This window comes from Gavia stellata, chromosome 1 (genome assembly GCF_030936135.1).
Source record: "Gavia stellata isolate bGavSte3 chromosome 1, bGavSte3.hap2, whole genome shotgun sequence".
NCBI classification, from domain to species: domain Eukaryota; kingdom Metazoa; phylum Chordata; class Aves; order Gaviiformes; family Gaviidae; genus Gavia; species Gavia stellata.
Window position 1 is genome coordinate 31,516,200 of NC_082594.1, and position 70,925 is coordinate 31,587,124.

General features: G+C 42.1%; 4 protein-coding genes across 4 annotated transcripts; 3 read left to right on the plus strand and 1 right to left on the minus strand.

Moving 5' to 3' along the window:
• Nucleotides 1-1,453: 1,453 nt before the first annotated feature.
• Nucleotides 1,454-3,703, minus strand: NUDT15 (nudix hydrolase 15). Its single transcript, XM_059818079.1, has 3 exons — nt 3,549-3,703; nt 3,230-3,420; nt 1,454-2,828 (listed from the first exon to the last, which is right to left on the minus strand). The coding sequence occupies exons 1-3, from the start codon at nt 3,698-3,700 to the stop codon at nt 2,683-2,685; spliced, it is 489 nt and encodes a 162-aa protein (XP_059674062.1). The 5' UTR covers nt 3,701-3,703; the 3' UTR covers nt 1,454-2,682.
• On the plus strand, nt 3,537-13,523 carry LOC132317101 (uncharacterized). Its single transcript, XM_059818070.1, has 2 exons — nt 3,537-3,577; nt 10,923-13,523. The coding sequence occupies exon 2, from the start codon at nt 11,447-11,449 to the stop codon at nt 12,836-12,838; it is 1,392 nt and encodes a 463-aa protein (XP_059674053.1). The 5' UTR covers nt 3,537-3,577; nt 10,923-11,446; the 3' UTR covers nt 12,839-13,523.
• LOC132318580 (endogenous retrovirus group K member 5 Gag polyprotein-like) lies at nt 5,889-7,553 on the plus strand. The gene has a single exon (XM_059826251.1). The coding sequence runs from the start codon at nt 5,889-5,891 to the stop codon at nt 7,551-7,553; it is 1,665 nt and encodes a 554-aa protein (XP_059682234.1).
• Nucleotides 13,524-23,080: 9,557 nt separating the features above from the next.
• Nucleotides 23,081-45,209, plus strand: SUCLA2 (succinate-CoA ligase ADP-forming subunit beta). The gene is made up of 11 exons (XM_059817093.1): nt 23,081-23,179; nt 24,148-24,331; nt 33,283-33,382; nt 33,577-33,739; nt 36,518-36,646; nt 37,095-37,233; nt 38,598-38,759; nt 38,841-38,983; nt 41,606-41,726; nt 42,036-42,124; nt 44,400-45,209. The coding sequence occupies exons 1-11, from the start codon at nt 23,093-23,095 to the stop codon at nt 44,472-44,474; spliced, it is 1,392 nt and encodes a 463-aa protein (XP_059673076.1). The 5' UTR covers nt 23,081-23,092; the 3' UTR covers nt 44,475-45,209.
• Nucleotides 45,210-70,925: the final 25,716 nt, after the last annotated feature.

The following is a 70,925-nucleotide window of genomic DNA, read 5'->3' on the forward strand; positions in this document are numbered from 1 at the left end:
AAATGCCCCTCTCTTATGACACAGCCACAGCTCACTAGTCTCTTTCGTCTTCTCATTTGTAAGGATGTTCTTTTCTTGGAACGAAATACAAATAGAGATCATTAATAGTCACGGAAGGTGTAATGTACAGTCTACCCAAAACTCTAATACAGCTGTATCATGGGATTCACTAACTGAAATACTGTGGAGGTGGGTGATTGTTTCCAGACATAAGAGCAAACAGAAGCAATGACCACTTCTTTTTCTGGGTTGTTTGCTAGTCTATTAAAGGGTTAAATGGGACCAATGTGTTACATCTAAGAAATCGTTAAGAAGTCAGCTCTGCCCACTGTTCTCTTAGCATAAAATCAGACTCTGGGTATAAGATGCATCCTAATCAGTTTCCTTACATCACTGCTCCAAACTATATACTTTTCAGGAGTATTTTTCTTAATCCTGGATACCTGTAATTCCATTTTAGGTGAATTCTGTCTATTACAAGCAATTTAGCAAACCACAAAGTTTTAACTGCGTGTTCTGTTACTCAGTGGCTTACATGTGTTACAGAATAGATTTTCCTATTTAGCAAAAGTACCAAAAATCAAAGTAAACAAAACATTTAGTTGAAAGGACTGAGTCTTAGCAGCTAAAAACTACTGAGAATCAAATTTTCTGGGGGGAAAAAAGTACAAATGCAGCATACATACAACACAAGTTATTTAACTTAGGGATTGCTGACAGCTGATTGCAGTAATGCACTGTAGTCATTTAATCAGTCCACTTAGAAAGGATACAGAAACCCTGACATATGGAGATACTGTTTGTGTCCTCATTTCAGTGACTACTTGTATATTTGCAACAGATAGAATGAATATAACCATTAATGGTAACAAAATACTTACTGCATGACAAACCATTTGACAGTGTCCTCTGTTTCCCATCAGGAGCTAGATGCCTTCTAAAATTTAAAATTGCACTAAATAATTTTAATAATTTTTTTTGGTCATTATTCTTTGGGACAGATGGGCAGGACATCTGTCAACTCTTCCTACAGCCTCTTTGTTGACAGCCGAATGTAATAATTGTCAGTGTACATAAAGTTGCTTTCAAGAAGAATATCTCCTCTTTTGAATAGAAAAAATAAGGTTTCTACAAAGATACAGTAGTAAAGGAATTTTCAGTGATATTTCCCATTTCAAAACTGCTTTATAACATTATCTTCTCTCTTCACTTCAGAGAAAGAGTATCTGTCCTAAGGGAAGCTGCGTGTAGTTAATACTTCAAATTCTAAGCAGGAGGCTTGCGATCGTCAGTAGCATCCTTGTACCTTGTATCACTCTCTCTGCTTCTTAGCAGAAAGAACCGTCTTCATTTAAGAAAATGTATGTGCAAAGTAAGGAAGAGCTTTAAACCCTTCAAGCTCATTTCTTTTAAGAACTGTGACAAGTCAATTCATAATTTCAGACAATTTTAATCTTTCAATATTGTGCTTATGTTTTATTCAAAAAAAATTAAAGGTATCTCGAACATTTTGTACAATGGGTATATCTAAAGGAAACAGACAAAAACTCTGTTTTAAAAAAGCCAATTAGTGATTTTTTAAAAAGTCATATCCTAAAATTAATTGCTGATGTCCTAATGACTACAGCTGGAAAAGAATCAAATTTGGTTACAGATTCTAGAAAAAATGAAAAATATAAACTCCTTGGTTTTGTATATATCTTTGTGTACTGTGATTTCATTCACTACCAATTCAATCATTTAGTCACATCAAACTGAAAATTAACAATTTATCAAATCCCAGTAGCCATAGAGAATTACACCCATCTGTGCTGTTTAATAGTGACAACCCTCTTTAGCCAAAAGGTATGACTGTCTGCCGTAGAGCTACACCTATAATTGAGGTTAGTTTGCACAGTGTTATTTGTGTCAGCCTAGTAGAACACTGTCGGCACCTCTCCATTAAACTATTAAAAGTTTAGTAATGTGATCAGGAATTAAGATCAACTGCAGAGATCTGAAACACTTCTGCAGATAAATTCTGACGTAATTGAGGCTGCAAACAGAACTCTGTCATGGAAGTGGGTGGCAGGAAGGGTCAGGGAATTTTCATTTCCTGCAACAAGCCACCACAACCTTCTCATGTTCATAACACTGTGGTTTTCAAGTATCTACTATTGTTTGCAGGAGAATGAGGCACTGCCTGTAAAATGGGACTTTTGTTCATGACAGTATCTTAACTGAAGCTATGAGACAAGGCTAAGTTTAAAAATTGGTCCAAGATTTATAATTACAGGAAAGCAGCATGATACACAAAGCAGTTTTACATAGAAAACAGGACAGTGGTTTCAACAACTCTGTTTCTCTAGCGCCTGATGCCGTAACTGTTTCCAAGTGAGTAAGCTTCTCTGACTAGTTCTGACTTGCAAAGGTCTATTCATCTATATAAAGATTAACCAGAGAAAACCCTGTGAGTTCTCTATAAAAGAAAACATTGTTAACCACTAAAGCTAGAAGCAGTTCTGGAATGAGAGACAACTGTCATCTGAAATATGGTAAAAGCACTGAAACATTTGGCATCTCTTTGGCTTTGGGAAGGGTAATATTTTCACATGGGCAGAGTGAGCATGATATATCCTTTTCTCTTTTACACCAAAAAAGCAGGTCTGTCCTTTAGTTTGTTACGTAACGTACAATTAGTTTTTACACTAGTTGGTGACTTCCCGTGTACCCCTTTAGATGATTGAGCTCTTCTGTAAAAGGATTGTAACCTTGCTCTCTTAAACAGCGTAAGGCCCAGAACAGTTGATCTGCTGGAGGAAATTCATCCCATTTAACCCATTCCCAACCTGTAGGAAAAAAAAAGAAAAAGCCAGAGTATAAGATTAATCATATAACAATTCTGCCTCTGCAAGTCTGGGTGGATTGTGCAGAAATCACCAACACAAATTCAAGGCCTTTGTTGCATAGGCAGTTATTTTAAATTTATTACTCCTCTCCCCTTAAGTTGTGACCCTCCTGGAAATGCGTGTTTTCTCAGATCTGCAGAATAAATGTATCTGTAGCCTCTCCCTGACCTTGTTATGTCAAAGCGATGCGGTAATAAAGGGAAAAACAAACCAAACTAAGCTAAAACGTGCTCAAAGGTGTATTTTGATACACCCGAACAGCCGTACCCGCGGTTCTCCCTGCGGAGGAACCCGAGGGACAGCTCCCACCGCAGCCCCCCCCGCCCCAGCGCGCCCCTCACCCTCGTTCTTCTCGGGCTCGCGGTTGCGCGGCTCCGCCCCCGGCTCCGCCTCGCCCTTCATGAGGACGGTGACGTAGTGGTAGCGGGCGGCGGCGCACACCGAGTTGACGGCGGAGGCGAAGCGGATGTTGCGCAGCGGCAGCGCTGCCTCCTCCAGCGTCTCCCGCGCCGCGCATTCCGCCAGGCTCTCCCTGCGGGCGGGGGAAGGCACGGCCGCCTCAGGAGAGGGGCGGGCCGGCCCGGGGCGAGCAGCCGGCTTTTCGCGCCGCCGGCGTGCGCGGCCCCGGGGGCCGCGGCGGGGGGTGCTCAGGGCTCCTACCCGAACTCCAGGTGGCCTCCGGGGAGCTGGTAGGTGCCGGCCCCCACCGGGCCTTTCCTCTTGCCCAGGAGGACGCAGTTGGGGTGCGCGGGGCTGGTGACCACCACCCCCACGCCGATCCCGGGCCGCGGGGGCTGCGCTGCGTCACCCATGCCAGCCGCGGGCGCTCGTGGAGGCTCCGCTCCCCTCAAGGCCGGAGCGCGGCACCGGGCGGGGGCCGCTCCTCCAATCGGGCCGCGACCTGATTTTGGGAGGCCGTGGCTCCGGGAGAGTGTTGGGAGTGCGCAAGATGCGCATGCGCACTGAGGGTGACGTCACCGGGGCGAGGCCTGCGGCTGAACGGGGAGAAGAGAGCTCTGTCTCCGCGCCGCTCACTCCCCGCGGAGCCGCTGGCGGGAACCAGCGCGCCTCGCCTCCGCCGGGCCAGTAATCACAGGGAGGGACGCGGGACCGGTGTTTGACGGCTCTGCTCGGCGTCGCTGCAGCAGTACGAGGGCAGCAACTGTCACTCGTGAGGAAGGCAATTGAGTTTCCCAGGGAGGCGCGCAAGAGGGAGAAATGCAGCCTGCGTGGCGAAGTGGCTTTGCATTTTATAGTTCTGTTTGGGGTTTTTTTGGCCTCTGAATACAAAGGGACTAATGAGGTTTCCGAGACTTGAAAATAAATATATGCAAAAGAGGGGCACCTAAAACCAAGCTAGTTCCAACTCAGTTTCTTGGAGATCAGGGTGCCAGTTGGTCTCTGAGTGCAGACTTGTTCAGAATTCTAAAAAGCATCACTAAGAAATCATTAAAAAATACAACTACAACCAGAATACTTGTAGGCAGAGGAACAGTTCCTGACTCATAAGAAATAAAAATTTCTGCTAGCCAATGTTTACCTTCATTTTCAAAATTTTTTTATTATAGAAAGATAATTATGTAAAATATAAGATACAAACTTTAATGTTCCTTATAAACAACTGTAATATTTGTGAGATTTTCCCCTTCCATCTATCAGCCTATTGATCACAACAGGGATAAGAAGTATTATTCCTTTGCAGGACTTTCAAATATCTTTTTGGGAAAGTTTTGAAATACTTGTATATAGATGTTTGTATTTACTTATGACGGTCATTAGGGCCAAACTGGCTGAAAATTAATCACTGCGTTTTGTGGCATTAGTTTTCTGGCGTTTAATTGCCTGAACTGGCTCAGTACGGCATCAGATGAGTCCCAGTGCTGGCATGAAGGAAATGTCAGAGTAGTGTATGGCTGGGCGTGATAGAAGTAAGGCTGCCCTTTGACAGTAGTTAACTGTTTTGTTTAGCTGTAATGTCAGCCCACATCCTGAATTACTGACACTAGTAAATAAAAATAAAATAATCTTGGGCAAACTGCCGAGCTCACTGACTTTTTGTAAACCAAGCTCATTCGTTCATATCCGTCCTCCAGTACAGCTGGAGTACCTTAATCTCCAGATTAAACATCAGTCAGTTATGCCACTTCTATATTTACGAATTAAGATGACAGTGATCTTACAAAAATCTTATCAAAGACTTTTCCTCACCCACTAAGCTCATTCTGGTCCAATATATTAAAAAAACACAAGGCTGTTTACCTGAACAATGAAAACATTCTACTTTCTGTGAACACCATTTTCCTGTACCTTACACCAAACAGCGTTTACAAACAAGTATGAGGGTGATTCTCTTCATACCTTTTTAAACAAAAAACCCCACATTTGTATGTGGGAGATTTTCTGGTAAGAAATGGACATCCTGTGAACACTCCAAGAACTGAAGATCTGTACTTAACTCGTATGTAGGCCTCTGTACTCAAAGGTTATGAGTGGACAACGATTTGGACTGAAAGGTTACATTCGGGCAGCATGAATGCTGTGTAATCTAAAAGCAGAACAAGAAAAGGGAAGAAAGCATGATAAAGACAGAACTTCAACCGGGATATAGGCGGGAGCCATGTTCGCATGGACAGCTAGCTTTACCAATGGTAGAATGCCTAGAGTCGCGTGTTTGCTTGCTGAAAACCAATCATAAGGCCGACGGCGCGTGTAATGCGATAACAGAATGTATATTAACTGAGCTATCTGAGCAATAAGGTGGCATCAACCTGATCATATTGATCGTCGTGTTGTGTCCGTGACTTCCGCGCCGACAAGTGGCGCCTGAACAGGGACCCTCAGACTGACAATGGATTAAGGATGACCCGATGCACAGTCGGCGAAAAGAGGGGGCGGAAGCCGGCCGGAACAGGTGAGTGCTACCGGAGCACTCGGGAAAATTTAGCGCGCTAAGAAAACAAAGGGAATCTCGCTCTGATCAAGCGAGCGGCCGGGAGGAGAATGGGGGCTTCTCCGTCAAAGGAAGAGGTGGCAGTGCTCAAGTTTCTCCTACATATACTCTCTACGAGAGGACTGAGTTATGACCTGTCTACCTTGAAGGCGCTGTTAATTTGGGCGTGTGATAAAAAGCTTATCCCCACGATTGAGACTGCCTATGCTCAGGACACTTGGTCCAAAATTGGGGCTGTACTGTGGGACGAAGTTAGTGAAGGATCCAAGGAGGCGGTCAAATTCTCCACTGCGTGGAGATTAATCTCGGAGACTTTGACGGAAATGCAAGCAGAGCGACGTGCTGCTGCTGCGGCGTTCATGGCGCTGTCTCCTGAGAAGGAAACTAACCCTACAGGACTGTCTTTTGGTGAACCTCCAGGAATCGTTGCGCCGCAGCCCCGAGAAAGGCCGGTGCCTGTAGCAATTCCTAAGGTGCTGCCGAAAGAAGAACCTGTTCCTGTAGGGGAAGCCGAGGGTTTTCCTCCTCCTCCTGCAACTGAAGGGGGAGAAGAAGCCTCGGAAGAGTTGCAGCAGAATCCTACCGCTGAGTTACCTCTTTATCCTCCTTTACCGCCATCCCCATCGTCATCGAGTACTGAGGGTGGGGGTGGGGGGTTGAAAGATCATCAGTTCTGGGAACTAATTAAGAAATTAGAAGTGTTGGAAGCTCGCTTAGATGCTCAATCTGTTAACCCTCCACCTGCTTATCCTCCTCCCATGCACGGGGCCTCGGGAATAGATGGGCATGGGGGAGATGAGAGGGGAGGAAACGGTTTTCAAAATAGATGGAAGGGAGTGATTAAGAAAGCGGTGGGAGAAGGGGTGTTTTTGGAGGCTGCCGCCTATCCAGTTTTTACCACACCAGCGGGACAAGCGGCGTGGGAACCCTTAGATTGGAAGATATTAAAGGAGACTAAGCAAGCTGTTACCCAGTACGGGTTAACTTCTCCTTATATGAGAGCATTAATAGAACACTTGCTCACAGCAAACTTGTTAACTCCGTATGATAGCAAACAAATTGTTCAAATGTTGCTTGGTCCCTCACAAAGGCTTCAATTTCTTAGTACCGGGCAGCAATTATGCGATCAGGCAGCCGCTGAGCCTCGCCCGCAAGGAGATCCCTTGCAAGGGGTACAAACGCAAATGTTAATGGGCTCTGGTCCTTTTGTGCGCGCGGATTGGCAGGCTACTTTCACAGTACCTGTTTTACAGTTGAGCCAACAGCTAGCGCAAAAGGCTTTATTAGGCATTCGGGAAGAAAAAACCGTGCCAGCATTTATGTCCATCCGGCAAGGGTTGACAGAATCATACTCCCAATTTATTGACAGGCTGCATACTGCTATTTCCGGTCACCCAGATCTTGACAAAACCATGAAAGCGAAATTTTTAGATTTACTTGCCTTTGATAATGCTAATGACCAAACTAAGAAGGCCCTTAGTACTCTCCCACGGGGAAGCACTACTGCTCAATTGCTAGAGACTGCGGAACGGGTTTTAGCAAACAGCAAGGCGACAGTTATGACTGCTGCTGTTGGAGCCGCGGTGCGTCCGCTTATACAGAAAAAGGGAAAGGGAAAACAGGATAAGAGGTGTTATAACTGTAAAAAGTCGGGTCACTTTCGCAAGGAATATAGAAGCGCGGGTCAACGACAGCAGCAAAAAATGGTGCAGTAACTGCAAAACTACCACTCACAATACTGCAGAGTGCAGGCGCTCGGGAAACAGAGGGAAGAACGCGACTGGGTCCCCTCGCGTGACGACACAAATGCTGGGGACCGTGCAGGGTGCTTGGACCGCTGCGCCGCTGCCACAGCCGGGAGCGCAGGAGTGGACTTGGCAACAGCAGTAACTGTTACGCTAACTACCACTGCGGTTACTTTGATTGATTCAGATCAAAAGGGTCCTTTAGGACATGGGTTGAGTGCTCTGTTGATCGGGCGATCCTCAGTGTCCAGACAAGGCATTTTTATCATACCAGGTCTTATTGACGCTGATTATGAAGGGGTTATACGAATTATGGTATATACGCTAACACCCCCGGTTACGGTTCCCCTAGGCAGTAAGATCGCACAATTAATTCCTTTTCATTCTGCCGTCCCTCGAGTCCTTCCCAACACACGGGGGACAGGGAGTTTTGGGTCTACGGGTCAGCCAAATGTTTTACTAGCCATTGACATTGCCCAAGGAAAGCCAGAGGAGAAGGTGCTTGTAGAACATCCAAGTGGTTCATCCTTACAATTAACAATGTTGGTGGATACCGGGGCTGATGTTACTATCATTCCTTGCTACGTTTGGCCACCTGCTTGGCCCCTTGTGCCAGCGGCAACAAGCATTATGGGCGTAGGTGGATCGCAAAGCACAATGATAAGTAAACTTCCAGTTTCTTTGAGGTTTCAAGACAGAGCAATAGTAGCGACTAGACCTTATGGCTTAAATTTGCCACTTGCTCTTATCGGCCGTGATGTTTTGTCACAGCTGGGTGCCCGACTAGTCACTTCACCTTTTCTGGAGCAGCCACGGTCATGCAGCCGGTGCTAAAACTCACATGGACCACATCAAGTCCAGTGTGGGTAGACCAGTGGTCGCTGAAAGAGGATCGGCTGCAGATCATTCAAACATTAGTGCAAGAACAGTTAGAGACAAGTCACATTGTTCCCTCAAACACTCCATGGAATACTCCTATTTTTGCCATTCCAAAGAAGTCGGGGAAGTGGCGTTTGTTACATGATTTGCGTGCTATAAACGCAGTTATGCAAGATATGGGAGCATTACAGCCATGCTTACCTTCTCTGGTAATGATTCCCCAAGATTGGGATTTGTTTATAGTTGATTTGAAAGATTGTTTCTTCACTATTCCGTTACACCCTGAAGACGCTGGAAAATTTGCCTTTTCTGTCCCATCCGTAAATAAAAAGGAACCGGCAAAACGGTACCACTGGGTGGTGCTACCACAAGGAATGAAAAATTCCCCAACATTATGTCAAATGTATGTTTCTTGGGCCCTTTAACTGTTTCGCGAGCAGAATCCTTTCCTGCTTGTGTATCATTACATGGATGACATTTTAGTTGCTGGGAAAGATTTAGATGTTGAAAAAACATTGCAAGATTTGACTGTTACGGTAGAAAGAAAAGGTTTAAAAATTGCACCTGATAAGGTTCAAAAGGGTCCTCCATGGCATTATTTGGGTTGGATCATCACACAGGGTACTCTGAGGCCACAGAAAATACAGCTGACCTTGCAGATAACAACATTAACAGATGTGCAGAAATTATTGGGGGATATTCAATGGGTACGTTCCATTGTTGGCATTACCAATGATGACCTGGAACCTTTAATGCCTCTGTTAGGGACTTCTGCATCTGCTGATGCATCGAGAACCTTATCGATGCAGCAACAGCAAGCTTTGCAAAAGATAACCGAGAAATTAGTCAGTGGGGCGTCACAACGGTTCATTACAGAACTACCTATACACTTCCTTATTGTTAATTCCAGTAAAAGTAGGAACCATGTTTTAGGTCTCTTAATCCAGCAATCACCAAAAAGTGTCATAATATTAGAATGGCTTTTCTTGTCGTATCAGCCTAAGACAACAGTGTGTACTAGAATAGAACTGCTTGCAAGCATCATCATAAAGGGAAGGCGTCGCATTATTGATTTAACAGGGCAGGATCCAGAACGAATTTATATTCCTGTTAAGCAATCCTATTTAGATTGACTTTTGTCCTCTTCTGATATTTTACAATACGCTTTTGCGGCATATACTGGTCAGATTACTAATGCTTATGCTTACCCACCTACAAGACTTTTACCGTTGTTACAGGACCAAGCGTTTGAAGAACTTCCCCAATTATCAGAAACGCCTGTCCCAGGGCTTACTGTTTTTACCGATGCAGGACAAAAGTCAAAACGAGCCGCTATTACTTGGTGTGTTCAGGGACAATGACATTCCCAATTGCTTACGGGTTGTCCGCAAGATTTGTTGCATACGTTAGAGCTAAAGGCCGAGGTTTGGGCTTTTCAGAACTGGGCAACTCAACCTCTTAACATCGTCTCTGATTCCTTGTATGTAGTGGGTACTGTTAAACGGATTGAGCGATCTATGGTACATGAGGTGAAAAACCCGATATTATACCAGTTGTTGTTACAGATGTTGCATTTGTTAAATCAGTGAACCAATCCTTATTTTATTACACATATTCGCAGTCATCAGTTTGACTCTGGTCAGGCCATTGGCAATAACAGAGCAGATGACTTAATTGCCGCTGCTTGGGAAAATCGCCAAACTAACCTGTTTGAGCAAGCCCGGTGTTCCCATGAATTTTTTCACCAATCGGCTAAAGTTTTAGCGAGACAATTTAATCTTTCTATTTCTGATGCCTGTGGCATTGTGCAATCATGTCCAGACTGCCAAATTACAGGTCTGGGATTGGGTTTAGGAGTCAATCCTCGTGGATTGCATGCTTTACAATTGTGGCAGATGGACGTCACTCATATTCCTGAATTTGGGCGTCAAAAAAATGTTCATGTAAGCATTGACACATATTCTCTGGCTATGTGGGCAATGGCTCAGACAGGTGAAACGGCGAGACGTGATTAGACATATGTGCGCATCCATCGCTGTGCTAGGTGTACCTAATGGAATTAAAACCGGTAACGGTCCTGCTTATGTTTCGCAACGCTTTGCACATTTTTGTACCCAGTGGGGTATCCGTAGGTCTACGGGTATTCCACATTCCCCGACGGGACAGGCCATAGTAGAATGTGCTCATGCTACGCTGAAATCGCTTTTGCAAAAACAAAAGGGGGAGACTCATCCCTGTGTCCAGCTGAACGGCTTGCAAAAGCGCTGTATGTGTTAAATTTTTTACGCTTAACGGGCGATCGCGAGTCCCCCCCAATAGTGATACATCATTTATTGTTGAAATCTGGCCTGCAGCCCTCGACACCTGTGCGGGTACAGTTCAAAGACCCAATTTCCGGGGAATGGAAAGGTCCTGCTGAAGTTAAAATGACTGGGAGAGGTTATGCTTGTATCTTAACAGATCAAGGTCCACGGTGGGTCCCGGCGCGGTGGATTAGACCATGGAGAGAACCTCCTCCTTCGATTGACCCCGTCCAGTTGAATGACAACTGAATACGTGCACCGCAACAATGTCCTTTGACCGCATTGTGGGAAATGTGAACCATGGGTTTGCATTGACTGTGCCAACTGCGGACGACATGAATTTCGTCGATGAGGATTAGTGGGACATTGGTGTCATGACTGTTTAGAAGGACAATACCAAATGGTTCGCAATGCTTCTCACATCACGGTAGCAACAGGTCATGAGCCTGAGGCCAACTCTGACAGACTGCTCCAACAGACTCATTTATGGTATACGCGGATCTGGCAGCAATATGATCACATTAGGCCGCTTATTGTTGAATGTAGTAGACTGATTTGGATCCCTCGCATTTGGTTTGTTGCACCGAGTGAACGGGAGCAAACTAAATCAAAGTGCGCTGGTTTGTTTAAATATAATAGGGATAGATAAAAGGAAAAGGGTAAGTGGAGGAACAGATAAATATGGAGCGGTGGTTGTTATTTATGGGCTTGTTAGCGTTACCTGGTGGAAGCCTTACTGCTTTTTCCGGTAATTCGTTTATCACCTTACTTCAAAAGGCTGTAAATATCACCGGGTTGAAGGAATGTTGGGTTTGTGATATGGCTGATCAATATTGGAACCCCCTAATTGGTATTCCGATAACGAATTGGAGTGCATACAATCCCTATGAACTACTCAATGCTAGTGGTCAATGTAGAAATTTATCTAGCCCCTTACAGGATCATCCCTACTCATTACAGCTACTCAATAAGTCTGTTGTTTTTATCAATTATACTTATGATAACGAGGCAGTAACCTGGAATGAAATGTCCTCACCCTATTATGGGATTTTTAATACCTCGAAGGGAAATTGGACGAGAGTGCAGTTGAAATATGGTCCATTTAACGCACTTAGACAAGGACCACAAAACAACACGTCGGGTATAGATCTCCAACAGTGGACCGACTTTCTCTATGCTCTCACTGGGCAGAATAAAAGCCTCGCGATCACAGTCACCTGTGACTTACAACCAGGCCTGTGGTGGCTGTGTGGTGATTCGATAGCCAGAAAGCAGTTGCCTGGCAACTGGACTGGGCACTGTATGCTTGGAATGTTAATACCAAACCTCCAAGTGTTTAATCATTCTGACATGCATGGTATCGTGCATGGTGTTTGGACGCGGTCACGATATCGGAGAAGCCGAGAGAATCCCTTGACCATTTACAATACCGGTTTTCACAGCTTTGTTAGGGCAATCTTTCCTACATTGGGTATTCAACAGTTAGAGCAAGCCCTGGTAAATATTTCCGCAGAAATGGAGCTCATTGCCAATGCTACAGCCGCAGCCATCACTGCGTTGCAGATGGAAGTTCAATCCTTGAAAGAGGTTGTATGGCAGAATCGCCGAGCTCTTGACCTCCTCACCGCGCAGGCGGGAGGAGTCTGTACCCTTATAAACGAGTCTTGTTGTGCTTATGTAGATCAGTCAGGGGTAATTTTATCCAATGTACAACAAATATGGGATCACGCAAAAATCTTACATGCTGTCACCCAGGACAACGCTTCATGGTTGGAATCATTGTTTAAATCGTGGGGCATTACAGGATGGTTAGCATCATTGGTTAAAACTGGGCTGTTGATATTGCTTGTCATCTTTTTAGCATTGCTTATGCTGCCTTGTTTATTCCAACGTTTACAAAAGGCATTAGAAGGAATGGTGCGAAGAGTATGGTTCAACCAAGTGCCAATTCCGTCCGATGAGACTTGGAGTGTTCAAAAACAAGAAGGGGGAATTGTGGGAGATTTTCTGGTAAGGAATGGACATCCTGTGAACACTCCAAGCACTGAAGATCTGTACTTAACTTGTATGTAGGCCTCTGTACTCAAAGGTTATGAGCGGACAACGATATGGGCTGAAAGGTTACATTCGGGCAGCATGAATGCTGTGTAATCTAAAAGCAGAACAAGAAAAGGGAAGAAAGCATGATAAAGACAGAACTTCAACCAGGGTGTAGGCAGAAGCCATGTTCGCGTGGACAGCTAGCTTTAACCAATGGTAGAACGCTTAGAGTCGCGTGTTTGCTTGCTGAAAACCAATCATAAGGCCGACGGCGCGTGTAATGCGATAACAGAATGTATATTAACTGAGCTATCTGAGCAATAAGGTGGCATCAACCTGATCATATTGATCGTCATGTTGTGTCCGTGACTTCTGCGCCGACATTCATACAGTCATTATGCTTGTCAGAAAGGTAGCAGGGTACCATTTCTTACAAATATGTTACTGTATAATTATGTAGAATATAAAAACTTTCATATATCTTAGAAACAACTAATACTCATTAGTAGGCTAAGATTTTCCCTTTCTCTCTACCAGCCTATTGATCACAGCAAGGACACAAAGTATTACTGCTTTACAGGACTTGAAAATAGCTTTTTTGGTAAAGTTTTGAAATCTGCTTTTATACATATGTTTGTATTTAATTGTTTCCATTTCTTCATCTTATGTTTGTGGTCATTAACGTAAAGAATACTGTGTGAAAATAAAACATATTTTTGTTGACTGAATCTGTTCTAATCTGTTTCTCTTTAGGATTTATTTTGGATGTGGGCATGCGCTCAGAGGTTTTGCACAGATCATGAAGTAAATATAGGCCAGTATTTCTGAGTGTGATGGTGAACAGACATTGACTGAAGAAAAGACATGAGAACAAGCAAAGAATGAGAAAGTAAAAATGCATCTTCTACTATGGTAGTATGTTGAAAAGCTTGCAAGGTTATGATTTATGGGGTCTTGTAAACTTGTTTATTAATACTTAATCTGACAAAGTACTTCCATGAGATAAACAGCCACAACTGTGTTTAAACCAGCATGTGTCCAGGCTGCTGTTGAAAGAGGAGCACCTACTTTTCAGGTCCAAGCACTTGTTCCTCATGGTAGTGCCGTTATTGAAGTGGCTGGGCAGTGAACTGGATGAGTGAACTGATCTGGCTCCAAAAGTTGGGGTTTTTTTAGTGAATTTGTTTTCTAGCATGCTTTGGGCAGCATACGGAGGGGATGGGACAGAATTAGATCAGATTAAACATAGCATAAAGACAAACCTAACTCAGCAAACTGGGAAAAAGAGTATTTTTTCAGCAGGATGTGTTCCCTGATATGATTTACAGCTCAGGTACAGGAGTGATTGAATTGGCACAAGGGAGGCAGGGAGTATGAGCAGCTGGGAACAAGAATGATGGGACTAGCCATGTTAGTGACAGGCCAGATTTATGTCAGATTAAAATGACTTCGCAGCCATTCCTTAAGAAGAACACACATAAGAGAAACCAGGTCAGAAAAGCACACAGTGTACAAAAGCTGCTTGAAAAGCAGCCACACAATCGGAAAACATCCATCTTTCTGAGAACCTCGTGCACATGGTTCCCTGGCTGTGGAGTTTACTGCATATTCATATTCGCTTGGTAGAAGTATGAACTGGAAGATGTAAGGATTATGTTTAAATATTTTGCACTGCAAAGCTGGCATTCAGAAGCTGGGTGGAATGTGACAGCAGTGCATGGCATCGAAGTCGTGCCAGCAGACTGACCGAAACATGAGGTTGGAAGATCTATGGATTTTCCCTCACTTGCATTCAAGCAGCTGGTTGTTATTCTGAACCCTGATACTGAAAATTTAACGTTGTCAACTGTTTCCTCACTTGTATTTTAGCAGAAGTATTTCCATGACACCCCGTGCTTCCACTAAATTGTCAAGGCTCTTAGCATCCCTTGCTGTAATGTTACAGCTTGATAGAAATTAATACCAGAAATTAGGACATGTATGATACCTTGTTTTTATGTTGAAACATAAATAAGCTCTGATCACATGTACATAATAAAATTCCATAATTTTTTTTTTACTGGAAATCAGTAATGTTCTGTTGCAATTTTAGTTGGATGGAAAGTGCATTTCTACCATTACGTATTACTATGTAGTGAGGTGAGCCTCACCTCATGAAGCAGTATCAGAACTCTGATTTAGGAGGTGAAATAAATCTCCTGGAGACTGACTTGTCTCCGCTAGTGCAGAGTGTTGGGGTGAGAGTGGCAGAGCACTAGAGCAGGTTGGTTGGAGAGGCTATGGACCTCCATCCTTGGAGAGACTGAAAACCCGACTGGACACAGCCCGCGTGACCTGCTGGAAGCTGGCCCTGCTTTTGAGCAAGGGGTGGCATGAGGGGAGGAGGAGGGGTTGAAGCAGATGGCCTTCAGAGACCCCTTCCAACCTAAACTGTTCTATGATTCTCTTCTGGCAGCTGGTAAGATTTCTGCTTACAAACTCATGTACTCAGTATTTGCAAAAATACAGAAATTTGTTAAAAGGTCTACACCTTTGATTTAAATAATGATTTTATTTTTTAATTTCATGGAAGCAAGTAGCTCCTAACTCTGATACGAGCAGCTACACTAATTTGAAGATCATTCATCTCCTTAAAGCCAAGAAAGGATGACAAAGCTTGTAAGATCACAGAGGCCTGGTCTGTTACATCCTTTGGGATCTCTTGGGACATACAGTGCTACAGAAATATGAACATGTGTGGATGATTTTTATTTCTTGTGGAGATACCAGGTATAGTTGAAGTTGCTTAGTAGCTTCTAATTCCTTGGGTTTAATTTCTGCAAGTTTATTAAACTGAACCATAAATATTAATCCTATACATTTCTAGCATGTCATCTTTGTGCATCAACTTCTGTGGGTAATTTCAGCAAAGCCGATTAAGTTATTTCTAGGACATGCATTGGGGAAATACAATTTGGGTTTGGGAACAAAAAAGCCTTTCGGGAGGAAAAAGGCGCTCAGTGGTCAAAGGATGAAAATCTATTCAAGTTAGTGTCAGTAAATCCCCTTGCCATTTGTGCACAGAGCTTTTTAAAGGCTTGCTGTTGCTACCTGAGTATTTAACCTCACATGGCATATTCCAGTCCCTTCAGCTTAAATTTACCCACTTACTTTTCCTTGAGATGCTGTCAGTTAGAACTGGGAGGTAGTTTTGCCTCACAGCTGAGAAATCAGGACTATCTGCCCTTGCCGCGTTCAGTATCAGCAAGTGAGTTGAGTCACCAGAAGTGACTGTTCAGTCAAAAACTGCTCACATACATAGTCAATAAAGCTGAGACATGATCAAATGAGCTGTCAACCACTGCCTCCAAGATACGGTGATGGCAAGAGAGCATCTAGTCTTCATGTTTCTGGGTGAAAATCCTGGCCTTTTTGCCACAGTAGGATGCTACACAGTCACCTCTGAGACAAGAGCTCTTGGCCCCTTTCTCTGCCGGGCTGTTTTATTGATACTCAGCTTTAGTTTTGTCATGTGCCGGAGTCTTTTCCATGAGGATGGCCAGCCTGCTTTATGCAGCTGTGGTTCTGCACTGACCATGTAAATATTGCTAGAGCACCACTCCAGCTATGCCACTATTAACATTAGGAAAAGTGGTAATTAGGAGAGGTTGATAATCTACAGCTTCCTCCTTCTATGGGGATAATACAATTCCATGACTGATATTTTTCCTTTTTTTCTCATCAAGCTTGCTATCTTAAAAACGTATGAAGTTGTACTAAACATACACATTATACTAATGAGGGTACAAAGCTTTACACTTGAAAGTGCCAACGCAAATTTTACCTACGCATTTAATATGTTGAGCTTTGTTATACGGCAGTCCAAACGTAAAAAGTAGCTGCTTTAGACAAAATAAGGAGAGAAACTGAATGCAGTTTCTTGGGGTTACCTTTTCCATTTAGATTCAGTCACTAAATTGTCTTGATTCAACAGGAATAAATGCTGCTGTGCTTATAAGCAGAGTCTTGCATGGAGTTGGTAGCTGTATCTTCTACTGGGATATTATGCAATAAGTGCTTTGGAGATTTTAGATAAAACAGGATTCTCCAGTAGAGTCTGGTTCTACAACAGTAAACCAGACTTTGCTCTTTGCTCTCACATAACTTGAGAACTCAGATTCTTGCAAGATATGTCTGAATATTTTATATATTCCTATCATTACTTGTGTAAAACATCACAGAACTGCTGACAGGGGTTATTTTCTATTTAATAGCTTGTCATGCAATTTGTTAAGCCAAAACGCACTACCATGCAAGTGCATCTACCAAGACAAATGTGTTGTCTTTTGATCCCTAAATCTACTCTTTTTTCTCCTTACACATATGTGTCAAAGAACAATTCTTGTGATCTTTAGATCTGCTTTAGTTTGCTTTCTTCTAATTTGAGATTGTTTCATTTAATTTCCTTGATACTAGTTTTCTGCAACTGCAAATATGCTTTCATACTGATAATTAATATTAATTGCTTGTCAAATAATTTTTTCCCCTTCAGTTTATAACAGATTTGATATTTTGTATGTCTCCATCTAGAATTTCCTAAAGTCCACAAAATGCACTTTAACAGTAATAAAGAAAAAAAAGGAAAGAAGATGGATGAGAAAACAGCTTTCGCTCCAACTCTTTACAAAAATCCCAACACTAAGAAGTAATACCTTTATTTTTTAGTACTTGCGGAGGTCCCCTGTGATAATGTCTTGCACTGATTTTTTACCTGCAAATAGACAGTTTACTTTAGCATGAACAATAAGCTGTTGAGCATTTACCCTGAGCTATGTACGTCTCATCTGATTTCCAAAGCTTAGATAGGATTCAAGCCTAAAGATGCAGTCAGTGCATTACGATGATAAAGACCAGCTTCACGGTCCAGTGCTGCAACGTTTATCCAAATTTCAGTGCAGGAGAAGAAATGAACTTGATCTGCCTGCCTGAACTTACTGGGAAGTGGAGGAAAAGAAAGACGGGTTGACATGGCGGGGTCACTTGTTAGGTCCCATGTGGCCCGACTGCCTTTCTAGGCTTTGCCTCTAAACTTGATTTCTTCCTTTTCCATGGCTGTCAAATTGCATACTGCTAGAGAAATTCTTTGTTAGGCAGTCTGGATAAAAAGTAGGCAAGGGTTCACAGTATCCCTAGCATGCCACTGGCCTGTCTGTCAGAGTAATTAGTGATTTGATGAAGTGACCAACAATGAAGCTATGGAGAACACTGAGAAAGAAAAGAAAGAAAGACTGCTCACCTCCTGAAATACTGGAATTTTCACAAACGATCTCTCTACTTAACAAAGAATCCCCAAATAATAGAAGGGAAATTTTGCAGAAGTTCGCCTACTTTACCTTTGCCTATGCCCTGACCTTACCTTTATTATAAATTTATGATCTGCATCATTCTCTACAATCCTGACTTCACATTAAACTCCAAACAATGTTTCTTCACTATATTTTCTTATCAGAATTTATGAGACAGATGAGATTTTCTACATTACATAGTACCTTATCATAGAACAGAAAATCCTTGCTTTTAATATTGTACTTCGGAAAGGGCCTAGCTGAGCAAAAAAACCGGTTGATTCCTATAACCCTCACTGACTATCATGAACTCCTGTACTTTTTTAATACCAGAATATTCTTTTTTTGTATCACTGATGGAATTATCATTCATACCTGTTTCCATTAAGAACACTCTTTGTCATCAAGATGTGCTGTCAGTCCAAAAGTGGTCACTGTCTTCACAATGATTCAGAGAATAACGGCGTGCATATGCAAGAGCAACAGAACAAATTAGAGCTGTACTGTGATGAGAGAGTTTTACTGTCTTCATTGCTTGTTAATTATTTCTTTGCTGTTTACAGACAAGACTGAGTCATCAGAATGAGTGTAGGTGGTGACACAATTCTGTTTTATTTGTAGCTCTGCCATTAACATTTTAAGTGACCTTGGGCAATTCATACACTGGCAAAGATGGATTGTGCTCCTGGTTCTACGAAATTCCTGGGTGTACTCAATCCCAGGGCAGACTGAGACAGAAGCATATAAAAGTGTCCATTAGCTCAGTATAAAAATACTACTAGGACAGTACCTGACGGTCCAGAGTGGATGTCTGGAATATAATAGGCAAGAAATCATGACAGGGCTTTTTACTACTCTTCTACAGCCATCTGTGCTCAATGACTTCGCAAGGCAGAGGTGGCTTCTGTGTATTTACTAACTCTGTTCTTGTTTCTCTTTTTTAAACCTACCAAGGCTCCTCTTGAGCCCATGTAAACTTCCATCATTTGCAGCATCCATGGAAAAGTGCCCCACAACTTAGCTGTGTGAAGAATCATTTTTGCAAGCAAAATCCTTTTGCTTACATTGAACCTTCACCAGCCTTCCCTGGTGTTTCCCAGTTTTTGTATTGGGAGAGGTGGTGAGCTGGTACTTAATGTTTGTACTGTCACAGAATCACAGAATCATAAAGGTTGGAAGGGACCTCTGGAGATCATCTAGTCCAACCCCCCTGCCAGAGCAGGTTCTCCTAGAGCAGATTGCACAGGAATGCATCCAGGAGAGTTTTGAGTATCTCCAGAGAAGGAGACTCCACAACCTCTCTGGGCAGCCTGTTCCAGTGCTCTGCCACCCTCAAAGTAAAGAAGCTCCTCCTCATGTTTAGATGGAACTTCCTATGACCAAGTCTGTGCCCGTTACCTCTTGTCCTGTCACTGGGCACCACTGAAAAAAGACTGGTTCCATCCTCCTGGCACCCACCCCTTAAGCATTTATAAGCATTGATAAGATCCCCCCTCAGCCTTCTCTTCTCCAGACTAAAAAGACCCAAGTCCCTCAGCCTTTCCTCATAAGAAAGATGTTGCAGTCCCCTGATCATCTTTGTAGCCCTTTGCTGTACCCTCCCCAGCAGTTCCCTGTCCTTCTTGAACTGGGGAGCCCAGAACTGGACACAGTACTTCCCTGTAGAAAACTGCACCTATCCAGACCTGAGACTGCATACAAATGCCTATTGCAAGGACAGGTGAAGATGTCAGAATCCTTGCAGGAAAGACACTGGAGCACCTTCGGGGAAGAACCCTGGATTGCCTTTTCTGTATGACAGTCACTGGGAAAACATATAGAATAATACCTGCTCATATTGCAAATGGGTGCAGTGAATAGTTTCACGTTATTAGCTGCTCCTGAGGGTCCCCTTAGCAACCTGCAGTTTGTCCATAGTCAACCCTGATGATAATCCTGCAGACAAGCAATGCAGAGAGAATTCACTGGCTGCAAGATGTGCTATGTAAAGCAATGTAGACACCACTGAAGAATTCTCACTTTGCTTCAAGTCAGGCTTTTTGGTCTGACCTTGACTGGTCTGGCAGCTAAACCAGTTTACTCACCTACCATACAGAAAAAGGGGGCTCCTCCCTCCTGTCTTCAACTGAAAGTGTTCTGGAAAGCTCAGTGAGGTTTTCTCCATGGGTACTGGGATGCTTTTTAAGCCCCTGCTAAATCTTTTCTTTTGTTCTTGGAAATTTTACACTCTCTAAACTCATGGCCTTGGCAGAGGCTTTGACTTTCTCACTGAGATGTCCTTCTTGGCAAGTCCCTCTGTTCTAAAGTTTTTAAACTTAAATGGCAACCAGTGGAGCTTAAAAGGTCTGGGAAGCAAATCAGATTGTACCATTGTCACTAGGTAGATGTGGTAAATCCATAATAAAGCAAATTCCTATCTATTTCATAATTCCTGAGCCTTCTGGGATGCTTTATTTGGCCTCAAACAGCTGGCTGGCTGTTAAAACATCTTTGCTCCTTCTACCTCATTTGCAATGTACCTTTTTCTTCCTTCTTTATATCTTTAAATACAGCTTTAGAGGGGACCTCAATCGTGTTAAAAAGCTTATTCTGACTTTAGCAAGGAATCTCACCATTTTAAACTTCAAATAGGACAGAATCTATATCTAGAATTTTCTGGAGATTTAGCAAAACATCTGAATATCTATCAGAATCCTACAGTGCATTCCCCTTTCCTTGCACAATCTCCACAAGTGTGGGTCAGGTATTGAACCATGCTGAGCCTCTGCAAACCTGTGTTACTTTACCTGGACTTACTAGGAATTTGCCTGGTTGTAGCAAGATCATTATCTTTTCCTCTTTCTCTAAGAAAGCAAAGAAAAAGTGAGTATGTCATTTCCAAGAACTGATGTTTTTAAGGTTTGAGTTGTGTTAGCTCCCAACCACCTTGTAGTGACAGTCAGAGCTGAATGGTGGCACTGGGATCAGACAGAAAGCAGAGAGAAATTAATGCGTTTTTACAATGAATCCCAGTTAGGTCAGTTCTCACAGCTGACAAGGAAATCAGACAATACAACAACCAAATCATTAAAGCTCTCCGTACAGCTGTTTATCAGACTATAGACATTGGCAGCAGCTGCCACAATCTTTCTAGAAGTCCTTCAATATTGCAAGACTATGTAACATTTCTTCTTCTGATGTGTAAGCTAAAAACCTTCTTCATCTTAAAACTGGAAGAAATCATTCGTAGTGAGAAGAAGAAGATAGAATAGTAATTGTACTCTGAATGTTTTACAGCTTTTTGCAAAGGCTAGAATGAACTATAAATGCAGAGAGATTTGCCCAACTTTCTTGCAGTAGCAAGCAACTGAGTGAGGCTATAAGTCTGGTTTCCTCACCTGCAGGCAGTACTGGTCTGTGAACAGTAGCTTTGGGCTCTTAAGCTACAGGTTTTAAGTTTTGCCAAGCTTCATTACATTGTCTTTGTAAACTTCGTTGCATACCCTTTCTTCCCCTTTCAACGTGGGAGGTCATTTCCAAGAGTCTCCCAGAGTTATGACATGTCCTGAAGTTTGTGTGTGGACATGACATACAAGTACTGTCCTGTGATGGAGCTGCAGGCAGGCCTGGTGACTAGTGAAGAGCCATTGTCTGTACAGAGGAGAGGTATTTTGGTGGAGAAAGAGCACAAAATTTAAGTGGTGGTATTTTTTTTTTTTTTTTCCCCCTTGGCAGAAGGAAGTCTTTTATCAGCTGTGGTTGAAAGTTTTGGACAGTCTATTAAAATTTTGCAGCTGCTTACAGGTTCAGTGACATGTACTCCTACGTTGATTGAATGTGAGAGGTGCAGACCTAAGCGCTGAGCTTGCTGCAATGCTAACGGGTGACACCACCACTATATGCAGGCAGCAGAGGACCAGAAGCAAAACAACTGAACCGTGGTTACTCCCTCTTTTGCAATACTTGCCCAAGAAGAAGCTATGATAGTGCACTTTCAGTTTCAGAACGAAAAAATGCAACTTGTCCGTTTATTGGGTAATTCCAGTTACAAAAGTCATGAGAACCATAGCTCTGGCATGGCTTTTGTTCAGATCAGATCTAGCTTTGACATCCATGTATGGAAATAACTGCATTTTTCCTTATTATTGGTAGAGGTCATTCCTCATCTTGTTTCCCAGGCCACTACTCTTTTCCTAATGACTGGGGTTTTTTAAAGGAAGAATCTTCCCTTCCTGTTCACTCCCAAGGTCTGCTCACTGCTTTCTGCAGAGACGTCTGTCCCCCACTTAGGTTCGCTAGTGACCAGACTGAAGGCGGCCACAGTAAATGTACACATACTAACCTGCAAAGGTGAGGCGTGAGGCGGAACTGGGTTTGTGTCATGGTGGAGGACCCTGCTACGGGGGGAGGGAAGATGGGCTGCAAAATAAGTACCGAGAAATATTGGGTCTTCAGTTTGGTAGTTGATGTGCTTGAGTTAATGCACGATGACAACCTGAAATACACACAAAAAATTCCTCAGAGTAAAAATGTTGGCAAATTTTCCACTTTGAAGCAGAACCAGATCAGGGATGGCAGAAGGGAGCTGGGACCCTCTCCCCCCGTCTGACACGCACGGCGCCAGCCGGGGCCCGTGTGGGCGGGCCGGTTGTGAGGGGATTACAACGCTTTTTGGGTTCCCTGTCGGAAAATGACCTTTTTTTGAAACAAAGGCGTTGAAAAAAGAGAGGCTGGGAAGGCGGCCAGCTGCCCGCAACCCCCGCCCGCCCCGGCAGGAGGCAGCACGGCCGCTCCGGGCACGGGCGGGGCCCTCGGAGGCCATAGAGTCGCCCCTCCCCCAGCGCCGCGGGCCGTTGTCATTGATGGCGAGGAGTCGCGCGAGCGCTTTCTGCTCCGCCCATTCCCTCTGCCCCTCCCCCCTCCCCGGTCTAGGTTATAGCGCATGCGCGCTGAGAGGGGCACCTGAGGGCGAAGGGGCTCAGCCATGGCGGCCTCCATGATCTGCAGCCGAGTGTCGGCCGGGCTGAGGGGCAACGGCCTCCGCGCCACGCTGGGCACCGTCACGGCGAAGGTAGCGGCCGCTCGAGGGCGGGACGGAGCGGGCAGGGCCGGGCCGGGCCGGCTGGGGTCGGGGTCGGGGTCGCTCCCCGCGAAGTGACGGTGGGAGGAGCGGCCGTCTCATCCCGCTCCCGCCGCCGTCCTGCCCGGCTCTTCTTTGCCCTGTCGTGGCGGCGGGGCTGGCAGCCGTGTGCCCTCCTTTGGCGACGTCCCCACGTAGCTGCTGTTCGTGCTTGCGGCAGGTCTTCCCGGCGCGGTTCCCTTTTCCTTCCTTTTCAAATCCCCCTCCCCTAACTTGCTTGGAAATCCCCATGTTTTCATTTCTACCGTCATCTTACTCATACGAGGGGTCGGGCTGGGCCAGTAAACTCTTCTTCCAGCTCGAATCTCCCCAGTCTCTGCTCTTGTTTCCTGTGAATGCCTTTTCGGGGTATGGCCTTATTTTTGGCTGCAGAACCCCTGGAAAGCAGTGCAAACAAAAAAGCTAGGGAGTCTGAAGCGTGTAACTCTCCGTGCGACTTTATTTTCCTTCTACATATGGAGGAAGGTCGCTTTGAGCTGCCCTCTCGTGTTACGCACAGCCTCCTAGGGCCCGGCTGGTCTGTCAGCGCCAGAAACGGCAGCTACAGCCGTCAGCACCTCTCCCTTGGGTTTCATGCCAAGGAAGGGGCCTCCTGTTTGCAGGAGGAATCCTCTGGAGGTTAAACAGACTCTGTCGATTCGCTAGCTTGAAATGGCATAGTGAAGCTCTTGTGTTGTCTGCATGCTTACTTTATTTAAAATGAAACAAAACCTTAAGGGTAATGTACAAGTGTAAGATTAAGTGTTCAGTGTTTGCATTGGTACACTAAACTGTGCTTGTACACTAAACTGTACTTGTTTAATATGTAGACTTTTTAACCTAAACAAAGAGGGCAGTTTTTCACTACACAGTCATGTTCTTTGTTCTTTTTGTTTTCTTTTTCTCCCCGCCCCTTTCAGGTACTTGGTGGAAGTCCAGGAATACTCAATAATCATGGATTTCAGGTGCAACAACAGCAACAGAGGAGGCTGTCGCTACATGAATACCTGAGCATGGGACTGTTGCAGGAGGCTGGCATTTCTGTTCCACATGGACTAGTTGCCAGGACACCAGATGAAGCTTACAAAATAGCAAAAGAAATAGGTATAATATTAAAGAGAACATATACAATATAGGCATGGGATTGATACAAGGTGTAACTACTTTATCTGTCTTTCCTGGTAAGACATTTCTTGGAGTTCTGAATGTACCTTCTCTTTAAGAGAGCCTTTCCTGTGAAGCAACTTTCTTGCAGATTTAAGTATTTACTTTGGAGCTGACATTTTCTTAATTTGAAGCTTTCTAATGCTTAAGATTGCTCAGTGCACAAGCACACAGTGAAATCAGTTAAGTGACCTAGTTTTAAAGACAGTCGGTTGTGTATTGAGACTTGTTTATGAAGCTAAACTGTGTCCCTGAAATTCCAATACGGGAAGGACTTGATCCTACCTCCATTAAAGTCTGTGAACATATATTTCAGGCACCATCATTCCCATATCCCAAATGCTGCAGCTACTTTTCCTGTAACTTGTGAGTGTTGTTTAGAAGGAATGGGGCAGTTATAAATTTTATTAGCCTAGACTAATACAACTACCTAAACTTCTTTGAGATGAGTAATAGACTGCTTTGTGCAAATTCTGGATTTCTTTTTGCTCTCAAGCAAGGTTAGATGAAATCTTGTGTGAAGAGCTTCAGCGGTGGTGGCAGGTAAGACTTCTGTAGTCTAAGATGTCATATAGAACAGAAGATGCAAAGCATACTTACCTTTAGGCTGCAGAAGAAGAGTAAAACCCTACTCCTTTGTGAATGTGCTGGTCTGGCAGAATGCAACTACTTCATGCAGGAGGGGAGAACTTTGGTGGCTTGTAGTTATATGCTAAATTCTTGTCTTGTTGGTGAAAAAGCATCCAGTCTCCTTTGCCTAGTGCTTAAATACTTTATTTAGAGTTGAGCTTTAATTTTGGCCTTGACTGCGTATTAATTTGCCACTTTACCTACTATGTGTCTTAGTAATTTTTCGGGCTTTAATTTGGATGTAATATAGAAGTCAGCTTCTGTCATTTGAGGCATTAATATTGTGTTTTGTTTTTTAAGTTTGAAGCTTTTTTCCCTCTGGAAAAAATGTAGTAGGCTTGCCACACAGTTTTAATGAAGGGCATTGCTTGTCCTATTCCACTCTCATATGCAAATGCCTAAATCTCTTTTCACCTCCAAATGGATACATTTGTAGTGACTCCTGGGGTTATGGGTTTTGTTAGATTCATTTCAGTTTCGTGTGTAGATTTAATGCAAGAAATGAGATCTGAAAAAGAAGATAATTTTTTTCTAGAGCAAGTTATGCTGCTTTGTAATGTAAAAAGGAATTGAAAAGCTGCTTTTCCTTCAGATCTGATGTCCCAGAAATTCAGGTATTCTCTGCCTGCCTTCTTTGTCTTGTTCCCATTAGAGAGTAAATGGTACAAAATTGTAACTTCATTAGTGTGAAAGAAAGATGTTTAAATACCTTCTGTTCTGAGAATAGTTTAAAATTCAGACCCTTGCTTTCTGTTAAGGGTGAGGTTGTAGCATGATCTAAACTTCACAAATTTGGCATACCCCTTTGCTTACATTAGTATCTGCACAGACCTCCTGCCAGCGGCAACTGAAACAACCTTTGCCTATGGCTCTTTAATAGACAGCAGGGAAACTCGCAGGTCAGGATTCCTTTGTTTTGTTCCTTGTTCAGAGAGGAGTCCTATAACGAAGTAGGTGTGTCTGACTGCTGGTTTATAGCTCTGTCTCATTCATGTGACGTCATAGGTATGCCTTTTATCTGGAGTATGTGACCCTGTGCAATTTCTTAGGGGCCAGAAAAATGAAGTTATGAAGTGTATGAGTTAGCATCCTGTGGTAAGGTAGAATGAAGGAATTCAGGGCTTCTGGTTGTCAGCCATGTACTTTAAGTTGGTGTGTATTTGATGCTATGACTTTCTTTAGTACTTGAGGAAGGGAAGACTTCCCAGGAGGAGGACACACTAAAGGAGCTTGAGTTTTTGAAGCATTGCTCAAACATTGTCCAGAACTCATTCTGAATGGTGACAGATTATCCTTCGCTCCAGTGTTTTCGATTTCTTTGTTATTGTAGCCATTTCCCCACTAGTTTTCATTTAGTATGTACTTTAAAAAAACCCAAACAAACCAAATCTCTAGCAGAATGAAAAAAAATCTCGCTTTTTTTGTCCACCTGCTTATTGTTTGTTTTTGTTGTGTAAGAGTTGTTGCTGATAGATATATTATCTTTTGCTTCTTTTTATGTGTTAAACTGTTTTTTCAAATGTTTGTCTAAACTGTTACAAAGATAGTTGGTAATGCTGCTTACTCTGTCTCCCTGGCGCAGATCCACATGCTCCTGATAACCTTTAGTCTGAAACCTGGTCTCTGTAAACTTGAGTTTGGCATTGGATTTCTTTCCTTTTGCAAATACTTCAGTTAGAAATGGGTAACTTTTTGTCAGATATATAACAGATATCAGATGTATAACAGATAAAACCTTCTCATTAACAGATATTATCATAGCTGCAATATGTGTCTCTTCGTATTTTACATGAATGTCTCAGTTAAATTATGAAAATTTGAGTGAATTCTGTTCCAGAGTGTTGATAAGAGGCTGCAGTATGTCTTGATGATTGCTCCTAAGTTTATGGTTTACTCTCAGCCTATGTGTGCATTCCAGCTAGCACTGTGACTGGTGCCGATTTAGAAGCTGAGAAGTATTTGTTATCAAGAACATGACTAATGAACCTAAAGACTATTTCTTGAAGAACAGATGCTTCATCAGTGTGATAGCAGATAGCTCAGCAGAACACACAGTTTGCAATGTATATATAGTATTGCTGTTTGTTAAGACAGCACCTATGAAAGTGTAACTGAAGTGTTGATGCTTCCTGACACCTTCCTCTGTTAACAGTTGTGTGGAAGGGATAAACACACTGTATGCCTGTAGAAAAGCCTGCTTTTCTTTTATGGTATATATTTCTATTCCTGATGATTTGAGAGGTAAGACTTCTGAAGTGATTGGTATCTTGAAGCAGCTTTTGTATTCTGCTGGTTCTGTAGGATTTTAAGATAGTGAATCCCACGGCTTCATGCTCGTGGCAGACTGAGATTTTAGTAAGATAAAAAGCTGTACAGAATAGGAGGTGTTGAGAAACTGAGTGGATAACATTTCACCTTTCCACACCAGGGTTCTTGAAAGGAGACTGAAAGCAATGGAGTCTGCTGCTACTTTTGCTATTGCAGTTCAAGAGATCTAGTCCATCTCCTTATCAGTGTGGTTTGTAAGGAATGATTCTTTTTTTGGTATGCTTTCTACAGAATGACTCAAGTAATTGGCTTGGCTGTATTCCTGCAGACAGTTCTGTGATTAATAGATGTTTCTTTTCAGACTTTTTAGGTTCTTTTCAATGTTACTATTTTTCTGTCTATTGCTTAAACATACAACCTGTATCTGTTAAAAAAAGAAAGATGTAAACCTGGCTAGATTTTATAAATAGTTTTATTGATCTCAGGCTTGATTTAGTCAGAAACCAAAGTTTAGTACAATGTATGCAATGATTTTCTTAGGTAAAGTACTCGCTTTTTCTTTATTAGCTCTTCAAAAGAATAGGTATTCCAGGCACTGTTGCACAAAAGCTGGGGTGTTTTTCTCCTTAGTGTATGCCACACCTTCCTTGGTAGTGTGTGATTAAGTATTTTTTTCCTTTGTTCTGTGTCACAGTGAAAACTCACATCTATTTTTTTTGTTCCTAATACTTTTTGGTTGTTTTGCCATTATCAGTTTTCCCTGTTTGTGAATTATCTGCTTGACTATGTTAACTGATGTCTTTTAGGTTGTCTATAGAGTCTGAAGCTCCAGAGTGTCTGTTCAGATGCTGTAGGACATGGATGATGATCCAAGGTAGCAAACTTGTGCAGAAATCCCCCAGGTGTTAAAAAAAGCCTGCTGTAGTGGTCAGTGTTAAGTAGTTTTTTTCCAATTACATTCCTGCTTACCTGGTCAAAATCTCTAGGTAACCAGCAGTAGTAGTCTAGAAACCAAACATTTACTTGAATCCTGGCAAACACTACTTTTTTGGCATCTGAAGCTTACATTTTGCTTCAGCCTTTGCTTTCTTCTGTAACACTTCACTCCTTTGAAGTTCTAACATCAAAGCATGTTGTGGATAATAACTCACTAATTCAAATAACTCGTCTAACTAGCAGATTCAAATTTTGACTGCCGCATTTTAATTGCTTAACTTAAGCTATTGCCAAAAACAAACCTGTCTTGTGAGTTGATGAAAAACTTGATGCAGTTGATTAATGTCAGGATGTATTTGTGTAGAATATAGTATCTTGTAACAGCAAAACATCTTGTTCGCTCTCCTGACTGGTATGGTCCTTTCAGTGAAAGTATGAAGATTTTTGGCGCATTATTATTTCAGTAGTTACACTTTTGATTTTCATGCAATGATTCCTCTAACACTTAAGTTTCAAGTGCTGAAAAAATGTGATTTTGAAATTAATTTCTAAATAACTGTACTTACTAACAAAACACAGACGGTATGCTCTGAAGAGATTCTCTGCCTGTGTCAGCCAAGTTAGGGTCAGCATACTCTTTTTGTTGAGATTTCTGTTGATAATACATTGTTAGTTACAAGCCCATCTTTTTCCCTCCCTAATTCCAGTAAGTACAACTACATTGTTTAAACTTAGCGGTTTTTATTATAGCTGAGTCAGAATGGAAACTTGTAAAGCAGAACATGTTAATAAAGTTTGTCTGCCCTAATCATCAGACTTCCTACTTGCACAGAAGACTTCAGAAATAGAACAACAAGCCTTCTTGCCTCTTAATAAGCTTTTAATAAGATTGCATATTACATGGATCCACACATGTATGCAAGAAGGACCTTTCTCCCAGTTTGAAAACTTAGGTTATGGAATCAGAAATTATTCCTTCCAATAAGTAAATATCAGTATTGCTAGAAATGAAGATTGGGCTGTTTCCTGGCTGTATTACTCTTTCACTGTCTAGTTAATAAACCATTGTTGAAGGTGAAACCTGTAGTATTAGTACTGTATAGATTTTTGTCCTGAACAGATAGATGCTAACTCAGTGTTCTGCTGATTTCAGGCACCTGTTCTCATTTGTATCTACTCTTAATTTTTCTAAATGTTTTCTGATTCTTTTCAGGCTGTTTTACTTACATATTATTTTAGTGCTAAGTGCCATTAATATGGAAATGCAGCCCTTAACAAATGCTTGTTCTGAGTGTTGTGCTTTGGTCTGTAGCTTGCTTGCCTGAGACAGTAACTGTACTAAAGGTTTGTTGTTTTGTTCTAGTGCCCTGTGTTAAGGCTTTACAGTTTGTTACTGCTGCTGAAAGCACGTCCTGCTTTCTGTCCTGCTCACTTCAGTGTCCCTGTGCATGTGCTTGTCACACGGTGCACAAGCTTGCAAAAGTACTGTCTGCTGGATTAGCTTTTTGCCTTCAGCAGAGTCACTCTTCTGATATGCTTCAGTGCATTATTGTGCAAATGCTTATGCTGGCACAAGAAAGGAGACTGGAGTGAAAAGCTGAGGACAGGAGGTAGGATAGGACTGCTGCTGTGGTCTGATGTTGGCTGGCATAAACTGTCATAACTTTGTATGTGTATACATGCTCTAGGGCAGAAATTGCTATTTCTCATTGAAACAAGGCCTAGCAGTATTTCAAAGCAGTGTAAGCAAAATGGAAGGGCACAGCTGTTGATACTGAGTAGGCAACTATGTTAGCTGCTGGACTTGATGATCTTACAGGTCTTTTCCAACCGTAGTGATTCTGTGATTCTGCTGGTTTCCAAACTTTTTGTTGGCTTCCTGTGTATCAGCAGTTCTCTGTTGTGTCACATTGTGTGTTAGTGCTGCAGCTGTAACACTGCAGGTGAGGTTTGTGACCAAACATTTCTGTCCTCTAGTTTTAGGGTCACTTTAAATAGGAGCTGGAAGGAAAAAATGTTTATTGGACAATAAACTTTCTGCATGGGTTAAGTTAGGGTTTTCTTGGGACATGTTATCTTAAATTTGGTTTTAGGTACATCTGTGCAGCTTAATTGCTTGTAAACATAGCTGGTCAAATAGCCTTTGACGTGTTATGTGTTTGTGCAATCAAGCAGCTGGTTTGCTTGCAGTGCTGTAGGAAAACAAATTACAAATCATTGATTTCCTGTTCATCTAATGCCACAATTGTTGCATTCTGTTGCATAAGGGATGGTCCAATGACAACTTTGTTATGGCCAAAACTGATTGTAAAAAGTTTAAAGCTGTTTCTCACACACTTTTTTTCGGATGTCTTTGTATGTTGCCAAAGTGTAATCATGCATAATAATTAAATTCCTAAGAAATATCCTATGGGATCAGGGCAGTGGTGCATCTAGCCCAATACTCTGCCTCTCATGGTGGCAAAAGATCATGCTATTTAGGGACATTGTTAGCCTGGCTATTTTCTGCAGTCTGTTTCCCCCCCAGCATTCATAATTGTTGTCTTAGGAATATCAGAGGGAACATCTCTGCCCAGTTTTGTTTGAATCTCCTATTCCTTCCTTCATGTCTCCTAGCAGGCTTCACTATCTTCTGAGTAAAGAAGTGTCTTTTTTTTCTTGCACCTGTTTAAAACTGACTTCCCTTGGTAGGTGGCTTTTGGTTTTGGCTGGTGTAGAGCAGGAAATGGAATGTATGATGTACGGGTAGTTTTATGTTCTTGCTCTGTCCCTCACCAGGTATGGCTAAAGACTGTAATCATGTTCTTGATTTGTTCTTCTTTGATAGATTTAAAGAAGTGCAAAGCTCTTTTAGTCTCTTGTAAGGGAAGCTCTTCATCTCAGTGATCATCCTAGTAACCAGTCTTTCCCATTGAAAATTACTTTTATGATCATGCCCAGAGCTAAACGTAATGTTGCAGCTGAGATCTTACCAGAGGTTTAGTTGGCATCTGGTTCTGACTTGTTCAGATTCTGGTCTTTATTGCTAGGAGGAATAATCACTACAAAGAAGGTGCCTGTGGGTGAACTTCATGGCTTTCCTGAAAACTTCTCTGTAGAAGCAGCTTTTACCTTCTGGACTTAGTGTAGGAGATGAAAAGTAGGGTGGAGAAATAGGACACTCTCTTCTGAACTTCCTAGTGGACTGTAAGTTAAGTCTTAATCTTGATTACTAAGTATATCAGTTCTGAATCTGTCAGATATATAACTTCCGTAGAAAGCTCAAAATAGTAAAATAGTGCTGTGAATATTTTAAATCTTAAATATTTGAGTCACTTCAGATCCTTGTGAAGGAGCCAAGGTGGATCTTCTGTGAGCAGGGGAGCAAGTGTGGGGTTTGGTTTTTTGTGTTTTTTTTTTTTTAAATCTCTTCACAGAAAAAAAGTATTTCCCCCTCTCTTTTATACCACAAAGAAGTTATGCTCCTCCAAATTTTGTGTTTGTATGCACATACAAGGTAAATTATTTTCAAATGGTTGGAACTTTATTTTTAAGCTCGCATGTTGGAGTAAGTGGCTTCATTTATCCAGGAAGCTACTATTCAGTTTTATTCATACATAAAGCTTAATGTTTCCTAAAGCAAGCTTTGTACTTAACTTTTATGCAATTACTTTAAGTCTTGTTTTGCGTGGCTTCTATAAAGCATGTTAACTTGATTGCCAGTACTTAGTAGCTATAAAAAATAATCACTTCATGAACTGAATTAAATATTAGATAATAGACTATAGTAAATCAACATATACTTGCATGTTTTGCACAAGAAGCATGAAGGTTATAAAGAACATCATATCAGTTGTGAATTCAGAGATCTGTTGTTAGGTAGACTGTCAAGAAGTAAAATCTGTAAGTAGCTAGTTGGGAGTAGTAACTTGAGCATTCCCTTTGCTTATAGCCACCCTAGCTTGTGATATTATGCAAGTTTAATTTTTTTCTGGCCAGGCAGGATGCAGGTCAAAATGGGAATCAACACAACTTTTTCGTCTGACATAATCTTTTTCAGTATGCATGGTGGCTAGTTTTGCTCAAGTAATTTTTCTTAGGCTTTTCCATGGTTGCTTTTTCACATCCAGGAAAACAGCAGGTTCTTTCTTTGCTCGGGAAGACCAGAGTGGCTCAGCTAATGGTGGCATAAGAAAAGATGGGACGTGCCGCATAAATGTGAATAGGGCAGCTCTTAACATCTTGCAGCCTAGCTGTAGTGTATTCAGTGTAACTGAACTTGAATAACTCTGGGCTTTGTTTTTCTTCCTTTATCACCTTAAATGACTTGAACTTTTTTCTTTGCTTTTTGTCTTTCAATGACACTTGAGAATATCCCAGTTGATTTTGATTAGATTCTCATACTTTAGTTTTTAAACCCAAATGCAGAGCCTCCCCTACCTAGAAGAATATTTTGTAAAGGATTTTTAAACAGTTAAAGCCAACTAAAGGGCTTACTCTGTCTACTCTGGGAAAAATAGTGGATTTGCTGAGGCCTCTGACTTCTGCAAAGCACTCAAGCTTATGCATCAGTGCTCTGCTGAATGGAAGCCATAGTGGACCTGCAAGTTGACTTGGCTAAGTGCCGTAGTTACATATCATTGCTGAGAAGATAGTGGTTACAGATAAAAGGTATTTGTACTTGATTGAGGAAAACCTTGGATTATGGTGTGTCAGATAATTAATTTTCATCTTGTTAATAGTCTGTGAGATACTAACCATTTCTTACTGGGTGCTTAATCATTTGTGGTTCAAACACATGTTAAAGATATCAGAACACTCGAAGTATCAACACTTTTGGATACTAACTCACCAAGGTTTGTTCACAGAACAGCCTAAAGCTGCAATTTGTGGATGGTTTGAGAGTTTTAGAATAACCTATGTGAGTTACAATACAGTCTTTGATTCTCATACGTGTTTTGAATTGCGGGGGTGGGTGGAGAAGGGGGGATAAAATAAAAACAGCCTTTATTATTCTACCTGGTGCAATTTGTTTTACTAGTCACAGATGACAAATTTTGGGTTTTCTTTCATTCTAGGTTCAAAGGATCTTGTGGTAAAAGCACAGGTTTTAGCTGGTGGTAGAGGAAAAGGAACATTTGAAGGTGGCCTCAAAGGAGGAGTGAAAATAGTTTTTTCGTAAGTTGTTTCTAAATTATCTGACCAAGTGGAAAAACTTCAAAGTTTCATATTATGAATTGAACCTATTGCTTAGTTTAAAATCAGTGTTTTAATTTTAACCTTAAAATAACAAAAATTAGGTAAGATTTTTTTACGCTACTTCTGTTTTTCCAGCAGTTTCTTTGTCACATTCTGAGCTTCTTTTATTCTAGTCCAGAAGAAGCAAAAGATATCTCCTCCAAAATGATTGGAAAGAAGTTGTTTACCAAGCAGACAGGAGAAAAGGGCAGGATATGCAATCAAGTATTTATCTGTGAGCGCAGATATCCCAGGAGAGAATACTATTTTGCAATAACAATGGAAAGGTCTTTTCAAGTGAGTAATATTAGAAGTAGAAGTAAACTAATTAACTTGTTATAGCTGAATTTTAAAAAAAACCAAACAAAACTGTTTACTGTACTGGTCACTTGCTTTTGAAAATCAGAAATATACATGAGCTAAATTTTGTTTCCTAGTATCTCTGACTGTATGATTGCTTTAGTGTTTAAATGCTTTAAAAATGTAATACTACAATTTAAATTTAAGGAATAATAAATGAGTATCAGTAGCTCCAACTGAAGTTCAGAATTGTATGGCTGAAGGGGAGATGGGTGGAATGAGGGGGTTATTTTCATTTTGGTTTTAGTTTGTACTTACCTACCAGATGCTCATACTAGAGTTTAGTGTAAAAATACAGCTATGTATGTATGTGTACACACTATTTAAGAGTGTCAGGAACAAGATAAATAAAAGTCTTTTGGAAGAGCCAGTGGTCCTGGGTAAATCAAATATCCTTTTTCTGCAATGTGTGGAGGTTCCTAAAGGTACACAGGTGTGTCCCTCAATTTTGAGAGTGCTGGTGGCTTTCTTATGCCAGTACTTTTCAAGAACTGGTAAGAAGATTTGGGCCTAGAGGTCTGTCTTCAGAGCTCTCAGGAAGATAAAAGCCATAGTCTGTCCTGCTTGTATCTTCTGTACGTGTGGGTATGTAGTTTTTTTAGGCTGCAATTCAAACCCAGTTACTGAAATGTGTCAGTGTATTTTCTGACAGACTAGTGTTCTATTATGGGGCATGAATTGCTAAATAACTTCAACAAAGCCAGGGTAAAGCAGATCTTGGAACTTTACTTTCTGAAGCTCAACAAAAACTGAGTTTAGTCTATTTAGATGCTTAAGAGTTTGCAGAGGCACTGCTCTTGGTAATTAAAGTATCTCTGGCATGAGTAAGAAATAATTTTCTGTGGAGGAAATGAGGGAACCAGTCTTACTCTTGGCATTTTTTTGTTGCAGAATTAGGAGTTAAATACTGTATTTGTTCCTTCTTCCTCTGTAGTGTTCTTTCTGATAGGAAAGTATGAGTTGTGTTGGGTTTTAGTACAGTCACGTGACTTGAGCATCTACATTCTATTCTACTCTATAATAGAGTAGGGAATATCCAAATGTTACAGTACACACACCAGGTTTACCACAAGGTGGCGTTCAAATACCGTAAATGGCTGGATTTTATAATCTTAAAATTGTGTAAGTAATAAGCAAGCATTCTTATGGAAATAAAATTTACTGTAACTGATTTAAGCAAATTAAATAAAGAAGGGAAACATATTTTCCTGACTTGTTCTTGCTCTTGTATAAAAAAAAAAAAATCTTATTAGTGTCTATTGAGTATAACTGTGTGGATTATTGTCTTTTGATAAGGTTGTGCTTTGTTTTTACTGCGGACTTTATAAGTCATGTTTTTAGATGTGCTTGTAATTGCTGTAACTTGTCTAGGATGCTTATGATGAGGAAATGCCTTTCAAAAGAAGGAAGTGTGAAGGTTGAATAGCATACAGCATCTATTCCTGATGTTGTTGCAAACCTCTTCCTTTAAGGGGGGGGGAAGTCTGTAAAATAGTCAGTTGAAAGTGGAACTTAATGTATCGGGTTGTTATTCGCCAATAGGGGCAAGACTTCCTATGTTTTAAGCAGAACTGTTCACTTTGGTCAATGCTGTGGAATGATGAATTATCTTTATAATGTGTTTGTAGCTTCCTGGCTGTTCAGGATATGAATATCCAGAAGTGTTCATTGTGTTGAACCTTGCTATTAGATGTAGTATAATTCACCATCTATATGTTTCCATTTGGAAGGATGGCGATGGGAGGGTAGTGGTGTGGTTATTAAGCATGTTCTCTGAACAGTATCCCATTTTCTGTAATTAATTTTCAACAGTTATAAGGCTGTTTAATGTTTAAGACCTGTGCTGATATGAAATGCTGCCTTAGCATAATCCGTGCATGGGTGGTGATAAGGGAAGGTAGGTTGAGATGATACAAGTGAGTATGTCTTTACTGTAAACTGGAGGTCTGTTCCCAAGAGGAGAGATTTTTTTTTTTTTTTTTTTAGGTTCCATGGTAGTGTCCTTGATGCTTTTGTTGAGATTTAGATAGCTTTTTTCTTAACATTTGCAGCAGAGATTTTTTTTATCAATTCTGGTTTCTTAACTTCTTTTATTATTGAATAATTGAGTGCTGTTTTGTCAGAACTCCACGACTTGCCGTCAGTGATGGCAATAGTTATTGAGCTTTGTGATCCTACTGAACAGGAATAGTTTGCAGTAATTTGTCACTAGGTTCTGCAAACCTAGATTTGTCCTTGGAGTTGGAGCATGGTGGAATGAATAAATGAGTGCCTGGCATTTGATGTGTGTTTATGTAGGGGTGAGTGGAGAAGGGGGAGATGAGAAGGCTGTTCTTTTTCTGATGACAGCCTAGAACATAAAATGCATATGACTACTAAGCTGAATCTTTCTATCAAAATGTAAAACTGTTATGTCTGTGTTAATTGCTCTGTTGCTACAGTGTATGCAAAGGAAAGTTTTCTATGTTAAAAGAAGTGGGGCCCAACATATGCCTTAAAATTTGGAAAGTATTAGTAAAAGGTTTTATATAGATGTATTGAATAGACAGTAACATTCTTCTCGGAGCATACAAGTAAAATGCCAACCCCCCCCCCCCCCCAAATTTTCCAACTAACAACAAGATTTGATTGTTGTGAGGTATCTTATGGGAAGAACTAAGTTTCAATTGTGTGGTATAAAATTACTTACGCTCTTTTTTTTCCTTTTTGTTCTAGGGTCCTGTGCTGATAGGCAGTTCTCAGGGTGGTGTTAATATTGAAGATGTTGCTGCAGAGAATCCTGATGCGATAATTAAGGAACCCATTGATATAGTAGAAGGCATAAAAAAGGAGCAAGCTGTTAGGGTAATTGTTAATGTGGAAAAGTACACATTAGTGAGGATGGGAGGGTGGCTTCTAGATTTTGTAAAGTGTGCATGCATTCAACCTGCTGAGTTGTCTTAAACCCTTTTGACATTTTGAAACAGATTTGAACTAGATATTTAAGAATTTTCAGGTGGTAGCCAGTGTAAATCTAACTCTGTATGGTAATGCCTTATCTAGCTTTTATATAGCTTTGCAAAGGCATATGATGATGACTTTTTACTAGCTGTTTTTTAGGGTAAGTGCAGTGTTTTGTGTTGAAAACAATGTTTTCAAACCCGAGAGTTACTTTTTTTCCAGGAAGACAGGAGAGGTTCTACATCTACTAATCAATTGACACTGGAATAATAGCTAAACTGGGACATTCCTAATTTGTAACTAAATCAAACCCTGAACATCAGTTAACTGACAACCAATCTTTTACTTTCAGCTTGCCCAAAAAATGGGATTTCCTCCTAATCTGGTGGATGAAGCAGCTGAAAATATGATCAAATTATATAATCTCTTTCTGAAATATGATGCTACCATGATAGAAATAAATCCTATGGTGGAAGATGCATCAGGAGTTGGTAATGTTTCTTTTTTATCTTCTTCATGTAACAGCTTGACATTTTTGTAAATCTTAGTTGCTTAGCACTGCTAAAACTTCAGCCGTATACAGCAATAGGGCTTAGCATTAACATGGTATGTTGAAAAATGAATTTAGTAAAGCATATACATTTGAGAATCTAAGCATATCTGCTCTTAATTGCTAAATAGGATCTTAAGTTTAAATAGCTTCCTTTTTAAATTTTGTGTTTATTTAAAAAGAACACGGCTTCCACTCTTGAGTGTTTGCCTACCCAGCATAAAGCATTCCTGGAAATAGGGTCTTTTCAAAATTCATTAATTGAAACTTGAGCCATCTTGTGTATTCAAAGTTGGTACTGAAAAGGTAACCAGAATAGTAGCACCTTCTAGAAATCTCCTGCCTTTACCACTCAGGCATCAGGATGACTGATTGAGTTTGATTTTTGATGTATTGAAAGACTACAGGTGTTTAAGTGATATCTTGATGTTTATCAGGTTTTTAGCATATCCAGTTACAGAATAGTTAGTTAATATTCAATCACAGCCAATTTCCCTCTCACCAAAAAATAAATCTTTGGAGAATATTTGTACTTGAACTCAGGTACAACAGTTTTAATTTAAAACATGAATGTAGCTCCTTCATCGAAGCTTACAATTACACTACTGTTACTGTGGGTTTTTTTTTTTAAATAATACTGCTTAAACGAACACTGTGGAGCCATCTCTCCCATCAGTTTCTCATGCCTTGTAATTTTTGTATCATCTGTAGTGAGCATTAGAAATGAAGTCTTACATTTTGTACAGACAGAAACTTAGTTCTGATGTAAAGAATACTCTCTAGGTTTTCCACGTCACCTGCTATATCTAAGTGAAACTTACTTTTGTGTGTATGCTTCTGACACCTTTTCTTCCAACTCAAATGTTTTTTCATTGTGTTTCTGTGTGCTTACATGCGTGCAGACACACGCTATATAATTAATCTAAAAGCAGAAAACTAAGGGGGATTAAAAAAAACCAAAACAGAGGCCTTCTGTAGGGAATTAATTTTATGCTAATTATTGAAGCATAATTTGCCCAGAGTTATCAAACAGCTTGTTGTAAGCTTCTTTGTTTTTAGATTGTCTCAAGAAATACAGTTATCTTCCCTTTTTGTGCAGTTAAAAGGACTTAACTGATTGTGTGGGTAAACTGGAGAGAATCTTTTATTTACATGCAGTGCTAAGTGTGTCTTTTCAGCAAAACTTTAAAGTTTGCAGTGCATGAGCTAGTTGCCAAGTTTGACTTAACATACTTTAAAATATTCATGTAGCATTTGAGCTATTATTCTAGTATTAAATGATGGTTTAGATTTTTTCCCTTTCAGTGATGTGTATGGATGCAAAGATAAACTTTGACAGTAATTCAGCCTATCGTCAGAAGAAGATCTTTGATATGCAGGATTGGACACAGGAAGATCAAAGAGACAGGGATGCTGCAAAAGCAGATCTCAACTATATAGGATTGGATGGAAACATAGGCTGCTTAGGTATGTTCTATTTAATGAATTCTAAATGACCTAATGGATTTATAAACTGAATTCCTAAATGTTATCTTTATTCTTATATAGTAAATGGTGCTGGTTTAGCTATGGCCACAATGGATATAATTAAACTTCACGGCGGAACTCCAGCAAACTTCCTTGATGTTGGTGGTGGTGCTACAGTGCAGCAAGTGACAGAAGCCTTTAAGCTTATTACCTCTGATAAAAAGGTGAGGGACGAGTTGGCATATCAAGGTCTTACACAGTGGTAAAACAGGCTATGACAACGCTTAGTGCATGTTCTCCAGAAAACATGTTTTTATAAGCATAGAATTAAAAAGGGAAGAAAATGGAGATGTTAGCTTAATCTTGCTGCAGATGAAGAAGACCTGAAAACCTGTTGAATTTTCTTCCCTTTTTTAAAAATAGGTTCTTTGGCTGTGTACTGAGTAGGCAGTTTTGTGTCCTCTGGTTGAAGTTCCAGCTGTATTTGAATCTTTCCAGAAATCTTTGAGTCAGAAACTGCCTCAGACTGTTATTTAAACAGAAACAGTATTCAGATGGGTGTTGCATTTTTTGTTTTGTTTCTTTTTTTTTTGCTTTTGGGCCTGTTTTGCAGCTGGGTCGGTTTTGTGTATAGAGTCGTAGAGATGAATATTCACTGTGCTGTGCAGAAACAAGTTTCTAAGGTATTAATTATATGTAATGGAAGAGAAAACAACTTTGCAATGGGCTTGGAAGGGCATTAATGTTTTATCCTATCAAAAGTTCATCAGAAGTGTTTGATCAATATTAAAATAATAAATTGGTTGAAACTAGAGGAAGAGCTTTACCATCCCAGAAGGACAATGTGAGGACTGGATTGTTGGCCTATATAGATGTGCTAATCCCAGTGGGAACTTCTGGGACTTTTTAAAAAAAGAAAGAAAAATATTAAAAAGTAACCAAAAAAGGTGGGAGTGACTTGTAGGGCCTGGTGATGATATACTACTTTTGCACCAGAATTTCATGCACCACTTGTTCATCTTTGGAAAGGGCTGGAAACAAATACTGCATGATGTTATGGAGGAACTTAGTCTCTTCCCCATTGGAAAGATTTTTGTTAACAAATGCAGGGTCTGACACACTCTCAAAGAGTGTTATAGAATCACAGAATCATAGAATCATTTAGATTGGAAAAGACCTTTAAGATCATTGAGTCCAACTGCCAAGTCCACCACTAAACCAAGTCCGTAAGCGCCTCATCCACATGTCTTTTAAATACCTCCAGGGATGGTGACTCAACCACTTCCCTGGGCAGCTTGTTCCAATGCTTGATAACCCTTTTTGGTGAATAATTTTTTCCTAATACCCAGTCTAAACCTCCCCTGGTGCAACTTGAGGTCATTTCCTCTCATCCTATCACTTCTTACTTGGGAAAAGAGACCAACACCCACCTTGCTACAATGTATTTTCAGGTAGTTGTAGAGAGCGATAAGGTCTCCCCTCAGCCTCCTTTTCTCCAGGCTAAACAACCCCAGGTCCCTCAGCCGCTCCTTGTAAGACTTGTTCTTTCTTCTCATTCTTTCATCAAACTGAGGGAAAAGTGAGGGACATATGCACAGAGCATCTGAATTACAGAGAGAAGAGGAGAAGAAACAAGGAAGAATCTGTGGGCTCTTGATTTGGGACAAGTTCTTGCAGTGCCAGTTCTCTGCCGATGCATGGACAGAGAGTGTCCAAACAGACTTCTTAAGGCAGAAAGGGAAAGATATATTCCTTTAGCTGCTCCCTATTTTATCAAAAAATGATGACTGTAGCTGGGATTCCTGGTGCTGAAAGTCAAACAGCAGTACAGCCCACTGGTGTCATGGACTGCACTCTGGCTGGCACTCTGGGTTCAGTTCAGAGGTTGTTTGGAACAGCCTTCTGGGGTGCCAGTCTAAGTTGCTTCTACCCATTAGAAGCAGGAGCAAAAACAGTGTCTAAAAGAGCTAGTCTAATTCCAAGATAATGAGAACCAAGCTACTGTTTATTAACCAGTTGCACAGTAATGTTTTTGTCTTGTTAAGTTTATTCTGTCCTCCAGGGCTGTCTACCCATTTTTTGCTCCTACTTTAGTCCACCTTTCACCATTGACCCTGATCTTTTTACCCCTCCTTTCCACCACTTGAGTAGGAAATGACTTTCCCTTAACTTCAGGCTTAGTCCTCCTGAATAAAATATTTCAGATAGCTTACCTCTAAGCATGCTAGCTTTTAAGTAAACTGTATAAACAATGTCTTCTGTATGAGTTTTGTAAGTTTTCTGTGTTCTTTAGTATGGCTTCTTCAGTATGTCGAGGAACTAGTGTGGGTGGTACTGCTGCTGGAGTAATGTTAGAAATGAAAAGCTAAACAGCTGACAAATTAAGTTGTTAAATGACTTTACAGAAGTTTCATCTGTTTGATTTGTTTGAAGAAAATCAAACAGCTCTCTTCAGAATATTCTGAGCATGATTAATAACGTACAGTGTTGGCTTTGTACAGAAAATGGGTGTGTGTCTTTTCAAGTAGCTGCAGAGAATACGCACTGTGAGTAAGAGAAACAGCTATTGCCTGCAACTCATGCCAGATTGAAGGACAATGTGGAAGTGTCCTGGGACAGGTGTTTTTGCAGTGTGGTTTTCCTGAATAACTGTTTTGCTCTATGTGACTTCATAGAACTGTACTTTTGTTGCTGATGTTCTCTAGAACAGAAACATTCTGTCTTTCACAGAGTCCCTTATTACATTTATGGAGCTTGAGTTTTCCTTAGGCTGAAAGGCTGAGTGGTGCTTTTATCTGATGTGCCTCTGGCCATTTTTAACGTTAATATTGTCATTGATTCTGTAGGTACTGGCTATTCTGGTAAATATTTTCGGTGGCATTATGCGATGTGATGTGATAGCACAAGGCATCGTTATGGCAGTAAAGGATTTGGACCTAAAAATACCTATTGTGGTACGGTTGCAAGGTGAGTGTCCTTCAGTACATGTTAAATATATTTCTGTCCATATTGACAAATGGTCTTGAGCTTATATATTGCGTAGCAAGTTGCCTGTAAGCTGAAGACTATGGAAAAATAAGGCAAACCTTGAATTTACATGGTGAGGATTGGCAAGTTAATAAAAAGAGATTTCCTGCTTTTATAACTATTAAAGTTGTTGTCTTCTAGATTTATTCACTAGCTTACTTTTGGAACAGGCTTCCTAGAAAATATGAGAATATTCTGGTAGTAGTAGTCTTCTGTTCAGTAAGAGTGGCATTTTATCTGTTTCTTAAGGTACACGAGTTGATGATGCCAAAGCTTTAATAACAGCTAGTGGCCTCAAAATCCTTGCGTGTGATGACTTGGATGAAGCTGCAAAGATGGTAAGATAGCTGGTTATGAATATTCTTTTCAGAACATAGTATCTGTTGCAGAATATTGAAAAATTGAAACTCCATTCAGTCATCTAAAGGTAGCTTAGGATAAATTACAGTGCCAGTTATGATCAGGGCCTGAAGCAAATGTTTTGCAAATTAGTAAGCACATATTTTGTAAGGAGAACAACTACGCAGTCAGAAGCTATTATACCCCAGAAATTTCTGGTTTGGGGACTTTTTTCTCCTCCCTGCCCCAGGTTTGAAAAATAGGTTTTAAAAAACCAAACCAACCCCAAAACAGTTAAATGACCAGATCAGTCACTCCCCTTGGTAGGGGAATGGGTAAGAGTTTAGCTTTCTTAATTGGAAGAAAATACTTCAGTTGAGGTAGCTGAAAAGTGCAATGTAACACTTCCTTTGATAGACCACTATATTTCAGTGTGCATGATTAAAACCAAACATAGTTGACCATCCTGTTGTCTCATAAGGTAATTAGATATTCAGAGATTCAGACAGGTTGTTTGTGATTTTTGTGTGTTTTGTTTTGCTTTGTTTCCTGGGGTTGAAGCTCTAGAAGCAGCTGTGGATTGCTTGGAAGAACTTGCTTAGCTTGACAGCATGGCCCTCTGTTTTAAGGAAGAGCATTAAGTACTGGTAGGCTGATGAAGTTTTGGTTAGGTCAATGGAAATCTTCCCTAGCAGTATGTATGGGTCTGTAAGCTATATTGCATCTATATAATGCATCTTCTAAAGCTGCCTCTGAATCTGAAGTTCTCAGCTGAATCATGGAGCCATGCAAATGGAGTTAAAATTAATTTTGTAATCTTAAATTATCTGTATTTGTAGAAGGACTTTTTGAAAGGGTTATAGTTGTTTCTGTATGTTGCTGTTGTGGTTTAACCCCAGCTGGCAACTAAGCACCACACAGCTGCTTGCTCACTCCCCCCTGGTGGGATGGGGGAGACAATCAGAAGGATAAGAGTGAGAAAACTCGTGGGTTGACATAAAGACAGTTTTTAATAGATAAAGCAATGCGCACGCAAGCAAAGCAAAACAAGGAGTTCATTCGCTACTACCCATTGGCAAGCAGGTGTTCAGCCGTCTCCAGGAAAGCAGGGCTCCATCAGGTGTAACAGTTACTTGGGAAGACAAACACTGTCACTCTGAACGTCCCTCCCTTCCTCCTTCTTCTCCCAGCTTTATATGCTGAGTATGACGTCATATGGTATGGAATATCCCTTTGGTCAGTTGGGGTCAGCTGTCCCGGCTGTGTCCCCTCCCAACTTCTTGTGCACTCCCAGCCTGCTTGCTGGTGGGGTGGTGTGAGAAGCAGAAAAGGCCTTGACTCTGTGTAAGCACTGCTCAGCCATAACTGAAACATCCCTGTATGATGTTGATGCTGAAAACATCACCACTGTTTTCAGCACAGATCCAAAATATAGCCTCATAGTAGCTACTATGAAGAAAATTAACTCTACCCTAGCCAAAACCAGCACAGTTGCCCATAGGTAATTCCTTAAACAGGTTTATGTAAGATGATGCCATGAGTGGGATAAACAAATGGATGAGGATAGATCAGAGTAATAAGCTGAGCATTTGAAGCAGTGATTATAATCAGTGATATTAAAAGTATTTTTTTCAATCTAAACATTCAACAGATGTCTGTAAATTATTCTGGCTAGCTAGCATTTTTAGGTACTTTTGAAGTTAGGTAATGTGGACAAGAAAAACATACTACAAATGTGTAGCAACAGTGAAGATGAAAATTTTTGATCTGCAAAAAATTAGAGGGCATCTGGTGGATTTTGTATCATGGGGAAACTTACAGTTCTGAATCTCTTTTTTCCTAAAGAACCACGTAGTTATAATATTTGAAATATTGAGTTATTATGCAAGAGAAGTTGAGGCTCCATAAGATATCAAAATAAGGTCCAGAAATGCTTGCAACAAAAACTCAGAGGAGAAATAGCCAGTAGATATATAGAAGCTTGTGAGTGGGTACCCCAACATCTCCCAAGAAAACAAGGTGGCACATAAAATGCTACAAGTTTTAAACTTTATCAAGATATTTGGTTGTAAATGAGAACCAGACACTGTTATAACTGTGTGAGATTTTTTCTAAGACTTGACCGATCTTTCATTTAAAAGTGATTAAGGAGCACTGGACTAAGTAATAATCCCACCCCACCCCACCCCCCTTTAAGATCTTGCTGATGATTCACTGGCATTACTTTAAAAAGATTGGTCCAGCTCACTCAAGTCTTTATTTTCTGTTTTTCAGGTGGTGAAACTCTCTGAAATAGTAAGCTTAGCAAAACAAGCTCAGGTGGATGTTAAATTTCAGTTGCCAATTTGATCTGAGAAATGTCATGCCAGTGTATAACATGTTCTCTGAAATACTGTGTTCTGTGGAATGTTTTTAATTTTTTCGTGTGGAGGTTTTGATTGACAGGCGCACAAACTGAAGTACCTGGTCTGTAATGTTAACGTTCAGAATGGTCAGAGTTCTTTTAAAAGCATGTATTGCTGATACTTAGTCCTTCTTAGTTGTTGTTCTCAAGCCTCCAGCTTCTGCTGCAGAATGTCACTTGCAATCTACTTCTGCGTTGTCCAAAGTAAAGCTTCTGGTTGAAAAATAATTATTCTGAATAAATTCTGAAGTTACTTTACGTGTAAATTTGTATTAGCCTTGGTTAAAAGTAAGTATGACTAGATTATCTAGTTGTCCATGTGGAGAAATGTATTGAAACGGTATTTTATATTGGAGACATTGTACTTAGTATAATGGACATGAGCAAACCAATCATTATTTATGAACAGGTGCATTTGAACTTGATCAGAAACATTTTCAGAAGTGCTTCACTGAAGTGGCTGGTAACTCTTTTGGACAACGTGTTTAATCACTACAAAATATACTGTAGCACTTAGATTTTCATGATTTCTGGTCCTTATAAAAAAAAAAAGCATCATGTAGTTTTATATATGAACAAGCATTTACCAAACCTCAAGGAGACAGAATACATAGAGAATTAAAATGTCTATTGTACATCGCTAATGAAATTGTACATTAATAAAATGTCTCCCAAAACTTCTACTGTCTTTTTCCTTAATGTCACCATTTTGATAAATTGCATATACTCATGGATTAAACGATAACTCAAGATAGCAAGCTAAAAGCTTTTTAGGAGTCAATTTACAATAGCACATATGTTAATTTTTTTCTTCCTTGAATTTCATTGCGTGATTAAAAACACATGAACTCATGCTGTGTTGAAAAGCTTGGACAGATACCATGCATATAACATCTTACTAAAGTGGCCCTAACTGATCTCTGCACAAAAAAATATGCAGGAAAATGTTGCTTTTTGGGGAAGTGTTGCTTCTACTAACAAATCTAGTATTAACCATTATTTTTTGTCACCTTAAAATGCTGTTGATTTTGGCATTACATAGAACTTGGATGATGATCTGTTTACCACTTAGTTTCCAAATGATGTTAAATTACTATTACTCATTTTTTGTTTGTATTTTGTAGGGGTTTTTTTGTTTAAAATGCTATTTTCTTGGCTAATGAATAATAATGAAGACTTGTCTACAGTGGGATTTCAAAATAGGAAATCATATAATCATGAACTAAGGACTTAAAAGGATTATGGGAAATGTGGGGAAACTTAGTCAATCATACGCAGTTTTGAGGTAGGTGGGGTGATAAATAAAGAAACTTTAATCTAGCATGGTGTATTTCAGTAGTTTTTTTAGCAGTACTAAAGAAAATCAGCAGAAATTAAACTTATCTTGCCTTAATTAACAAGGTACTAGAGTGCTATGGGACCTTTTAATTATGTGTATGTTTTAATTGTTCTTCAGACTGTTTTGCGTAAATCAAAGTGTGTTGCAACCAAGGATTGTTAATCCCTTTGGCGTGTAGTTGATAATTGAAAGGTCCAAAGCTGATGTAGGAACTATCTGAATCTACTTAAAGCCTTATAAACAACTTGCTTACCCATACTGTATTGCAATATTAATTGTTAAAGATGGGTAAGAATGGAAACTTACTAAAATCAGTCTATACAGCCACAAGCAAAATCTCTAACAAAGTAAACAAAACATGAAAAATGTGTAAATAGCTTCTTACAGATAAGAGCTTCAAAGGACATGGCATTTTAATGGCAGTAAAAGGAGTTTGTATTAGATGACTTGCTGCCTTTTGATGTAGTTGTTATAAATGCAGAGTTTTGTAACTGTTTTGAGTTACCATAAAAGCAATGCCTTTTTGTAAGAATAGTGTGACCACTACCAACCTTGAAAGTCAGAAATTAGCTGTTCTCGTCTTCCGCAGCTACCTCAAGTGTTAGACTTGTGGCACGTTGTGGCCAATGTGCTTGAAGACAGCTCTGGTGGACATCAAGGGTGAATCTTATTCCATAAGTATTCAAAAATACTAAGTCTCATATTTTTAATTTTTTTAATGTGTTGTCTACTGAACCAGTTTCTATTTAATGTATTAAACCACTTTCTTGCTGTAATACTTCAGTGAAATAATTGATCTTCATGGAAAAACAGACAATAGGATTCTAAGTAGTATTAATATAGATACTGTTGGTGGACATACTCAGGTTTGGTTAAAACAATTCTTGTGCTAGAATTTCAATATTGAACAGTCTGAAAGAAAAGTAAAAAATGGAGCTCTGAAGGAGCTGGGAATAAAGCTGTATTTCAGATTACTAATAGGTCTAATGCATTTAATGTGGGGAAGGCCTGTATAGTAACCCCTTGAAGAATTCCCTGCAGCAAGGAGAAAAACTCCAGTTTCATGAAGGTGAAACTGCTGAACGTTAAGTAGCTAGCTAGCTTCTTACCTTGTGCAGATGAAAGAGTAGCCCTGGATTTAATGGAGGCCTAATTGCAAGCTAATAGTAGTATTTTCAAACAAATATTTAAATTCAAATATCAAGCTGTTACGAACAAAAGAGAAGGTTGATATAGGATGTGCATGAAGCAGGAGCTCGCCTTTGAGCTGTGCAGGGACTGTAGGCAGAAGGTAGTGAATTGCCACTATTTTGTAGTGGGGAACCCGTGCTTCGGTGTACCAGGGCTTGCTTCTAAATCATGTCAGTCTGCCTGATTAACCTCTTTGCCTGACAGAGACTGTCACTGCGGGTGGTATCTTTAATATATCCCAGTCATGGGAAGCTGCAGTGTAAGAAAACTTTTGTACTGGTCAGCGTTTTGTGAAAGATGTGTCGTAAGGTTTTCATCTTGGGAGGGGAGGTAAGGAAGAGGAAAAAAGTGCAGCTCTATCTCCCTGGTGAACAGAGACTGGGGCCAAGGGAAAGGAGGAGACATCAACTAGCTGTTCTTCCCAGCAAGTTAACTTGGCAGTCGGTTGAAGTACCAAGCACCTGAGGAAGAAAGAGGAGAAGAGTTTATTACTAGATTTGATTTGAAGCCTTGATGTTCCAGCCAGTTTGGGTAGACATCAGCAGCCTTGGTGTGTACCTGCTGCAAAACTTTTAATGTGAACTGTAATTGAGTTACTGCTGTTCTACATGACAGGGACTGACTGCATGGGTCGGGGAAAATGTTCACCTAGTAGGGGATGCCTGGGAAAGGTATTGGATTTGGATAAGGAATAACGATGCCTCGCAAAATATACTCTCCCAGTCATCAGCGATTTGAGGTTTGGAGTATTGTTAGTCAGAGGTGGACATAACTGAGGCAAAACTACTCAACTGGCAGTGGCTGTGCCCTGGAGTTCCTGTTCTGCAGGTGAGCTTTAGCACATCAGGTGTGTTCGTTTTCATTTGAAGTGAATAGCTGAAACACCGTGCAAACTAAACTACTTTTTTAGTCAATTGAAATAATTAGTTTTGTAAGATGGTATGTCGTAATTAAGCAATCCTTAGAATGTAATAAAAGATTTTCTTCAAGCATGTGTTAAAGTGCAGGAAGCCTAATGAAGTGCCTATACACACAGGTGTTCAGTTGCTTGGTTTGTGGGTTTTTTCCTCTCCCATTTATGACCAGTGACAACATACTCCCCTAAGCAAGGAATGATGAGGCAGTCAAGTGTTTTTTCCCCCTGAAGAACAGGGAACGGAGGAGTAAAGTCAGTCAGGTGTGGTGGATGATATGAGGCCAGTGTACATTTTTGCTCACAAAAATAAAATCTGAAAGACAGACCTTACTGAGAATTTCTTGACAGTATTTTTTTACCTGACTCCAAATTTCTTGTGTTAAAATAGAAGAAACTTTACAGATGTCTACAAAGACAGAGGGAATGGTGTGTGAGCAATAGATACACAGTGATGGGGATAGTTTATTGCTAATGCAGAGTTGTGGTCTTTTGTGTCCCCAGGGCAGATAATTTCTGGAATGCTGTCTTTGGTTTCACAGGTAGTAATTGGCTCCTTGGCTCTAGGAAAGCAGAAATTCAAAGTGCAGGAAGAGAGCCTGAGGTGCTGTGTATTAAACTCTCCACCATTTCTGGTAATTCAGTTTCCTTAAGGGAATTTCAGTAAGTTGTTTCCCCCCCTGCCTTTCTTCTGAACTTGTATCATGCTCCGGACTAAAATGATCTTGTTTGGTCTCCATTTGCACCGAAGTTGAAAAACACTGTGGGGGGCCTTGTGTGTGTTCCTGTTTCCTACAGTTTCTGTCTCCTGCTGTAGCTGCTGCTGCTTGGAATCTTCACCAGTCTGTCCTTTCCTTCCCAGTGGTGGCTGATTTCTGCAAATGTCGAGGGGCAACATGTAGAGGGAAGTGAGAAGGTATCTGAATGGGTACAGCCTGAATAAAAGACTTCACTGCAAATAACATGAAACTACTATTTGTATTGTTTTTATACTTCACCCAGATTCTGAGAGAGCGTGCATGCCAGTAGTTTTATGTGTGTATATATGTCTGTGTATATATATGTGTGTGTGTGTATGCATGTGTATGTATAAACTTATTGAGAAGGAGATTAATACATATGAATTTGAGAACAGTGTTTATCAGTGTACTGTGATACAAAGTACCCTGTTTTAGTGGTAAAGTCTTCTCATTATTCATGCCCCATTTAAACAGAAAAGATATATTGGTTGGGGGAAAGAGCCAGTAGTGCCTCTTGTTTTGAGCATCACGTGAGAGAGGTGATGTACCGTTGTTGCACTATGCTAACTTTATTATGCATTTAAGCACTGCTTGCAGAAGATCTGGGTCGGCAGAGCTGTCAGTAGCTTTGGGAGCAAGCCATGCCCTCAGCACTCTGGAATTTCAGGCTGTAGAGAGAACGGAGTAGTGTTCATTGAAAAATAACACCATACCTGAGGGACAAAACCAGGACTTGGGTGTCCTTATTCCTATGAGCTAGCAGTATAAAAGCTCTTTCCTCTTCTTTTTCCACGCTTTTGACCTTTCCTGCACTAGGTGGCATCAAATCTTTTCACCGAAAAGAGCCATACCAGGTATTGGATGTGTCCTGATCTTGTGGCTTGGCTGGGTCTACTCACTGTGGCTGAGGACTGTTCATGGTCCTTGGAAAGCTGGCTGATGATGGAAAGCCCAAAGCTGCTTCCTGGCTGGCAGTCTTCAGCAGCAATTTTCAGTCTTCACTAGCTGCTTTCCCCTTTTCTCTGAACTAATCATCTAACTTGTTCAGGGGAATAGCAAGTATGCTTCTAATGTTTTCCATATATTCACTTTTAATTTACCGTGATCCCAAAGGTAAGCAAGCTGCAGTGTTCCTATTGATGATCTTACACAGCTTGCAGTGTTGTTGTCGTACTAGAAGGGACAAAAAGAGAAGAAAAGAAGCTAAATCTAGTGAAACTTGCAGCTGGGGGATGCTGGATGGTGCCCTCACTGCTGTCACAAGACTAATGTACCCTTCACCCTCCCGGTCTCACCGGCATGTCCTCAACCTGTCATTACTATGGCAGGTCTATTGCAGTTTGGACCATGCCTGTGACCGGTGTCTGCAGTGATCAGACATGATTACCTCTGACACCTGCCATTTCCTTTCCTCTGAGAGCAATTGTGGCCATGACCTCTTATCAGACAGGGTCCTTAAAAATACCAATTCACTTGGAGCAAATCAATTTCAAAGAAAATGGGTTTAAAGCAGCTCCTTGGTGTTCTTGGAAGGAAACTAATGCCAGTACAGCACAGCTGTCTGACAGACAATCTCCCTGACAGCTTGATAGTACGCTTCTTTAAAAAAGGAAAACAAGAAAAACCTCTTTATCTGCCCCCCACCCTGACTGAAGAGCTGCTGCCTCCATCAGTGCAGGGCCTTGTGAGGCGGCACCATTAAACAAACGTTCTCCCAGATCAGGGGAAGCCTGGATCTGCCTTAATGGTATGTGAATGTAGCACAGCGAAACATGCTGAACAATAAGCACTCGTGGCTTTCGATAGCCTTGGATGACTCACATCAAACCATCCAATTTCCTTCTGTAGCAGAGTAATAGGTCTAGTAAGTAAAAAGGAAGCTGTAGATGTCATGTTCAGTTGGAGAGAGTGAAGAGGAGGCCAGTGTGAGTGATCCAAGGTCTGGAAAACCTGACCTTGGAGGAGAGAGAAAAACACTGGAGCTGTTTAGGTTGGAGAAGAGGTGGCTGAGGGCAGACACAGTTTAAAAAAGGCTGTTAGGAAGAGGGTTAAGGAACAATCTGTTCTTCGTGTTTGTGGCAGATAAGATGAGGAGCGCTGGGCTTAAACAGTAACCTCTCTGCGGTTAGGTGTTAGGAAGAGCTTTTCGTGCTAAGGACTGCAAAGCACTGGGGCAGCTTGGCTGGGATACTGCTGGGTCTTCCCTGCAGAGGCCTTTAGGAACAGGGTAGAGGGGAGGTGGGTTAGACTTCGCCAGTTTCCCTTCAGCCCTGTTTTTCTGTGTTTAACTGCAGCGAGGAACTATTTTCTTGCTGGTGGTGGTGAGGCAATCCCCCATGTTCCTTTGCTCCCTTTATGAGACGTGGGGAATGTTCTTAGCTGTGGGGGTGGATTTGTCCCCATCCTTCAGACAAAGCCTGTAGCACAGGTGCATCTTCATGTTCCTGGGGCTGAGAGGCTCCTGAGAATCCTCCTGATGAAACTGTGTTTATTGCATCCTGGGCTAGCTTTCTTTTCTAGAACTGGTGTGGCTGAAGACAGCTTGGCCTCCATGGTTATGTCTATGCTCATCATTAAAAGTCAGGGATAGGTTTGCATTGACCCTTCTTTGGGCCACCTTCCTCCACGGCAGATATGTCTTGGAGAAAGCTGGTTAGAGCAGTCCAAAACAGAAAGGCAGTGATCTAAAAAGTAATTAGGGTGGGCAGTGAGAGGTCCTCAGCTTGATTGGGTTTAGCAGAGCAGGTGTTCATTAGATCTCACTTCTGCCCTGAAGCACATACCTCCTTGTTCAAAAATGCTTCCTTGTTCCTACTGCCCACTGCCTCCCTCAAATTTTCAGCCCTTTGACAGCAGAAATTAAATTCCTTCAAGTCCCCTGGGACTGCTGCTCTCAAACCCAGTCTGCACTCCCTCATTATAGAGGATTTAAAGGGAGAGAGAACCGTTGTGCTGTAAAAAGAAAATAATGCAGAAAAAATGGAGGAGACTAGGCTGGAACTACAGCTGGATGACCCTTCGGTTTAGCAGCATTGTATTTGGTTGCATTATCCAAATGTTTTACTGAAGTCTTTCCTGCTTTCCCAGCTCACGTTCCTCTGCTGTCCTTCACTGTGGGGAAGCTGTGACCTTGTCAGAGTGCAGCTGGCTCTGCCCGAGCACTCTGCCTCTGCCGTCAGCTCTCCCTGGCCACGTACCCCTCCGGGCAGCACGGCTGCTGGCTTCAGGTTTCCCTTGTTCAAGTAGTGTACCTGGCAGCAGAGCATGGGCATGTTGCATGCAAGCAAGAGCAGGGGCAGGGAGATCATGCCATCATTTTCTATCACCCAACAGTCCAAAAGCTGAGAGGTTTGCCTCCCCTTTTATACAGTTTATATTGCATTGCCCTGTATTATCCATTTGCTGTCTCATTGATTCGCATACTTCACACAGGCTAACGTGGCTTCCTACATGTCTACCCATTTACATTCCTCTGAGAAGTGCAAGTCGGTTGGAAGTATCCTGGTTTTACTAGTCCCTGCCTGTAATTGCACAACTTCATCACTATTGTCAGTGTTGGCACAGCTTCTCACACTAGATCTGTAGTTATCTGCATTTAAGGATTCTCACCAGCTGACGTGCCCACTGGGGGAGTTAAAGCAGCCCAAACCTGCTGGAGCAGTGTGACTTCATGTTTAACGTTCTGAAGTACCTTATAATTACCTCACCCATTAAATTAGTACACAGACACAACTTTATTTGAGGGTCTTACCTATTTTCAGAGTTAATTTTCCTCCGCATTCACCACCTTTTCATGTCCTCTTTCAATCTGAACAAGTCTGTATCTGACCATTCTGAGGAATTTTACCCATTTCAAGAGGGACGGGGGATGCAGGACTTGGTGGTGGCTGGTTAGTAGGGAGTTGGCCAAGCCTGGAGCTTTCTAGCAGCTTCAGGCCATTACTCCTGCCCCAAGCGTGAGGTAACACCAAGTCTATGGCAACGGTTCCTTGGAATAAGTAGAACTGTTTTGCTTTTCATCTGAATGCAGCCTGGAAAGTTAACAAAGTATTTGGTAGATAGAAGCCAGGCTGCGGAGAACAGTTTTGACAGTCCCAGCCTGCATCTTGTAGGAGGTGTGTGCCATCGAACCAATTCTGTTCACAGCACCAGCCTGCTGGGAAGGCAGCCATCCCGCAGGTCCTGCATGCCGGGGTCCCACACCTCCTGCATGCAAAGGTCCCACATGCCCTGCAGGCCAGGGTGAAGCCACCGAGCAGCGTTGTGGCTGCGTGCCGCTCTCCTGGGCACCTTCAGGACCTGGAAGTGCATCCTGAAGGAATGGGGTAGGCTGTGAAGAGAGAGTCTCTGACCCCAAGAGTAGAGTTGAGATGAGATGATGCTGAGTGACTCAAAACACAACACTGCCCAGATGAATTTTTAATCTGTTAGCAAATATAAGTGTTCAAACTGATTAAGGCCAGAAGCAGTGAAGTTTTGACACTTGCCACCTTCTTTGCATCTTTTTGTCTTGTTCAAATATCTGAAACCCTGACTGAATTAAAGACTGAGCGTCTGGTCACATTCCAGAGACAGATTTTCATCAGCAACTGCCTTTTCTTGGTATTATACTTTTGTCTCATGCATAGAGATGTGTACATGTACATGCTGAGCAAATGGACTATCTTTGGGAGTGATAATGAAAATAAACCAAATGCCCCAAGTTCACGCAGCTGCTAGGCAGCAATTGAAAAAGAAGAGACATATCTTGTCCCCTTGTTTGCGGTATTTGAACAGCACTCAAGTGTAACACACAGCTATACCTGCTCCAGGAAAATTCCCCTACAGCACACCTAAACTTCTGTGGCCACGGACACACCAGTTGATGAAGTGCCCATGGGACCTCTCTCCGGCTCTGAGGCTGACTGGCGTGGGATTGCCTGTGCCCATGCTGTTATACCCTCTTACCCTCCAAACTGGAGGGGACATGGTTGAGAAATCATGCCCTATCAAACGTTGCCTTCTGCAATGAAATGACTAGCTCAGAGAACAAGGGGAGAGCAGTGCATATTGTTTATTTCGACTTTACCACGGCGTTCGACGTTGTCTCCCATAGCACCCTCACAGAGAAAGGGATGAAGTGTGGGCTGGGTAAGTGGATCGTGAGGTAGATTCAAAACTGGCTGAACAGTCGGGCGCAAGGGATTGTGATCAGCAGCACAAAGTCCAGCTGGAGGCCAGTCGCTAGTGGGGTACCCAAGGGGTCCATACTGAGGCCAATACTGTTTAACATCTTTGTTAATGACCTGGATGGCAGAGTGCACCCTTAGCAAGTTTGCTGATGACACAAAACTGGGAGGAGCAGTTGATAAAGGAGATGGTTGTGCTGCCAGCCAGAGGGATCTCTACAGGCTGGAGAAATGGGCTGACAGGAACCTCATGAAGATCAGCAATGCAAAACGCGAAGTCCTGCACCTGGGGAGGAACAGCCCCGTTCACCAGTACACTGACTGGAAAGCAGCTCTGCAGAAAAGACTGGGGCTCCTGTTGGACAGCAAACTGGCCATGAGCTAGCCATGTGCCCTTGCAGCAAAGACCAACAGCCCTCCAGGCTGCATTAGGCAGAGGGTCACCAGCAGGTCGAGGGAGCTGATCCTTCCCCTCTGTTCAGCACTGGTGAGGCACATCTGGGATGCTGGGTCCAGTGCTGGGCTCTCCAGTATAAGAGAGATGTGGGCTTACTGTAGTGAGTCCAGTGTAGGGCCATGAAGATGATGAAGGGACTGCAGCACCTCTCCTTTAAGGAGAGGCTTAGAGACCTGGGAATTTCCTACTGGACCAAGAAAGGTTAGCTTGAAGTGTGAGAGTCTCACACTTCTGATGTCTGTAATGTTACGTTTCACAGAATGAAAGGTTCCAAAACGAGACACAGAAGAATTACTTGCAATTAAACAATTATTTTAAACATATTCTTAGGGGGTTTTTTGTCTACTTAGAGACCTTGTTTCCTTCTCCAAACTTCCAGATTTTTGGATGAGCATTTTCCCTGTTTTTATTGCACTTAAACAGGAGGGATAGAAAGGCTGCAGCTTGGATGGTAATTGCTCTCCCGGGCTATGTTTTTGATTTATATTCCAGCTGCTGGGTCATAAGGAACAGTTTGAATTGCAGAACAGAGAGAGGGATTCCCAAGGGAGGTGTCAGCTCTACTTTTCCATCAGATGAGGGACTGAATGGGGCACTTGAGGGAGCTATTCACCTTCCCATGGAAGCGGTGAGGAGAGGTAATATCCACCAGCCTCTAGAAAAAGGGACTAAATGAAAAGAATAAATTTTAAAAGAAGTGACAATCATTTGTGTTAAGGAAAACCAGTGCTATTATAACTCTGCAAATAGAATAATTTGAAAGACATAAAGTAAAGCTGTGCTGTGGGTAGATCTCTTGCTTATGCTGGAGTTAATACTGGAGTGAGCCTAAATATTACTGAGTTAAAATATATTCACTATAGATTTTGAAAGTTTGCTTTCAAGATGTGAGGGCTTTTTGCACAGAACTGTAGTGCATATAGCTGCTTATACCTGCAAGTAGATGCTGTACTGGGAGGAGGAAGGGATAAAAATTAATTTCAGTGGCAGGAGGCCAGTGTCTGGTTATCTTGATAATCAGAGGGGAAAATTGAGCTTGATCAAGGGGAGCAGCAGCCTCACTCCAGGTTTTCCAGAGGTGCCTGAGATCTCCCAAGTCAGGCCTCTGTCCTAAGTCTGCACTTAAGAGGAGCCTGTCTCTACTGAGATATGAGAGACTGTCAGCATTAGGCTTAATGCCTCTCTTTGATTTCAGAAGCTACCAGTGCCTGGCAGCTTATTTGGGTAGCTAGGTATCTTTAACAGGCAGGCCCTTCGCTCTTTCTCGGTTTCACTGTGCACACCACCCAATTACTGAAGCAATGGCTGGTACTTACTGGGAGTGGGGAACACCAAATACCAGGAGCAATGGTAAGCCCTGCAGATTGTCTAGTCAGGTGGAGATGTAACGTGGCACCCTTGGATCCCTGGGAGAGACCTCAGGGGCTTTGCATGAACACCCTCAAAATGCCAGTACCTCCGCTGGTGGAAACTGAATGAAATCCCCTAAAAGTCAAGCCAGGTTCTAGTTAAAGCCAATAGAAGTAGATAGTTAATGGACCTAAACTAGAGAAGTCTGTCATACAGGTTTATAAAGATATGTTAGGAAAGCAAAAGAAAACCACATTTTACTGATTTATTCTCAGATCATGTCTCCTTCTTACTCTGCACTTGGCCATGCTTGCTTGACCAGCTCACGCTTTGCATTCCGAGACTGATGAAATATGCTAGTATTTAAACCCTTCTTTGAGGTCTTCATGGGATCCCCTTTGGATTTAAATATTCCCCAGGTCTCTCTTTCATCCCTACTTCTGATAGATCTTTAACCCATGGTGAAGGTCATGCATTCTCCATATGGAAAGCACTCATTCTCCTGTGGCAGATCAGGTGTCCTCTTAGGTTCTTGATGAGATCATGAACAAATCATTAATTCATAAAGACCTGAAAGGTTCTTCTGTCCCTGAGAAGGCAAGGTGGAAATAGCAAAGTGAAATATCTCTAAGCTCTCAATCTTATGTTTCCTATTACTGTACAAGCTGTCAGTCATACCTGATACAAGAAATTAATGTCAGTGGTTTATTACTAGTTTCTGGCTGAGACCAGGCATGTTGGTACTCTCTTGCCTCATGGAAGTAGCAACCAGCTGCGGGTCAGTGGCTTCTTGCTAGGCCATCTCTGTCTCAGAGGGATATATACCATGATGGAGGGGAACAGGGAGAGGATTTTGGTGGCTTTTCTCCCTCACAGTGCAGCCCCAGTCTTGGGAGGACCTGGGAGACAGGGACCCACCATCTGACTGCAGATGGGGACCAAACATCTTTGTTGTGATGCTGGAAGGACGAAGGCTGGGAATCAAAACCCATCAATGCAGATGTGCATGAGGATGCTGGAATTGTGCTCCACTGGCCTGGAAAACCAGGGCAAAAAGGTTGGTTCCTCAAAGAGCCAAATGTGCTGTTTTCTAGGCAAAAGTGATTTCTTGGCTGTCAGTGGCGGTTCCTATTTAGGAGTATCCTGTTTTGTAGCTGCAAATGAAAAGAGCTGCTTGGCAGCTGGACAGCAGCACAGTTACTTAATTTACCAACGAAAACTTAGAGGAAATGGGGAAAGTGGGATAGGAGAGAGAATCGGAGAAAAAGTCAAACTCATGGGTTGAGATAAAAACCATTTAATAGGACAGAAAAAAAAATGATAAAAGAATATACAGAACAAGTGATGCACAATGCAATTGCTCACTACCTGCTGACCGATGCTCAGCCCGTTCCCGAGCAGCGGCCATGCCCCCCGCCCCATTTTTGTTCAGCATGATGTCATATGGTATAGAATATCCCTTTGGCCAGTTGGGGTCAGCTGTCCTGGCTGTGTCTCCTCCCAACTTCTTGTGCACCTGCTAGGGCAGTGTGAGAAGCTGAAAAGTCCTTGACTTAGTGTAAGCACTGCTCAACTAAAACATTAGCGTGTTATCAACATTATTCTCATCCTAAGTACTATATCAGTTACTAGGAAGAAAATGAACTCCATCCCAACCGAAACCAGGACAGCAGGTCTGCAGTACAGAAGACTGTGTTTCTCCTTCATGCAACAGAAAATCCAAGAAAAATTTGAAGGATGACAGAAATGTATTTTGTTTACCCAGATTCACTGAACCATACAAGATCTAGCTGCTGGAGTAGCTACTGTAGACAGAGTAACTCTGCATTTATCTTGGTGCGTCCTCTCCTGAGTGCCTTTGTCCATGACTGACAGCCCTTGGGCCACCTTGGACCTCCTTGGCTTTAAGGCAGTCAGGCTCTTGCCCTTTGTGTAAGGGTTCTAGCCTGCTATACCTGGAGCACTGCCAAATAAATATATAGATAAAAGGTAATTTCCTCAGTGTCTCCTCCTGGGATGCATCTCACTGCATGGAGAGTGAGTGAAAAATCTTCCGTACAGCAGATCTTTAGTGGCTGGGTGTCTGTACACAAAGGTACCAGTGCCAGCTGCAGGATGACTGCAGCCCTGTGGGCAAATCATCCGGGAGATAAAACCTGTCAGATCACAGCATTGCTGAGAGCTCAGAGGCCACATCAGCGGGACACTGACATCCAAGCAACCGGGAAAAGACCATTTTATTAATGATGGTCCTTGCTGCTAGAGCATGCTTTCTTTTGGAGGTTCTCCTCATAAAAAACGCCCTTCATGCTGCCTGCTGACACCTGTCAGCCTTATGGACTTCGCGATGAGTCAGCCACCCAGCTGGGCTCCGAAATGTAAATTTTCATTGGAACAATAATCATTATGTGACTCCAATGACATACATCTCAGTCAGCAACACTCCTTAAGCATAGGCTCAAGGGGCACTCCATATCCTCCCAATCTACCTCAGCGTACCCCAGCTGGTGGAAGAAATAAATTCCATGGGTTTTTTTTCCCCCCAGCAAGAGCCTTGCATGTTTTTTAATTACTGGTGATTTTGGAAGATCCAGTGTGGTGGGTTGACCCTGACTGGACGCCAGGTGCCTACCAAAGCTGCTCTATCACTCCCTTCCTCAGCTGGGCAGGGGAGAGAAAATATAACGAAAGGCTCATGGGTTGAGATAAGGACAGGGGGATCACTCACCAATTGCTGTCACGGGCAAAACAGACTTGACTTGGGGAAATTAGTTTAATTTATTATTAATCAAAATCAGAGTAGGATAATGAGAAATAAAACCAAACCTTAAAACACCTTCCCCCCACCTCTCCCTTCTTCCCAGGCTCAACTTCACTCCCGGCTTCGCTACCACCTCCCCCACGAGTGGCACAGGGGGATGGGGAATGGGGGTTGTGGTCAGTTCATCACATGTTGTTTCTGCCGCTCCTTCCTCCTCACACTCTTCCCCTGCTCCAGCATGGGGTCCCTCCCATGGGAGACAGTTCTCCACGAACTTCTCTAACATGGGTCCTTCCCATGGGCTACAGTTCTTCACCAACTGCTCCAGCATGGGTCCCTTCCACGGGGCGCAGTCCTTCAGGAACAGACTGCTCCAGCGTGGGTCCCCCGCGGGGTCATAAGTCCTGCCAGCAAACCTGCTCCAGCGTGGGCTTCTCTCTCCACGGGTGCACAGGTCCTGCCAGGAGCCTGCTCTAGCATGGGCTTGCCATGGGGTTCCAGCCTCCTTCAGGCATCCACCTGCTCCGGCATGGGGTCCTCCACAGGCTGCAGGTGGATATCTGCTCCACCGTGGACCTCCATGGGCTGCAGGGGCACAGCCTGCCTCACCATGGTCTTCACCAGGGGCTGCAGGGGAATCTCTGTTCTGGTGCCTGGAGCATCTCCTCCCCTCCTTCTTCACTGACCTTGGGGTCTGCAGAGCTGTTTCTCTCACGTATTCTCACTCCCCTTTTCTCTGTCTGCCGTTGCACAGTTGGGTTTCCCTTTTCTTAACTATGTTATCCCAGAGGCACTACCACCATCGCTGATGGGCTTGGCCTTGGCCAGCAGTGGGTCCGTCTTGGAGCCGGCTGGCATTGGCTCTATTGGGCATCTAGCAGCTTCTCACAGAAGCCACCCATGTAGCCCGCCCTGCTACCAAAACCTTGCCACGCAAACCCAATACACCCAGGTACCAAAGTTTGTGCTCCACTCCCCTGCATAGTCGCCCATGCCTTGCATCCCCAGCAACTCCAGCTGTCTCCTCTTCACCCACAGCAAACCCCAGTGATTTCTATAAAACTTCTGTAATGCCCTTTGGCATTTCTCGCCTGAGACTCCACAGCAGAAGGAAAATTAAAATTTAGGGCAGCACTAATTTAATTATACTTACCATCAGATTAATAACCAAGGAATACTGTGCAGACTGCATTATTAATTTTCATGTTTTATTCAGTAAAAACTCCATTTTTAATGTGCTTAGTGTTTCAGGAGGATTTCTACCCTGCTCTGCTAGAGTTTCATGGAAACCTTTGGCATACAGGTTTTCTGGGGTCCTGTATACAAAGTCAATTTCCACTCAAGTGGTAAAAAATTCACAATTAATACAAGAAATGATAAATCTCTAGTTTCCAGTAAGGAAAAAAATAGTCAAACTTGGGGGATCAAAATCTTATATGGTTAAATGAATTAATTTGAATTCATCACCTTCCCTGTTACCTAGTTTCCTAGAACTGCTACTATTCTCCCCACCACCAGTTTTCTTTCATCAACAAAGTACCAGTTCACCTCTTAAAGATTTTTCTGAGGGTCTTGGTGCTGAAGGCTCGCTGCATCACCGTGGCACATCCTAGTGTCATCTGTACAGCTCTACTCCTGACCACACTGCAGGAGGTCGTTATTTATGAATAATACAATGAAATATAACATGGTATGAGATTAGGACTGCGAGGCTGTGTGCTCCTTTGGGTTGATTATTTTCTTTAAGTGCAGCCAAGCAATCGCTAAATAACATGGTTCAAAGAGCTATGGCTGTTCCGTTCCAAGGGGACTGTGGATTACGGTCCAAAAAAACTAGCACAAAATGAAATTATGGGCACAATAACCCAAAGCATGCTTTGGAAAGAGGCAGAGGGAATTTAACTTCACTTGCAGAAAGGAAGGAAATTAAAGAAAACTGAAACCATGGCACAGAGACAGCATTATTAAGAAGGAACGCATAAGGAAGGAATCATTAGGAAATACGCAGCTATTGCTGCAACACAGCACAAGGGAGAAAGAGAGATCAAATGAGCATATTAGGTGCTTCCTTGCTTAATTGCTATGTTTATTAAAGGTTATTGTTAATACAGGAATGGGTAAACCTTCAAGGAAAAGCTGCTGCTGGATGACAGTCTTGAGTTTCACCTTATTGTTCAAACTTAGTGCCTTGCCTGGTGCAATGTGCAGAGATGCAATCAAACTAGCAAAGCCTTCTTCTTTCTAAATTCCTCTGCTCAGAGGAAGAAGGGACCAGGTAGCTCAGTCTCTGTGGAAAAGCACCTACCCGAACTCCTCAGGATTGCTGTATCTCCCTATGAGCCTTGATAATTTCTTATATGTGAACCTTCATCCACTCCTCTGAGTTTTTCCAGATATCATCTAGGTTTGACAGCAGGAGAAAAAAAATTATCACTCATTTAATAGTGCACGAAATATTCCGATGCCTTACTATTAAAAGAGAAGTATTTTGAAAGAGCGCCATGCATCCAGCATGCTGAGTCTCTGGGTCAGTGCTGAACCTGCTGGGGAAGAGGTGGCTGTGCGGAAAGATCCCCAGCACCTGTGGCGGGTGAAGCTGGAAAAGGAGGAGCAATGTTGCAGTTGCTGGGGTTGGCTTCCCCCACCCACCTGCCTGTCCATTTGGGAAGCTGCGGCTGGTACCAGTGCAGCCGAGGAACTGTGATGGCACCCGAAGAGCCTCAGGCACAGTGGAGACCCTTCCCTACACCCTGTCCAAGCTGCAAAGTGAAGAGGGGCTCTTGCAATACTGTTCTTCCGCCCTCAATCTTCTCTCTCCACTGGGGCTAGAGCTCCCAGATTATGGGCCATTTGTGTCTGTGGAGAAGTGCAAAGATGTTGTGGACACTCTAGCAGGGTTAGATGGTTTTAGGGGTGAGACTGCATCAGATGTTGGGTTTGCCAGAGCTGGAGAAGGGCTTTTTCCTACAATACCTGTCCATGTGAGTGCTCATGCACGGAGCCTTCTGCATCCAGGACAAGAAGACATCATGTTTACCTCTGCTCTTCATCTTTTTCTCCCTTTCCCTCCTCTACCTCCTTCTGCCACCTGCCCCCATTCACGTTCAGCAAAGTCTTCGCATTTACAATATTTTTTTCTTGGCAGTTGGAAATAATGTTTAAAATCTTCATTTAAAAAAAAATGCAACATGAACGCACCCACCCAAGATTGCTAAGGGTAATCTTCTAGACCAGCTTCTTTATTTCCTTTTAAAGCAGAGTCTTTTCTAGTTCTCAGCCACCTCATGAATTTTTATCTTCTATACTGGCATCCCTGTAGCATGAAGGTTGGTAGACCTTGCCAACATGCTTCAAGCCAGAAGCCTCGGGAGCATCTTTAGCATCAAAAATAAAACTCTTTTCCTGTGGCTGTTTGAAGAAAGGTGCGAAAAGCGGACTTTTGTAGTGTGATATTCAACTACTGCAGTGCCCAGAACAGAGCTGCTGTCTCCAGGAGGGGAATGCACAAGGCTGAGTGACACCTCACCAGTGAAGGAGGGAGAGCTGGGTGCCTCAAAGCGGGATTAGCATCCTTCATCAGTCTGAGTGGGAGAAATGAGAAAGAACCAAAGGTATTCCTGAAATAACTGTCTACCTGCTACCCTGGTATTTATACCTGCTCCTTGATATGCGTAAGTTGGGACCTTCTCTTCTCTTTCGAAGAGAGGGTGTGAGAAAAGATTGAATTATTTTTAGTAACTTATTAGGGTTATTGCTCAAGAAATGAGAGACCTGATTTCTAAGTCCTCTTTAACCTGAAAAGGCTTGAACCTGTGTTGCCCCTTTCTCATTTTTGCTAAAACTTGCAAACAACAACAACTAAAAAAAATAAATCTCCTTGAGGCTGGCCATTTACCCCATGGAAAAGGCTGGCTCCAAAGGCTGCATTATGATAATGTTGCAACTATAAAGACATTTCAGGAGATGGAGACCTGTGATAGCAGGAGACAGAAGGTGCCTTCAGGAGATCTCCTCTGTCCTCTGCTCTCAACCAAGTCCAGACCTTCCTCAACATCTACATCCACCAGGATGTTTAACCCAAAACCTGAGGGCTCTCTGTGCTAAGGGGATAGGACAGGACGACTAAGCCACAGAATATGGTACAGGGTACAGTGCTGGAATGAGGGTTTGGCTTAAGAGGTGCCGTGGGTCTGAGCAGGAGCTGTTGCCTTGTATGGCTGCAAGCTGGACCCTTGCACAGAAGGAAGATACTGCTGACAGCTGCTTAGAGACATTGACCCTGACACAGGTACCTGCTGGGGTCAGGAAGGAGCAGGAGCTGGGAAGTTCTCCCACATTTGCAGCTCCTGTGCCCTTTGCTGGTTGCTCAGGCTTGCAAGGCTCCCATTTACAGGGCAACTCTTGTCTTCCCCAAGCACTGAACTCCCTCTGAGCAGAGAGCACCAGCCACATCCCGTGGCAAGAATATTTGCCTGAAAAGCAGCAATCTGGCTGTGGGTAATAGGAGGAAGTGGTGGTACAGCATGCGGCCATACACTGGCCTGCTTTGGGCGCTTAGACAGAAAATTTGCCATTGAAAGGTAAGATGAATGTAGTTAATGACACACTGATGTAGTGCATAGGGTTTCTCAGCATCTTGTGCTTAAAAGCATTTGCATGACCATGCCTTCAAAACAGAGGCATATTGCACAATGACAGCTCAAAAGGATTATAAAACCACGTTTAGTTTACAGTGTGCTGTGTGGGCTCACTGACCCATTACTCAGAGTGATATTTTTCATTCACTGGCCAGGTAGCATGGCTTGATTTACAACGTGCAGCTTCAGAGACCAACCCTGCCAAAGAACGCAATCGGTGTGGAGTGGTCAGAAAAGTCACATCGCATGGCTAGAAGGTGGGTCTTTTTCTTTGGACAAAAAGCCCATGGTGCAGGTGGGTCACTGAAGGACCTGAGCACTCTCAGCTTCTGTGTGTTCCTCATTCCTCAGCACGGCTTCGTTGGGGAGTGAGGCAGATGTGTACCTTCTGCATCCAGCCTGGAGATGAGGCTCGTACAACAGCAACTGCTTTGCCTTTTGCATTGTTGTCTGAGTAGTGTCCTCGGGAGAAAATTCCAAATGGAGACAGCTTGTGGTCATGAATTATACAATTCCCTGCTTTCACATTAGGACTCTAAGCAGCCGTGGAAATCCAAGGCTGACAGTTCAAAGTGACTCTCCTGTGTCTCTTTTGTTGCAAACACGGGAAGAGAGGTGATGTTATGTACTCGAGTGGGCTGTTGGACTGAATAAATAGATGCTTTTAGATGCAAAGTTCATACGATGTCATTTGAGGATGCTATTTAGTAATTAATTCTGTGAATAATAAGGCATCACTGAAAGCATTCAAAAGTCTACATAGTAACTTGGGATGAGGGCTTTGAGAGATACTTGCAGCAATAATCATAAATGTCAGCCCTGTTTCGGGGAGGTGGGCAGTGTAGGAGTGCCAATTGATAAGGTCTGGTTTTGTTTTTGTAATGTTTACCTTGTTTGTTTGGGTTGCCAGGCTGAAATTCAGCAATCGATCAGCAGGCTATAATGAACGTATTTTCATTATGGCACAAGAAGCCTCAAGTGTCTTTCACTCATGTATTATTCACACAAATGGATGAACAAATAAGTGATCTACTACAGCATGCAAATCCCAGGATATATGCACAACTTAAAACTACACTAAAGTCCAGGCAAAGCCTCCACTGTCCTGCAGTTGCCAAGGCAAGACTAAAATTTTGGGTTATTGGAGAAGTGTAACCACTTTCCACGTTCCTTTTAACTCCAGCACTGGGAGACTGCTGGACACGGAGGTGCCAAATGCCTTTGTGCTGAGAGGCCTTTGAAGTGTCTTCAGGATGGACATTAAGATCCTTTCCATCTCTAAACAGTCCAGGGGACATTGTCTCACTGTAAGAACTGAGTGGTTACCACTGAAAGACAGAGGATGGTTATATTTGTCCGCCAAAGAAGAGAAATACAGGTGTTATGTCAAAACCATCTGTTTGTGTAACAGTGGTTGAGGCTAATGCTATATGAGGAACCCAGGTAGAATTATTCCCATTTATCCCCATGTTTTCCAAATATTAGGAGAAGTGTTTCCCCATTTTTATTTTATCTGTGCATTAAATGTTTATTCCACCAGGGAACTCTATATTTGCATTCATTAAAAGTCAGCTGGGAATGGTTTATATGTATTTTCCAGGTTTTCACATATAAAACCTTAAAGACAAATTCTCTGCAATGCTTTCTGAAAAGCCCATGAAGACAGGACTATAAACTGCATTTTGTGGGAGATGTTGGCTGGTGTGCAATGGGCAAAACAGGGAGCATGCAGGAACAGCCTCAGTGCTTCCTGGGAGAGCTGGATCCTGACCCTGCCTCTGCCATAGACGCAACACGCGAGTGTTTTTCAGTCGAGCGTTTCCCTGCTCACGTGCTCCCTATTTTCTGGGTGGCTGAACTGTGACTCAGAGCCTGCATGCTAAGAGCTGAAACTTCGGTCAGTGGGAGCCAGGTTTTTTTGGACTGTGCATGTAAAGTGCTATTTAATACCAACTACTCAAAGATCTGACTCTGGGTCTCCCAACCGGAGGACTTGGAAGTTGTGAATGTCCCTCAGAGTCTTGTCTTTTCACTTCTGCTCCCACCTGTGAAATGGGAAAATGCTCCCCTGACACAAAGGGGCTTCGTGTGAAGAAATCAATGTGATGATGATGAGTCCATACAAACATCTTGGCAGTCAGAGCAGGGCTTAAATACTGCACTATGTGTCAAGGGGTGATCGCTGAGCAACAAGAGAACAACATGCTGTTCACAAGCTGAACGCCATCCAGGCTGTGCAGTGAGTGAGGCGAGTGTCCTAAGGCAAAGAAAACCCATAAAATTTTGTGATTAAATACTAGCACGACACAACACAGGTAAACAGGAGGGGTAAAATGCAGCCTGCACAGGGCTGCCTTTGCTGTGTTATTTGCCACAACTTCCCCAGGACACGGCTGCATATTCCCCAGCTGTTCTGCCTCGGGGCAGCAACGGGTGCTTGAGGAAATAAAGTGTATCCTGAAATTAGTTTCTGGGTTTATTTACTTTGTGTTGACTTCTGTGTTCTTATGGCTACCAACAGACTGGCATGTGACTGTATATGTGTCTTTGGTTTTTTTGGACCCATCCACATCTGAAAGTTTTTTTCCCTTAAAACTGTTCGGAGCTTTTTTGTTTGTTTGTTTGTTTTATAAAAACACTGTATATTTCTTCACCTTGGTGACTTTTGTTACTCTTTCCTTTTCCCAGTCACCATGACAGCACAAGGCTACAACCTACTGAATTGTTGTTTTCTTTGTATTTTATGGCAAGACTCTTTACTCTCCAAATAAGGAAATGAAAAGGGGAAAGGGCTCATGGTTTCCATCTGTTGTAAAACTTCTCACTAAAATTGTTGCCCTATAAAGCTGCACCATGCTACAACTTGCTCAGAAACACTGCTTAAGGGAGGAGGAGGAAATGCACTGCTTTTACAGAGTGTCTTTAAGGAAAAGTTAAAAAAAAAAAGACAGCTATTATTGCAGCCAGATGTAAAGATTTGACCTTAATTAAGGATGGGGTGGAAAAGTCCACAAGGTCCTATGCCCCAGCCCTGACAGACTGCTGTCGTTTTGAACTCTGAAGTACACGCAGTCATAGTTTACTTTAGAAATTACAAGTTTTCTTTCTATTTTTAACGCTTTTTCTAAGGTTACCAGAATAGCATAGTGAACACTAATAATAAAAAAGGAACACTTTAAGAATATGTTTAATTGTGTTTTAGGAAAGAAACAACCTGGCTTTAAGCCGTCATGCTCTGTAGGCAATTGGAGGGATGAGAACTGGAGTCATCCCTTGATGTCACCAGCAAATTGAGACATGTCACCGCCATTGCCTGACCAGTCAGACCCACAGTGGAATCGCAGGTACCATTCTGGAATCAACATATTTTCAAAAAGATGCTGGAAAAAGATATCAGAAAAGAGTCTTCTCACGGGGTGTCCACTTCACTAGCCACCAGTGAAATCTGTTTGCTACCAGACCAATTCAAGGGCAGATTGGGCTGTTTAGGCAACCCACACTTAAAATGGACTTTCCTAACATAAATCTAATAATAATCCAGAATAAGAACAGCAAACAAGGCAGCTAAGAAAATACAAGACCTAAGTCCTTTTCCAGCTTTCTGTCTGTTGCCTGTGGTGACAAAGTATGTTGGTTGATGCATCTATTGCTACTTCTAAGTATGCATCCAAATGAGTTTGATGGTCTAAACTAGTATTCCTCAAACTTTTTGTGAGCCTAACACCCTTTCCACTGCAGCTGTCTTCTTGAGATAACCCTGCTACACCTTTTACACTTTTAGTTGCTGGCAGCAGATCAGTTCCTCAAGGTGGGATAGGAGAGACAGTTGCAGAGGTGCACACTTGTTTCCCTGCTCTGAAGCAATACAGCTGCTACTGGTGGTCACTCAGAATAGTTTGGTTTCCCTGGTTTTCTTCTCAAGGTTTTAATGGCATAAAAAGAAAGTACTTTAACAACTGACATGTATACATTTTTATGACATCTCAGAAGTTTTTCTTAAGATTTTCTAATATTCTGTGATTCACTTTGAACATTATTTTTGTGGAGGCCTTCAGGATTGCAAATCAGTGCTTCACTTTGCACACACACAGGGCACTTGCATTACTTGATGGGCCCCAGCCTCAGATGTTTGTTTCCATCCTTCCTAAAACCTGCTCATGTGTTCTTTCTGCACTCTCTGGCATAGCAGAGCATGGTGCATCCATCTCTTGTAGCCCAGGCACAAAGACAAATTTACTAAAATAAGAGAAGTTATTCAAAGTTTGATTTTTTTTTTTTTTAAACTATTTTGGCTGCTCCAGCAGCTCTCTATGGAAATATTTCCCAGAAAAGACTACAACAGTTTTCCTCAGGCCACCTGTGGCATGTGTGAGCCAGACCAGCTAGCTTGTTTTCAGTTATTTCATTTTGAAAGGTTTCTTACCAGCAGTATTCACAGAGGTGTTCATCCTTCTCTGATCGCCTGAAACCAAATCAGAAGCTACTTTGTTGTTTAAGAATCATTATTTTAATTTCCATCTCACTTAAAACACGTATTTACTCTCCAGTGGATCAAAGTCAAACAAGTACAATGGAGCCTGAAGTAGAACAGCAGCATGAAGCCCACAGTAAAGCCATACCAATTTTGTGGAATTATCTTTTTTTTCAGGGAGATGGTTTGTGTTCAAATAAAGGCATCTGTATTATTTTCTCTTTTAAAAGCTGGTTTGCAGCTTTACTGAAATGCAACTCACTCTTCTTTTCAGGAAGGTCAGTACTGCAGATCACTAAGCAGTGCCGTATTAAGACAAAGCACCTGCCCTTCACAAGGAAACCTAGAGGTAGGTGTCAACTCGTCTGTCAAAGTTTGAAGCACTGTCTAGGCCAATCTCCCTTCTCTCCCTTCTCTCCCTTGACCCTTTTGTCAGTCAGGTGACTCATGCTGCAAGTTGACCTAACCCTTGGAGATACGTTCCAACTGCCGAGAGCTCCAGGTCCTCTCCCTTAGCCTGGCTTAATTAGACTCATCCTCCAATTCTCCATTTGCACAGGAAAAGTGCACCGGCAAGCCCTGTGCCTGGCAAAAGTTGCTGCTCTGAGCTGATTTGAGATGAATTTCCTGCATCCTGTGCCTTGTAGCCATGTGAGCTGAGAAAAGGTATCCCTGGGAACTATGCACAGGATCATAGATGATGCAGGCTGGAAGGGACTTCAGGAGGTCTTTAGTCCCATCTCCTTCTCAAAGCATGATCAACATTGATTTCAAATCAGACATGATTTAGCTTATTCTTAATCTTTTCCTTCACTGATTATTCTTTAAAAAGAATTCTTCATTACTGCTGAGACTTGTCATCTCCTCTGCATAAGTGTGGACAAGCATGCAGGACAGCAACAATTGCCATTTAGCGTGTATTTCCATTGCACAGGTTAGGCTTCCTACGTGTGACCCACTGGAGGGGCTGACTTTTAAAGCAAAATGTTCACATCAGAGCTGTAAGAAATGTCTCAAGTTGGCCACAAAGAACTGAGACACCTGTGATAACTACTTGATCTTGAAAATTTTGCACATCTTTACAATAAAAATCCTATCCTCTGACTTACTAGGAAAAAAAATGCTGCAGGTTGTGCCAAGTCTTTCATTTGTTTCACTCCCACACCGAGTGTTCAGAGGTGGATGGTAAATGGAGAGACAACTGTGTCTTACCGGGTACAGGTATAGATGGTAACTGTTTTGAGAACAAGTAGCTGATTTGATTCTGGATCCTGAACGCTTTACAAATTGTACATCCGAAGTGAAGGATTCTTGCAAAATCTGGTGGGAAGAAGCAGCTTTGATTATATATAGTCATGAAGAGTGCCCAGTAAAAAAAGCAGTTTTCATGTATTTTGTTGTTTCTATCAGGCAATCTATCTCTTGTCATAACCCTAAGACATCCATGTAATGAGGTCATGTTCGAGTATATGACCCTGTCAATTCTGCAAATAACTGAGAAAATCCTATGCACACTTCTGTTATATCTCGTTCACTAGAGAGCGTTCCTGGTTTGATTAACTTAAAAGGATATGCGTTATTGTCTCTGGGACTATTGTGCTATTCTGTATTAGGCATTTTTCATTACAGGCAGTAGATAATTAAAAAAAAAGACATTCTAAGCAAAAGAGAAGTGTTATCTTTCTTCGTCTTCCCTGTAACTTTTTCAGAGAGCACAGTTACATCCCTAACTATACAATTGCTTGCATTGAATCATTGCCAAGAGAGATGTTTCCAAAGGATGTTGCTTTTAGAACAAAACAGACTCCAAATAAGACAATTCCACACTTTTTTGATCTATCAGCTTTGAAAGAGAAAACCTTCCAACACGCAATTCACCCTTTTCTCACCACATCTGCCGAGGTTCAATGATTAAAGTGATTCAAATGAAGATGCTTTATCTTTTTTGATTCAGAGTCGTCTCCATTTCAAGGGCTTACATGCCCCTTCTCATGGTATCTTGCTGGGTTTTCACTGACATTGATCACCTACCAAATTATACCAGAGGACAAATACCGTGATTTTGTGAGTAGGTGGGTAAATCCTCTCTGAAGCTGATTGCAGCTGTTTGTGCTGACTGTCACCCTATGACTTCACATTGTTGTGCAGAACAGTTCTTCTGGGTTTGCATTTAACTGATGTCCTGTCATGCTGGCCAGGTCCTTTCTGCTTCTGGAAAGATGCCACGTCAAAACAGCACTCTTGCAGCAGAACCATGGTAGTCTTCCGGCACTTTTTGAAACACTGGAAATGGCAATCAAGGTGTTTTGGACAAAGCCACATAGGTATGAGTTCCCACTGTGATCCCAGGTAGGTGCAATATCTCTTGTAACTCTAGTGAAGTATTGCATCTACATGCTTATATGCTACAGAGAGATTTTAGAAAGCAACTCTTCAGGATGTGTACATAAATACTAATTAATCTTTTTTCCTATTTATGCTCTGTACCTGTTTTTATGCTAGTAGGTGGCCATGTTTTGCCTCCCAGCCATTTGTCCCAGGGACCATACAGCAGCTCAAATATCCCTTGTTCTGCCATCTTTGACCATTTGAGAACTCTCCTCGTTTTCTGCTTGTCACACAATGACCTCACCCCTTCCCACAAAAGCCCTTCACCAGTTTTCCCTGAGGATCTCTGCAGGTCTTTTTACTGGTTCCCAAACTTTTCTGCTTTGGAATATCCTCAGTGCCTCTGCCCACCTGTGCATCCTCCCTGGCTTGCTGCCTGAAGGACAGGTCACAAGCCCTCCTCTCCCAGATGCCCCTCCGTGCTCCTCTCAGGGACCCTCCAGCAGGATCCAAACCTTCCCTGAGAAAACTCCAGCCTGTCCCTGCCTAGTCAGAGCTCAACATGTCCTACATGTGTATTACTCTCAGTTGTTCTCCTTCATTTAACTGAAGATATATGCAATGCTATTGAGATCTCCTATTATTCTTCATTACTGATGCTTTGTGGTGTGTAGTTGAGAGAATAAGGGTGAAGAATAGCAGAAGGTTATTGCTGTCAGACCAGTTAGTCCTGGAGTCAGAGAGATGAGAGCAGTGCTGAGGGGATGAGGTTGATTTCTTGCTTACCAATCTGGGAAGCCAGAAGGCCAAAGACAGTGGAGAAAGCCAAAAGCGAGTAAGAGCAGGGACAGCCATGGTTAACTTGTTAGCTAGGTGCAGGCTGCACTCCTGTGCTCTACCCCAATGGAGCCGGACATAATTAACAATAGAGGTGTGACCTTGTACCATTAGATGCATTAAACACACATATAATGCCTTTATACAATAAATTCATGAGAGAAAAAACATAGCTTGCTTTCTCTTTGCACTATTGAGAACAAG

Coding starts and splice junctions, on each gene's coding strand:
- LOC132317101 (XM_059818070.1), top strand. CDS start 11,447: ATGGAGCGGTGGTTGTTATTTATGGGCTTGTTAGCGTTACCTGGTGGA.
- SUCLA2 (XM_059817093.1), top strand. CDS start 23,093: ATGGCGGCCTCCATGATCTGCAGCCGAGTGTCGGCCGGGCTGAGGGGC. Junction 38,984..41,605: donor TTATTACCTCTGATAAAAAG/GTGAGGGACGAG, acceptor TTGATTCTGTAG/GTACTGGCTATTCTGGTAAA. Junction 42,125..44,399: donor TGGATGAAGCTGCAAAGATG/GTAAGATAGCTG, acceptor TCTGTTTTTCAG/GTGGTGAAACTCTCTGAAAT.
- NUDT15 (XM_059818079.1), bottom strand. CDS start 3,700: ATGGGTGACGCAGCGCAGCCCCCGCGGCCCGGGATCGGCGTGGGGGTG. Junction 3,421..3,548: donor GGAGGCCACCTGGAGTTCGG/GTAGGAGCCCTG, acceptor CCCCGCCCGCAG/GGAGAGCCTGGCGGAATGCG. Junction 2,829..3,229: donor CGAGCCCGAGAAGAACGAGG/GTGAGGGGCGCG, acceptor TTTTTCCTACAG/GTTGGGAATGGGTTAAATGG.
- LOC132318580 (XM_059826251.1), top strand. CDS start 5,889: ATGGGGGCTTCTCCGTCAAAGGAAGAGGTGGCAGTGCTCAAGTTTCTC.